General features: G+C 37.5%; 2 protein-coding genes across 2 annotated transcripts; both read left to right on the top strand.

Annotated features, from left to right (window-relative positions):
* Nucleotides 1-40,454: 40,454 nt before the first annotated feature.
* GPR33 (G protein-coupled receptor 33) lies at nucleotides 40,455-45,744 on the top strand. Its single transcript, XM_060619459.3, has 2 exons — nucleotides 40,455-40,611; nucleotides 43,957-45,744. The coding sequence occupies exon 2, from the start codon at nucleotides 43,963-43,965 to the stop codon at nucleotides 44,980-44,982; it is 1,020 nt and encodes a 339-aa protein (XP_060475442.2). The 5' UTR covers nucleotides 40,455-40,611; nucleotides 43,957-43,962; the 3' UTR covers nucleotides 44,983-45,744.
* Nucleotides 45,745-59,301: 13,557 nt separating this feature from the next.
* Nucleotides 59,302-68,514, top strand: DTD2 (D-aminoacyl-tRNA deacylase 2). The gene is made up of 3 exons (XM_060619452.3): nucleotides 59,302-59,542; nucleotides 62,544-62,613; nucleotides 66,683-68,514. The coding sequence occupies exons 1-3, from the start codon at nucleotides 59,432-59,434 to the stop codon at nucleotides 67,006-67,008; spliced, it is 507 nt and encodes a 168-aa protein (XP_060475435.3). The 5' UTR covers nucleotides 59,302-59,431; the 3' UTR covers nucleotides 67,009-68,514.
* Nucleotides 68,515-72,089: the final 3,575 nt, after the last annotated feature.

Raw genomic sequence — 72,089 nt, 5'->3', positions numbered from 1 at the left:
TGACTCTTGATCTTAGCTCAGGTCTTGATCTCAGGGTTGTGAGTTCAAGACCTGCATGGACTCTATGTTGGGCGTGAAGCCTACTTAAAAGAGAAAAAAAAAGTGGCTAAAAAATAAAATTTTTTATCTCATATAACAACAAGTCTGGAGAAAGGCTGTTCTAGGTTTGGTATTTTGACTCAATCAAGTCTCCCATATCTCAGTATTTTGGCATTTGGTCCTTAGGTTTGTTTCCTCTCAATAAAAAATATGGCTATCACAATTTTAAAATGACAACATGCCCTTTCATAATCACATCCAAAGCAGGAAAACAGAGACAATACAATGACCTCTTCCCATGCATCTGATTCATATCAGAAAATAAAACTATTTACTGAAGCTCTCACTCCCTCCAGCAGATTTATTTTATTTCCTCGACCAGAAAAGCATTACATGGCCACCATTAGTTACAAGGTAAAATGGAAAAACAAGCATGTATATGGCAAACAAGAATGGGATTACCATGACTGGCTTTAGCTATTATGGGCACATTGTTGCCTAAATAAAATCAGAACTCTGTTAGCAAGGAATGTGGGAAGAATGTTTATTGACCAGTCAGCTAAGAATGTCTTCTATAATAATGCAAGAAAAATGTTAAGACTGAAGGACACATATCTTCAGACTGAAAGAGTATACCACAGTCAAAACATCAAAAGACCAAAACAAAGACACATCTCCTAAACACTTCTTAAAGTCACATTCAAAAGTTAGGAAATTACAATGACACTACTTCTCAACAGAAACACAAGAAATTAAAAGAATAAAGCAATGCCTTCTAAATTATGAGAGAAAAGCCATTTTTAACCAAGAATTTTATACCCAATCAAATTATCAAAGACTTCTTTAGATATTCAAAGCCTCTTAAAGTTTACCTCCTATGTATCATTTCTTGGGAAGCTACTAGAGGTACATGCTTCAGGAAAGCAAAAGAGTAAACCAGGAAAGAGAAATTCATAGGATTTTGGAGATACTGATAGCAGGTCCAGACAATTCCTAAACATGATTGAACAGAAAGATGGTAAGGCCCAGGAGGAAAGTTTCTATGAATAGATAGAATTTATAGAATGTCTGATTCAATGTCTTCCCAGGAGGTATTAGCAAAAATGACACAGAAAATGAGATAATGAGACAATAACCAACTTGTAGAAAAATAAAAGGCTATGCCAGGAAGAAAATATACTTAGAGAATACTAATGTTTGTAATGTCATAATATTATAAACAGTAAGTTCTGACTTAATCAAAAATTTTAATTTAACTGAATTGGGAGGATGGAAGGAGTGTATACCTGTCAGTCAGATCCTAACAGGAAGAAAATCAAATTGGGATAAGTCAGAAGAATATCTTTACAAAGGAATTATTCAGAAAGGTATGGGAAGAATGTAAAGAATTCACAGGGTTAGACTCCCTAGTCCCAAAAGTGGAAGGGAGGGAGCAGTTACTAAAACCCAAAGGAAGAACGTTGTGAGGAGAGACCACTTGGAAAAGAACAATGACCTTTGTTTGAGGGATACTGGGAGGGAGTTGGGTAATAAATACTCTTGCCTTTTTCTTTTCCCTTCTTCAGACCTCCTATCTGTTTCCCACTAACCAAACTCAACAGAAAGCCATAGAGTATGGGAGCCATATATGTGGTTCACACAGGTGAGACTCCTGGGAGAGAGGTGAACGGTGGAACTAGAGGGACAGACAAGAGACACCTGGCACAGAGGTGAAGTTTGATAGTGTAGAAGAGCTAAACCCTCATCTATCACAGTAAGTCAATTTTTAAAACTTATGACTCAAAAGATTGTAGTATATGGATATTATTTACCTTTACAAAAGCAAATAACACAAGAAACAGCTGGTAGTGAATATTCCTGAAGTAGGTAATGGCATGAGAAAAGTACAGAGGTAGGAAAGTTCAAAGAGTATTCAAAGAACAAGTAGCCCAGTTTGTACCATAAAGAATCTGTAAAGGAAAAGTAGGAGATAAAACTGAAGTGACAGATTGGGGTCATATTGTGGCAGTTTCAAATGCCGGAATGAGGATTCTGTATTTAAACAGTGTCAAGTCTCAAGTAAGGGAGTGACATAATGAGAGCTGAGCTCCAAGTAAGATTGATCTGGCAGTGATATTTAAGATCAATTAGGGTAACAAAAACCTAGAGAACATGAGACTTAACAAATTTCTATTTCATAGTCCTAGTTACAGTTTTCAAGCATCTAACTTATACTAATGGTGACAAGGAGAATGGAAAATATGACATTAAGCTAAAATAGATTTGTAAACAACATTGAAAGGACTTGTTTACTAAATAGAAATAGGAGGGGCACCTGGGTGGCTCAGTCGGTTAAGCATCTGACTTCAGCTCAGGTCATGATCTTAGGGCTTGTGGGTTCAAGCCCCTCATCAGGCTCTGTGATGACAGCTCAGAGCCTGAAGCCTGCTTCAGATTCTGTGTCTCCCTCTCTCTCTGACCCTCCCCCACTTGTGCTCTCTCTCTCTCAAAAATAAATAAACATTAAATAAATAAATAGATAGATAGATAGATATAGGAGGAGAATAGGGAAGAGTCAAGAATGACTATAAGGATTTGAGTCTGAATAAACTAGAAAACTATAGTGCTATGAACACGAGTAAGGGCATTAGTCCAGGAAAGGAGCAAGTCTGGTATAAAGATTCACTCAACAAATATCCACTTAATATTCACCTCACACCTAACCCTTTTGTAGGTAGTGGGAATACAACAGTTAACAAAACATACAAAAATTTCTGCCTTCATAGAATTTATATTCTGGTGGAGGAAGAGGACAATAGATAAAACAAATAAGTGCTATGAACGCTAGATGTCCTATGAAGAAATCCAAAGCAGGAATGTGGGACTAAGAGTTTGAGATGATTAATTTGCATTTAGAAATTAGTCTGAGATGAACCTGAGATATCCAGATGGAGGTGTCCAGATGACTGGAACTCAAGATAAGTTAGAGCTAGTGGTACAAAATAGAGATTTCAGAGTCAGAAACAAGAGAGCCAGACATGTTGTCTAAGGGGTCAGCTTACTGTTCACAGGGTGCTATGTCCTTGATGTAGTCACTACAATTGCCCAGTATTACCTCCAGTTTTTCAGGTCAAAGTAATTCTATTTTGTCAGTGTATGTAGAAATGATTGGGTTTGAGACAACTAACTCATGCTAAAACTACATGCTGATGTAAAGTCAGAATTTTAATGTTAAAATTAAAAACATAAACTACCAATTTAGTGGGAGAGCTCACCTTATTTAGTTAATACCTGTAGAATAGTCTATGTAGTTAGGTAGAATATCTGACTCCTTCTTGCTTATCACAGAACCAGAGCCAGGAGAATGAACTGAACAATGTCAATGGTTGTGATTGCTTCATGCACTCCTTAAGCTACAAAGAATTTTGCCAAGGGACAGTAATGCTTCTTCCAGGTCAACTGCCTTCCCAGACAGAGGAAGAAACATGATATCAAAGTTTTACCCATTGATTCCTTTTCTTCTAGGCCCCCTACAGACCCTTCCTTGCATTCCTTTTTACTTACAACAATGTATAGTTCTTTTGGAACTGACCTATAGTTAAATAGTATTGTTATGACTTATGGAATTTTAAGGTTTGATGAAAATTAAGATACCAATAGCTTCATCTCTAAAGTATCTGCAGCCATCTAGGAACTTTTCCAGGGCTCATGACTGGATGCTATATGTCATATCCTGAGAGAACTCAAAAAACCACTCAGAACAAACATCTTCATCCACAATGAAGTTCTTCTCACCCACCCCCCTAGTCATTTTGGCACGAAACTTAGTGTGGTATAAGAGAAGCAGAACTGAGAAGTAGCTGAAAATGTGTTGATGTTGAAGATGTGCCAGTCTTTACTTTTTTTTTTAGCACTTAATATGGGACAAGGCACTTTGCTAAATGCTAGGGATACAACAGGCAGTTCCTCATGGGGTTTGCAGTTTATTGAGGTAGGAAGTATAAACCATTGTCAAAGTTAATTCCTGTGAATCTGTCTTAGATATTACATCACATCCCTGACCTCTATAATCCCAGGACTCATCGTGAAAATGATAGTTTTCTAAGATTTTGCAAGCCAGGTTCTGTCTTTCTTGCTACCCCATGGTAGCCCATGGACATGAGCCCATGGATCCTGAGGGGGTATGGGTAGCCTAATCATGATAACATCTACTGACTACAGGGAATATATGCAGAAAGAAATCAAGTGAATTCATAAGCATGTATAGGCAAGAAAAGAGAGCTAAGAACACAATAATGAAATATGTCTACACCTTGGGGACAAACAAGAAGAAATGGGGCCAGCAAAGGAAACAGGAATGGTTTGGGAAGTAGAAAAAACAGTTTGATACTTGCCACAGATATGCCAGCAGATATGCCACAGAAAGCAAAGAAGAATGCGGGAAAGGACCAGCAGTAGACACCAGTGAGTTATTGGATCTGGAGATAAGAAGTCACTGGTCATCTCTAAAAGGGCGATTTCAAACCCTAAGTGCTAGGGTTTGAAGCCAGAAGACAGGATAATGATGACTATATGGTACAGACAGAGCAACAAAATCAATACTTTCTTTGTTTTCAAAAAGGAGAAATGAAATAAGCACTCAGATACAATAATGTACACTTCTTAAAGTGAGTAAATATATGAAAAAGTAGGGAAAAGAGTATTTTAAGTATTTTTTGTTTTCAAGTCAGATGCCAAATTCTAGAACTTAGATGGATTTCTCCTTTAATTAAAATGCAGTGTAGTAATTATCTTGCTAGGAAAATCATAATGTATGTCCACATTTTGCATGAAATCCTGCTACTGATTACACAACAATTCTACAAAATAAGAAAGTATAATTCTTAATTTTATACAGATGAATAAATATTTCCTTTGAATGTGCAAAAGAGAATGTGTCAAGATTCAAATCTTTAGTCAGGATTCTAACAGTCTTTATAAGCTAAAATGCCATTGATTTCTGTGTAAAATGAGACTGTCTTTTCTATAAATGTATTATTCTCTGTCTCCAAATCAATTAAAGATACCTTGCTATATTCACAGGAGACTCCCTAACAAATCAATGCTAATTCCAAAAAATGTTTTAGAATTTTAAAATTTCATTCACTAATTTTAGTCACTAGATTGATTCATATTGAACAGGACTGGCATTCAAAAAAGAGTATATTACATAAAATTATTACTATATATACCTATTATTAACTGAGTGAAAAAAGACCTTATATAAAAGTGATTTCACAATTAATAATAGTACTGTGATTACAGTCAGTTCCCAATATCCATGAGGAAGAAATATAACTTGGTTTGTTTTCCTACAACTTAACTGAATTTCTATTTCAAACCCTAGTTCAGCCTACATGGATCATGCCATAGTCAGGCTTTGTTCTTGGACACCTCAAATAATCATGGGTACTACTCTCTCCGTAGGGCTTTGTCCAAAAGGAAGGGCAAAAGACCTTCAATATCAGATCCACCAACATCTATTTTTCCATTGCTTCCTTGCTATCTCTCCTCTTTCAAGGCACCCCTGATAAAGGGTATCCACAGTTAATCCACAGGGCATTAACTGTATATAAAACCCACAGTTAACATCATATTTAATAGTGAAAGGCAGAATGCTTTTTCCCTAAGATCAGGAGCAAGACAAAGATGTACACTTTAGCCACTTATATTCAACACTGTCCTGGAATTTCTAGCCAAGGCAAGTAGCCAAGAAAATGAAATAAAAATCATCCAGATTAGAAAGGAGAAAGTCAACCTTTTTCTATTTACAGATGGATGTGATCTCATATATAGAAAACCCTGATTAATCTATTGAAAACAATTAGAGATAATAAAACAGGATACAAAAATCAATTATATTTCTCTACACTAGCAATAAACAACCCAAACTGATATCAAGAAAACAATTCCATTTTCAATAGCATGAAAAGAGTAAAATATTTAGAAATAAATGCAATTAAAGAAGACAAAATGTATACTCTGAAAACTACAAAACACTGTTCAAAGAAATTAAAGATCTAAATAAATGGAAAGACATCCCATGTTCGTACATCATAAGACTAATTATTAAGATGTCTACGTGGATCCTGCTTGGGATTCTCTCTCTCCCCTCTCTCTACCGCCCTCCCCCCAACGAGATGAATAAATAAACATTTAAAAAAAACACAGAATGAGAAGAAAATTTGCAAATTATATACCTGATGAAAAGACAAATCAATTTTTAAATGGACAAAGGGAGGGATACCTGGGTGGCTCAGTCAGTTAAGTGTACTACTCTTAATTTTGGCTCAGGTCATGATCTCATGGTCGTGAGATGGAACACTGTATTGGGCTCTGTGTTGGGCATGGAGGCTACTTGAGATTCTCTCTCTCCCTCTCTCCCTCTCTCCTTCTGCCCCTACCCTGCCTCTAAAATGAAATACAATAAAACAAAAATAAAAATAAAATGGACAAAGGGAGAAACAGGACCTCTCATTCATTACTGATGGGAATGCAAAATGGTTCAGCCACTTTAGAAAACATCTTGGTAGTCTCTTAGAAAACCAAACATATTACCATGATCCATCAATTGTACTCCTTGGTATTTACCCAAATGACTTGAAACATATTGTCCATACACAAACTTGAACATGACTGTTTATAACTACTTTACTTATAATGGCCAAAACTTGGAAGAACCAAATATCCTTTAATAAATGAATAAATAAACTGTGGTGCATCCATACACTGAATATTTTCGGTGATAAAAAGAAATGAGTTATTAAGCCATGAATAGACATTAAAGAACCTTAAATGCATATTGTTAACTGAAAGAAGCCTACTTGTAAAGACTACATACAATATGATTCCAACTATATGAAATTTTGGAAAAGGCAAAACTATAGAGACAGTAAAAAGATGAGTGGAAGCCAGAAGAAGGGAGAAGGGGAGACAGGAAGGATGAATAGTGGAATGTGGGATTTTTTTTTTTTTAATTATTTTTTTTTTTCAACGTTTATTTTATTTTTGGGACAGAGAGAGACAGAGCATGAACGGGGGAGGGACAGAGAGAGAGGGAGACACAGAATCGGAAACAGGCTCCAGGCTCCGAGCCATCAGCCCAGAGCCCGACGCGGGGCTCGAACTCACGGACCGTGAGATCGTGACCTGGCTGAAGTCGGACGCTTAACCGACTGCGCCACCCAGGCGCCCCTGATTTTTAAAGCAGTGGAACTATTCTGTATGATACTATAATGGTGAACACATGTCATTATAAATTTGTCAAAACTCACAAAAACTACAATACAAAGAGTGAAACCCAATGTAAACTATGGACTTCAGTTAATAGTGTATCAATAGTGGTGCATCAATTATAACAAGTGTGCCACACTAATGCAAGATGTTAATAATAGGGAAACTGGGAGGGGGGAAGAGGGAGCTGTGGGAAAGGGAGTATATGGTAACTCTGTACTTTCTGCTCATTTTTTCTATAAATTACTCTTAAAATTTATTACTTTTTTAAACATGGGCAAAGAATCTAAATAGATAGTTCTCCAAAGAAGATATATCAATGGCCAATAAGTGCACAATAGGTGTTCAATTATCATTAGCCAACAGGAAAATGCAAACTAAAACTGTATTGAGCTACCACTTCACACCTATAGAATGACTACAACCAAGAAGACCAGGCTGGCTCAGGCGGTAGAACATACGACTCTTGCATCTAAGGGTTGTGAGTTCAAGACCCACATTGGGTGTGGAGCTTACATTAAAAAAAAAAAAAAAAAAAAAAAAAAAAAAAAAGACACATGAGGATGTGGAGAAATTGAAATTGGTACCTTTACATACAGCTGGTGGGAATGCGAAACATATAATTACTTTGGAAAACAGTCTGGCAGTTACTCAAAAGGTTAAATGTAGAGTTACCATGTGGCCCAGTAATTCTACTCCTAGGTATATATCCAAGAGAATTAAAAACACGTCCACATAAAATTTGTACACAAATGTTCATAGCAACATTACTCATAATAGCCCAAATTGGAAACAACTCAAATGTCCATCAACTGATGAAATCGATAAATAAAATGCAGTATATCCATACAATGTAATATTATTCATTACAATAAAAAGCAATAAGAAGAAATGGTATACTGATAAATGCCGCGACACAGATGAACCTTGAAAACATAATGCCAAGTGAAAGAAAACCCATCATGAAAGGCTACATATATTCCCACTTATATGAAATATCCAGAACAGGTAAATACATAGAGACAGAAAGTAAATTAGTGGTTGCCTGTGTTTGGGGGTTTGGAGCATAAATGGGAAATGACTGCTAATGGTTATGAGGTTTCTTTCTGGAGTGATAAAAATATTCTAAAATTTATTGTGGTGATGGATGCATTATCCTGTGAATATACTAAAATCCACTGAATTACACAGTTTAAATTGGTGAATTGTATAATAAGGGAATTATGTCTCAGTAAAGCTATCGTCTTTAAAAAATAAGGAATTGATTGAAGATATCTGTGAAAACAAGAATCAGAGGTGATAGATTTAAAGCAACACTTTTTTTTAATTCTAAAAATTGTCAACATATTTGAATGTACAGGACCAAAAGTCTAAAAATCTAGAATATAATAACCAGATAACCACACACTTCATATGAGACGCTGATGGCTTAAGTTTCTTATACTGAAGGCATAATTTTCTTTTTTTTTTTTTTTTTTTTTTTTTTTTTTTAAAGAACCAAACACATTAAAAAAATTTTTTTTTAATAAGCTGACATATAGGTATTAGATCACATGGTGGGACATACACAGAATGATCTGGCCTAAACTGCAAACTGGTTAAAATATACACACGTACACATACATTTACATACTGCCATAAGAAAAATACCTACCCCAAAATTTTGAAGTGACTTAGGGTAAATTTTGTTAACCAGTCTCAGAAGCCATGAATTTATGGGTGGCATTATCTAATGGTTTTTTTTTTTTTTTTTTTTTTTTTTTTTTATTTTTTAATATATGAAATTTACTGTCAAATTGGTTTCCATACAACACCCAGTGCTCATCCCAAAAGGTGCCCTCCTCAATACCCATCACCCACCCTGCCCTCCCTCCCACTCCCCATCAACCCTCAGTTTGTTCTCAGTTTTTAACAGTCTCTAATGCTTTGGCTCTCTCCCACTCTAACCTCTTTTTTTTTTTTTTTTTTTTTTCCTTCCCCTCCCCCATGGGTTTCTGTTATGTTTCTCAGGATCCACATAAGAGTGAAACCATATGGTATCTGTCTTTCTCTGTATGGCTTATTTCACTTAGCATCACACTCTCCAGTTCCATCCATGTTGCTACAAAAGGCCATATTTCATTTTTTCTCATTGCCACGTAGTATTCCATTGTGTATATAAACCACAATTTCTTTATCCATTCATCAGTTGATGGACATTTAGGCTCTTTCCATAATTTGGCTATTGTTGAGAGTGCCGCTATAAACATTGGGGTACAGGTGCCCCTATGCATCAGTACTCCTGTATCCCTTGGATAAATTCCTAGCAGTGCTATTGCTGGGTCATAGGGTAGGTCTATTTTTAATTTTCTGAGGAACCTCCACACTGCTTTCCAGAGCGGCTGCACCAATTTGCATTCCCACCAACAGTGCAAGAGGGTTCCTGTTTCTCCACATCCTCTCCAGCATCTAGAGTCTCCTGATTTCTTCATTTTGGCCACTCTGACTGGCGTGAGGTGGTATCTGAGTGTGGTTTTGATTTGTATTTCCCTGATAAGGAGCGACGTTGAACATCTTTTCATGTGCCTGTTGGCCATCCGGATGTCTTCTTTAGAGAAGTGTCTATTCATGTTTTCTGCCCATTTCTTCACTGGGTTATTTGTTTTTCGGGTGTGGAGTTTGGTGAGCTCTTTATAGATTTTGGATACTAGCCCTTTGTCCGATGTGTCATTTGCAAATATCTTTTCCCATTCCGTTGGTTGAAGGCATAATTTTCTTACATCAAGGCTTAAGTTTCTACTATAGGTTGATCTTACTGATTCAAAAGAGAAAAATTATTTACATTTTGACAGCTAGTTTATAAGATGTCTGCCATAATTCCAAACATTCCATCTTGAAATGGAAATGTCTAGCAGAAAAAGAGGGCACTTTGTCCTGTGTGTCTCTTTTTATGAGGAAGGAAATATTTTCCAGAAGCCTCCATTGCAAATTTCCCCTCTTGTCTCATTGGCCAGAACTGTGTCTCATGCCCCTTCCTAATCAGACTTTGTGTGGCTGCTGGGATGGTTGGGAGGAGTTTACCATCATTGACTTAGACTAATCAGGATTTACCTGTGTCGAGTGAGTGTGGGGTGGATACCAGAACAAAATCAGGACTCTACTGGCAAGGACAGGAGCAGGAATATTGGGTGGGCACTAGCTAAACCTGCTATAGAAACAAAAAAGAAATATAAAATAAAAATTTTCCTGTACATCTTTCAGCTCAGAATGAAGTATGTCCCTTTCTTCTGTGCCAAATCAGAAATGAAGCAAGAGTTTTACAGCCTCCTAGAGCATTTGAGTTTTCTGGGGATTTTCCCCCCTCAAAAAACAACCATTACTTCCTGGAAAAGGTGTACCAGAGCACACATTCTAGGAGGTCATCAGAAACCTACTTCCAGGTCTTTGCTAGCACATCATTAGCATAAGCCATTATTCTCTACCAGTGGTCCTGCACCATACAATTTTGGATGTATGCTTACTTATAGAACGCCACCAATTTCTTACTACTCAAAATCAGTGTCATTCACTCACATAACAAATGTTTAAGCAGAACTAACTCTACTATATGAATGATGAGTAATACCTACTAAATGCTTACTGAATGCCAGGTACTATTTTAAGTGCTTTACATATGCTTGTTTATTTAATCCTGAAAGGAACTTTTATGAAGTAGGTATTACTACAATTTCTATTCTGCAGATGAATGAGTTATGAAAAGGATAAGTATCTTGCCAGAGAACACAAAGGTAAGTAAAGCATGAACCCTTATTTTACAAACAACAAAGGAAACTGAGACTGACAACAAGCCATTTGCCTGAGAATAAGCAACAGAGGATAGAAGCTGACAGGAGAGAACTCAAACCAGGCAGGCTAACTCCAAAATCAGAGCTAAGAAACTACTGCTCCGTACGTTACAGGCTGTATGTGTAATTCATGCAAGGCCATCTCACCCAGTTAGACAATGACTTTCCAAATAAGATTTTCAAAAACTCATATTGGTTTTTGTAAAATAACTTCAAGAGAATGTCTTGATTATTCTAGACACCATTTAAGATTCAACTTTCCATCTCGGAGTTCTGCTGCGAAGCTTGCTGTTCTCAGCCACTTATTTATAACACAGTTTACCATATTTGTTTCTCTCAATGAGTACAAATCTGTGCACCAGTTAGGGTTATTGGATTTAAACATGAAAACTCTGCCTGATCTGGAACCATTACAATTTAACTCCCTCAAGCAGGTTGTCAAGTTAAAAGGATGGTGAAATCCATTAAGGAAAATCTGAATCAGATGACAATTGTGTGTCAGAAAGATTAACCAGTTTAACTAACCAGATTTCTCAACCCTCACCAAATCGCTCTAGACTCCAATAATAGGAGGCCGCCCTGTCTAATTATCAGTGGTACTCTGAATTCCATTCCACCTGCTGACATCTTGTCACAGCCTCCTTCCTTCAGTTTCCACTCATTAGAGCTCAATGGTATTAAAGCTATTTGTTATTGTTTTCTTCTTTTTGTGGGCTGAATTGTGTCTCTCCAAAATTTATATGTTGAAGCCCTAAAGCCCAGTACCTTAGAATATGACTACATGGAGATAGGACATTTTAACAAAGTGATTAAGTTAAAATGAGGTCTTTAGGGTGGGCCCTAATCCAATCTGACTGGTGTCCTTATAAGAAGAGGAAATTTGTACACACGAAGAGACACCAGCAATGTGCATGCACAGATGAAAAACCACGTGAGGACATAGGGAGAAGGCCACTGTTTGCAAGGCAAAGAGAAAGACCTCTGAGGAAACCAACCCTGCCAGCACCTTAATAGACTCCTAGTCTTCTGAACTATAAGAAAAGAAATTATTTTGTTTGAGCCACCCAGTCTGTGGTATTTTGTTATGATATCCAACACACTAATAAATGTCCATTGTTTACATGAGCCTCTCCAAAGAACAGTCTTTGACATATTCACCTTTGTATCCTTTACAAATACTTGAACATTAAAGGCACTCTTTCCATGTTTATCTTGTTATTATTACTGTTTCAATATTCACTTCAAATATCTTTAACCAGATATAGGTGATAAGGCCCTACAAGACCAAAAAACAACAACAGCAACATATTCAATTTTTAAAATGTTATGTAATATCTGCCATGTGCTAGGTGTTTAATATACAAAGAGGAAGAAGACTATCCCTACCCTTAAGATATTTATTTCCAGTCATCTAGAAAGGCATATAAATTAATAACTACAATATTGCTGGATTAATTCTGATGATGGGTTTGGGGAGTGGAGAAATCACACCTTATCAGATATTTGAAGGCCACTTTGCTTTCATAGAACTGTCTTTGCTCATTTATTTCAGGAGAGCAGCTTGTATCTTACCCTAAGTGTAACATGGGTCAGCAGTAGCACAACAGCCTGTTCTGCTGTAGAACCTGTGATTCCAGGTTGACTTGACAACAACACTCTCACTAAGAACAGTCCCTCTACAACCACCAGGAAACAACTGTTTGGACCATGTTTCATGAGGATGAGAATAATTCTTTTTGGCTACCACACCATTCAAGTGGAGTCACCAAATGTCTCTACATCCACCCTTATAACACAGAGGCAAGCTCAATTAAAAAAAGACAACCGCCTTGCTGGTTAAGATTTTCTTAGCTCAGCATGAGGGGATATTATCAATGCCAGAGAACTCTGAGGTTGCTTTCGTTCTTTCTGCGTTGCAGCATGTGCGTGTTGCAGTTTTTGGTGAAGGAATTATTAGGTCAAAGTAGTTGTAGTCCCAGTAGAGAAGCATTGTTGAAAATGTTGGTTTTGCTGCTACCTAAATAGCACATTTTACTCATCTATAAAATGAGAGGGTTGAACAAAATCATCTCAAAGGTCCCTTTTTGTTCTCAAATTCTATGATTCTGTGATCAATAGCTCAACTTTTTAAAATGTAAACAAGCCTCAAGAAATCTTTAAGCTTCTAGCTTGTTTATGCACATTTACAATTTATTCATTGGGGATTATGTTACATAACAGTAGTAGTTATACATGTTCCTAAAAATGAATTCATTTTATTTCTGTTGCCCTTTGAATACTTTTGATGTTGCATTTTAAAGTTCCTCAGGGTATAGTCTAATATATTATACTACATTAGTCTCAATATCTAAGTACGCCACTGAAAATTTTATTTTTTTATTGATTCCCAAAATGATGCTTCTATAGAAAAATACTTGATTTTAAGAGGAACATTTCCTGGGGTGGGGGGGGGGGAGGAAATGTTTTGGTCTCTGCTATAAAATAATTTACTTTGAAAACTAAAAATAGAGGTTCTTTTAAATGTTAAAACTTCCTTCTTTAATGAGAATTACTATGCACTGTTCATTTCATTTATAAAAAAAGATCAGCTGAATTTCTTAATACCAAATGAGCTTCTCCTGGTGTTTCAACTCTCACTGAAACTAAGGCCCTTATATCTGAGTGGAAATCTCACTAATTTCAGGAAAAAAATTATATATAATTCAAATGAACAGTACTAGTTTCAAAATGGAAATCAAGGTATATGGTTTACATTCATGGATCTCCTCTGTGCAATCTGACATTAATGTGTCCCTTAATTCCTTCTTTTATTCTTCTAACCTTCACTATCCTCTCTCCAGCTATCCTTTTACTTCTCCTTCCTTTCACAGATCCTTACTAAACAAATAAAAAATTTATGTATCTCTTGCCCATATAGTTCTATCCCAGAATGGTGATTTCAAAAGAACACAATCCAAGAACAAAAAGGCCTTTTAAAAAACTCAAATACCAAGAAGAGAATACACAATTCACTTCAACACTTCTTAAAATCCCCTGTATTCTCTCCCATCCACTGTCCTCACACATACCAGGTAGTCTTTTCCTGCTTTTGCACCTGCCCCCAGAAAACTTTTCACCCAACTCTAGCCCTCTGGTTCTTTGCTTCACACCTTTTTTGGTCTCAATTCTTATTTTTAAAAAGTCCAAAAGAACCAGGACAGAAGAAAAGCTGGTAGTTCGTATATTTGTAATTTGTGTTCAATTACCCTTCCCAAGCGGTTTAAAGGTATATGAAGAAACACAGACTCTACCTTTAAAATCCTATAATCAATGGAGGATATTCAACACTTGTTGGACATCTAAATACATCAAATGCTATGCCAAGCACCCTGGATATAAAGATGAATAGGCAAGAGTCTCTGCCTTAAGGAAGTTGACAGAACAAGGTGCAGGTGGCCATGTGGACAGACAACTAGAATGCATTGTGATAAATGCTAAAGTAAACTTTACACAGAAAATGCTATGGAAACTTGACCAAACTTTAAAAATGACTCACTATCCAGTACTCTTAATGGTATTTCTCTTTGTTACAGGAACTCCAATCTTGAATTGAAAATAATTCATCACTATTTTGTCACTGTCTCTGCCTCTCTGCCTAACTTGTCCCCTGAGTTTTGCAGCTTCATATCTATTTCTAATAATATCCTCCAAATATGTGGTAAACTGGAGTGGTGATGGTGAGGGAGAGGGGGGAAAAAAACAAAAAACAACAATAAAAGAAAGCCTGGCCCTTATCTCCCAAAGGAAAGAAATTTTGAAAATGTCAGAAATGTGACTGAGTTGTCAGAAGGACATGGATTCAGCATTATGAACTTTGAAACATATGATCTGTGTTTTTGTTATTTGGAGTTTATTTTCTACAATAGCAGTATGATCATCACAAAAATTTCATGAAGATTAAAAAACAAAAGCCCACTCTGCCCAAGCAATCTGTGTCTTTCCTAATATTTTTAATCACATTCTTCCAATGCCCTTAGCATCATATTCAACTTCTGGAACGTCTTCCTAAGTGGGCTCTGCCCCAATTTCTCCCAATTAAAGTATATCTAATCTGCTTCCAGATTAATTATCCTAAATAATATTTATGTCACTCCCTTTTAAAAGCTGCAATAGTTCCCAATGTCTATAGGATAAATCTCAAACTCTTTAGCTTCACATAAAGATTCTTGAAATTTTGGTACCCCAGACCATCTTTACAACCTTATTTCTTACTCCTAACTCAACCATATGCTCCAGTGAATTCAAATGCTCAGCCTCTTCAAGAAACACTTGCTGATTGATTTGCCTAGAAATGCTTTTTCTGAAAACTGCTCCTCCTTCCTTCCAACAACATGGTTATAGTTACCTTGCAAAGTAACTCTGATTACCATTGGTGATTGATCCAAGAGTGACACCTGACCCAAACTGATCCAATGAGGAATTTTAAATGGAAACTGGAATAGTCCAGGCTCAGTCTGGTTGTCATTTTCTGCCACGTCATTTTCTGGTTGTCATTTTCTGCCATTTTCTGGGACCGAGAAAGAAGAGCTAATATGAAGTAAGGAATGAAGCAGATATGTAGACGGGAGCAAAGACAAGACACAGAAAGAAAAGGACTGTAGTCTTCATCTATTGTGTTCATCTGACCCAGCTGTATTCTGCCTTTGGGGCCCAACAGACACTGTGTAGTCATAATAATAAATTACCTCCTTTGCTTAGGTTATTTTAAATGAATTCTGTTACTTGCATCCCAAAAGAGTTGTAATTAGTCTAATGATATTTGCCTTTTAGAGAATTCTCTCTGTACACAATGTGGAAAGAAGATGGGCTAATAAGGGAAGAGAACAGAGGCAATGAGACCAGACAGGAGGCCACTGGAAGCATCCAGGAACAGGACTTAGTGATGATTGGATGTGGGAGGTTAGCAAGGGTGGTGGGGACTATGAATGACCTGAAGGCTGGATGACTGGTTGGAGAGTGGGAAAGAGAATACTAAAGAATTTAGGTATGATGATGAACTCTGCTCTACATGAGATAACTCATGTTACACATGAGATAGCACAATTCCTAGGCCATAGTAGGTACTCCACACATGTCAGTGTCCACATCCCCCAACTCCATTTACATTTGTCTCCCTTGTTAGGCCATGTGTAAGCTCCTAGAAAGCACAGATTATACACTATTCCATAGCCCTCACAGTGACTACTCAGGTCCTGGTATACTGTAGACATTCAGTAAATATTTGTTGATTTCATTTTATTTTTATGCTAGACAGCTTTGTTTTGATTGCTTATAATAATATATCTTCTCAAAGTGAACACTCAGAATATATTGTATAGACTTGCTTTTTTAGACAAAGAATCAAAAGAATGTTTTCCTCACTATAATCTTGTTTGATTTTGCAGTGGTCTTGAAAAAGTCTGAATTCTAATAAAGGGTCATTTTATTTTTGATTGGTAAAAAATAAGTAAGATCCAGACACAAAAAGAATAAATAAATAAGCTTTTCATTTATAAATATGTGTGAATCTAAAAGTTCTCAGTAAACATCAATGCACAATACTTAAAAATAAATCTGAAAGCTGAATACAGAGCCTGACTCCTAATATAAACACAAACTAATCAAACCCAAGAATTTAGAATTTGAAACAGCTCTTGTTGTTGAATCTCAATCTCTATTTCACATATAACTATAAGGCTTTTTGGAAATTAATTCTTTTCTAGTTCTCTATAAAAAAAGATTATTCTTACTATTTAATATATATTATCTATATATAGATCTAATATAATAATTGTATGGAATATATAATTACATAATAAATTTGTATTAAAATTCTAATATGTATTATTTATAGAGAGAAAAAGAGTGCAAATGTGGCAAACATATTTAAAGATTTAAAAATTCATCTTGGGGGGCACCTGGGTGGCTCAGTCGGTTGAGCGTCTGACTTTGGCTCAGGTCATGATCTCTCAGTCTGTGATTTCAAGCCCCGCATTGGGCTCTGTGCTGACAGCCCAGAGCCTGGAACCTGCTTTGGATTCTGTGTCTCCCTCTCTCTCTGCCCCTCCCCCGCTCATGCTCTGTCTCTCTCTCTCTCTCTCTCTCTCTCTCTCTCTGTCAAAAATAAACATTAATTTTTTTTTTAAATAATAATAAATAAATAAATAAATAAATAAATAAAAATTCATCTTGGGGCATGTGGATGGCTCAGTCGCTTAAGCGTTTGACTCTTGATTTCCAGCCGGGTCATGATCTCACAGTTCGTGAGTTTGGGCTCCACATCAGGCCCTGTGCTGACAGCTTGGAGCTTGCTTGGGATTCTCTTTCTCTTTCTCTCTCTACCCCTCCCCTACTCGTGCTGTCTCTCTCTCAAAAAAAAAAAAAAAATGAAAAGAAAAAAACTCATCTTAACAAATTATATTGCCATAGACATTTACAATCAATCCGAGAAAATCATGACTAGGTAGTTAATTTACTAGCCATAACTGAAGAGGAGAGATGAGCCATGATTCATGCATAGCTGCTATACATGGCCAATATACCTCTGCAGATTCCTGGGCATTGAGGGAAGCAGATACAACCTGAGAAAGAATTCTCTAATGTGGGAAATCTAGGTCACCCAATATAAAATGTGATCTGAGAGGCAGTGAACTGCCCACCAGTGGAGCATTCTTTTGAGTTAAGGAGATTATCTCTAGGAGACTTCTGTTACAATGCATATATTAAGGAAAACTGATAAAGCATTGACCTGCTCATATCTATAAACACATTGTTGGGCTTTGTTCGTTTTAGTAACTCCCTATCACCTAAAAGAGAACCATGGTTTGGCCCTTTGGCCCTACCTACCTTCTTAAGCTCATTTCTTGTCATTCTTTCCTTCCCAGCAGACCCTCTTCTCCCTCTCCATAACTGGTGCCTTCTCAGTGCTTCAGGTTTCAAATTAAATGAGATCTCTCAGGTATTCTAAGTTCCTTAAACAAGACTTTATTGTGCAAGTCCTGATGTAATTAATATTATGTAAAAATTTCCCAGGAGCATCTGAGACCAGTATGTCTCAGATATTTTTACCTATTATTTTTTTATACTCTAAAAGATTTTAAAAAATGCTCTATCTCAGCACAAATGCATACCAGGGTACATGACTGCAGGTGGCAGCTGGTCTGGAGCAGCCAGACATAGCAGCAGATATGAAGGGCACAGAAAAGAATCTTTCATTTGTATCACCAGCCCTTTTTCTGGAAGGAAGAGAGGAATCAGGCTGATTTAATATACTGGGTATATGGTACAATCAATGCAGCACTCATGTTTATGTCATGATCATTCCTCATTTGAAGGGTATTGCAATTCAGTTGGGTGGGGTGGAGGTGGATGGGTGAAACAGTAAAAGGGATTAAGGGTATACTTCGTGATGAGCACTGAGTAACGTATAGAATTGTTGAATCATTATACTGTACATCTGACAATAATATAACACTGTGCGTTAATTATACTTGAATAAATAAATAATAAATTCAGTTTGGGGGGATTACATGAGCAAAGCTGTACATAGCGGTGACTAAGTTTCTCAGTCCTTTGTCTCATGCAATACCCTAGAGTTACCCTTACATCAAAGCCTGGAAATAAAGAATTAGAGAATCTGCAGCCACTGCCTCTGTTCTCAAGAATCATAAGATCCCATGTGAACCATAACAAAATATGAAATGACTACCATAGACACCAACTGAATGAATATTTAGTAAATTTAAAAAGTAATAAAATATTTATAGTTTACCAAAAGATCGTCTAGACTACTTGAAAGAAAAAAATGTGCTTTACTTTTCGGCCTTAATCTAAAACTTAAATCATGAATGTTCTTTTAACTCTTATTTTGAATAATTCCGAGTTTGGGGGAACAACCCATTATGCCACTATGCCAGTGTAATAGCTAAAGAAGCATTCTTACAAAGTACTATATTAAAATCAATTCAGTTAGCTTCAAAAAGGGAAATCTGCTATATTTTTTAACTCTCCATACTTAACATATTACATGACTCAAGTATACCTATTGATTAAATAACTGTCTAGAACTATTGCCACTGTTCTCACTATATTTGGTGCCTTTAGAATATGTCTACATAAACATCATAAAAAATATATTGTTCTAACTAAACAAATAATACAACACATTAAGTAAACTAGGAGCTGGTTCTTTGAAAAAATCAACAAAATTGATAAACATTTGGTCAAACTCATCAGAGAGAGAGAGAGAGAAAGAGGAAATTCAAACAAACAAAATCAGAAATGAAACAAGAGAAGTAACAACCAAGACCACAGAAATACACAGGATTATAAGAGAATATTACAGGGGCTCCTGGGTGGCTCAGTCAGTTGAGCAACCAAACCAACTTCAGCTTAGGTCATGATCTTACGGTTTGTGAGTTCTAGCCCCGCATCAGGCTCTGTGCTGACAGCACAGAGCCTGGAGCCTGCTTCTGATTCTGTGTCTCCCTTTCTCTCTGCCCCTCCCCCACTCATGCTCTGTCTCAGAAATAAATAAACATAAAATTTTTTTTTTTTTTAAATAAGAGAATAACATTAAAAAAAAAAAAAATTACATGGTGGGGCACCTGGCTGGCTCAGTCAGTTAAGCATCCAACTTCGGCTCAGGTCATGATCTCGCAATTTGTGAGTTTGAGACCCCACATTGGGCTTGCTGCTGTCAACACAGAGCCTGCTTCAGATCTTCTGTCCCTCTTTCTCTCTCTGTCCCATCCCCATTTCCACACGAGCTCTCCTTCTCAAAAATAAATAAAACATTTAAAAAATTACATGCTAACAAATTGGATAACCTAGAAGAAATGGATAATTTCTAGATACATATAACCTCCCAAAACTGAATCAGGAAGGAATCCAAAATTTGAACATACCAATTACCAGTAATGAAATTGAATCGGTAATCAAAAGCTCCCAAAAAACAAAAGTTCAGGACTAGGTGGCTTCACAGGTAAATTTTATCAAGTATCTAAAGAAGAGTTAGTACCTATTCTTCTCAAACTATTCCAAAAAATAGAAGAGGAAGGAAAGTTTCCAGATTCATTCTACGAGGCTAAAATTACCCTAATACAAAAACCAGATGAAGACATTACAATCTCTGATCTATCTCTGATGAAGACAGACGCAGAAAACCTCAACAAAATATTAGCAAACTGAATCCAACAATATATTTTAAAAAATCATTCACCACAGTCAAGTGAGATTTATTCCCAGGATGCAAGGGTGATTAAACATTTGCAAATCAATCAAAGGATATAGCACATCAACAAGAGAAAGGATAAAAACTATACAATCATTTCAATAGATTTAGGAAAAGCACTTGACAAAGTACAGTTTCCATTCATGATAAAAAAAAACTTCAACAAAGTAGGTTTAGAGGGAATATACCTCAACATAATGAGGTCCATATACGAAAAAACCACAGCTAACATTATTTTCAAAGGTAAAAAAACTGAGAGCTTTTCTCCTAAAATCAGGAACAAGAAAAGAATGTCCACTGTCACCACTTTTATTCAACATAATACTGGAAGTCCTACCAGAGCAATCAGACAAGAAAAGGAAATAAAAGTCATTCAAACTGATAAGGAAGAAATCAAATTTTCACTATTTGCAGATGACATAATACTATATATAAAAAACCCTAAAGACTCCACCAAAAACTACTAGAACTGATAAATGAGTTCAGTAAGATGGCAGGATACAAAATCAATATAAAGAAATCCATTGCATTTCTACACAATAATGATGAAGTAGCAGAGAAATTAGAAAACAGTACCATTTATAGTTGCACCAAAAATAAAATAATTAGGAATAAAGTTAATCACAAGGGTGGAAATCCTATCCTCTAAAACCTATAAAACATTGAAGAGGAGAGTTCTTGGAGAAGATGGTAGAGTAGTAGGACCCTAAGCTCACCTCGTCCCAAAGATACAACTAGATAATACCCACATTAGTGTAAATAATCCATAAAACAACCTAAACACTAGCAGAACAAACTCTTTACAAATATATGTAGAGAAGAGGCCATTTTGAAGAGTGTAGGAAGGTAGTTGGGAGCTAAAAGGAACTGCAGGACTGTCTATGGGAGGAAGGGATGCTGAGGGCACAGAGAAGGGAAAGAAACAGATTTTCACACCAAGTAGCTCACATAGAGAATCCCCATAACATTTGGCTTTGAAAATCAGAGGGGCTAAATTTCATGCGTTCTTACAATCAGCAGTGATTAACACCTGGAACTTTAAAAATCAATAGCTCAGGGCGCCTGGGTGCCTCAGTTGGTTAACATCTGACTTCGGCTCAGGTCATGATCTCACAGTTTGTGAGTTTGAGCTTCGCCAGGCTCTTTGCTGACAGCTAGGAGCCTGGAGCCTACTTTGGATTCTGTGTCTCCCTCTTTCTCTGCCCCTCCCCAGCTTGTGCTCTCTCAGTCGCTTGGCTCTCTCTCTCTCTCTCTCCCTCAAAAGTAGATAAACATTAACTTTTTTTTTTTTTAATCAGCAGCTCAGCTCTGGAAGAACCAGAGGGTGAGAGGAAACTGAGCCCCACCCTTAAAGAGACAACACAATAAACAGCCCCAGGATATACAACATAGAAGCAGCAGGGTTTGTTTGTTTGTTTGTTTTTTATGTTTTTTAATTTATTTTGAGAAAGGGGTGGGGGAGAGAGAGAACAAGCAGGGGAGGAGCAGAGAAAGAGGGGGACAGAGGATCTGAAGCAGGCTCTGTGCTGACAGCAGAGAGCTCCATGTAGAGCTCAAGCTCATGAGCCGTGAGATCATGACCTGAGCCAAAGTCAGATGCTTAACTGACTGAGCCACCCAGCACCCCCCTTTTTTTAAAGTTTTTAAATTTATTTTGAGAGAAAGAGAGGGAGAAAATGAGCAGGGGAGGGAGGCAGCAGTTTGAAAGACACCTGGGGTATACAGGAGGGAGATTTGTTTAGTAATCTCAGGGCATGTGCTGGAGGGACAGGGATCATCAGGAGAACTTCTCTAGGAACAAAGGACCTGGCAGGAGCCATTTCCCTCCCCCAGCCACCTCAACCTAGACACAAGGACATCTGCAGGAACCAGCCAGAACCAACACTTACCACCTAACTTGCTAACTGTGCCCAGTCCCTATGCAGACACACACCTCCAGCCAGGCCTCTGCTCTAGGCCCCTGAAGTACCCAGTTCTGGTGAATAGAGGACATGGCACTGCAGGGCACTACAGATCCTACTCTTCATAAGGCCACTACTTTCAAGAGTGGGAGACAGAGCTGAATTTTCTAACACATAGAAACAGATACAGGGAGTTAGACAAAATGAGAAGACAGGGGAATATGACCCAAATGAAAGAATGAGACAAAATCACAGCAAGAGAGCTGAACAAAACAGAGGTAAGTAATAAACCTGATAGAAAATTCTAAGTAATGGTCATAAAAATACTCACTGGATTTGAGAAAGAGTGGACAATCTCAGTGAAACTCTTAACAAAGAAATATAAAACATAAAAAAGAATCAATCAGATAAAGAACTTAATAACTAAAATTAAAATTATACTAGATGGAATAAATTGTGGAGTAGAGAAAGAAAAGGATGGAGTGGAAACCAATTTGACAATAAATTTCATAAAAAATAAATAAATAAATAACTTATATTTAAAAAAAAAAGGATGGAGAAAATTTATGTGAAGAAATAATAGCTGAAAACTTCCTGAATCTGCGGAAGGAAACAAACCCAGATCCAGAAGGTATAGAAAGCCTCCAAGAAAATCAACCCAAGGAGGTCAACACCCAGGCACATGGCAATTAAAATGGCAAAAAGTAGTTACAGAGAGAATTTTAAAAGCATCAAGATAAAAGAAAACAGTTACATAAAAAAGAAACCCCATAGGGCGATCAGCTGATTTTTCAGCAGAAACTGCAGACCAGAAGCGGGTGGCATGATATATTCAAAGTGCTGAAAGAAAAAGACCTGCAGTCAAGAATACTACACCCAGCAAGGCTATCATTCAGAATAGAGAGATAAAGAGTTTCCCAGATAAGCAAAAGTTAAAGAAATTCATCGTCACTAAACCAATGCTACAAGGAAAAACCATAAGTAGAAATTAAAAAAAAAAAAAAAAGGGGGGGGGGAAGCACAAAAGCAATAAAAACAAGTGTATCTATAAAAACAAGTCAAAGGATTCACAAAATAAAAGAATGTCGGGGCACCTGGGTGGCTCAGTCAGTTGAGCATCTGAATCTTGATTATGGCCCAGGTCATTACCCCAGGGTCATGGAATTGAGCCCCATGTCAGGCTTCACGAAGTGTGGAGACTGCTTAAGATTCTCTCCCTCTTGCACTCTGCCCCTCTCTCCCCACTCATGCTCTCTCTCTTGAAAATAAAAAAAAAAAAAAAAATTAAGGAGGTAAAGTATGTCACAATATACCTAAAACATGGGGTGGGGGAGAGGAGTAAAGAATGGCTTCAAACTTACACGACCACCAACTTAATATAGACTGCTATATGCAGAAGATGTTATATACAAACCTAAAGGTAACCACAAATCAAAAACCAGTAATAGATATGCAAAAAATAAAGAGAAAGGAATCCAAGTGTACCAAAGAAAGCCAACAAACAATGAGATAAGAGAGCAAGAGGAAGAAAGGAATAAGAAGAACTACTAAAACAACTATAAAACAAACAACAAAATGGCAATAAGTATATACCTATCAATAATTAGCTTGCATGTAAATGTATTAAATATTCTAATCAAAAGACACAGGGTGATAGAATGGATAAAAAAGCAAGACCCATCTATATGCTGTCTACAAAAGACTCATTTCAGAGCTAAAAACACATGCAGATTGAAAGTGAAGGGATAGAAAAGTACTCAGCATGCAAGTGGAAGTGAAAAGAAAATTGGGGTAGCAATACTTATATCAGACAAAATAGACTTTAAAATAAAGACTATGAGGCTCCTGGATGGTTCAGTCAGTTAAGCATCTGACTTCGGCTCAGGTCATGGTCTCATGGTTCATGAGTTTGAGTCCTGCTTCAGGTGAGCTCAAGCCCCACCTTGGCTGAACACAAGCCCTGCTTCAGGTGAATATGAGCCCTGCTTCAGGTAAAAACAGGATCCCTGCTTCGGGTGAGCCCCACTTCTCTCTCTCTCCCTCTCTCTGCCCCTCACTCACTATGCCCTCTCTCTAAAAATATAAAAATAAAAATAAAAAAATAATAAAACAAAGACTGTAACAAGAGACAAAGGACACTATATAATCATAAAGGCAATACTCCAACAAGAAGATATAACAATTATAAATATTTATGTGCCCAGCATGGGAGCATCCAAATAAATAAAGCAGCTAATAACAAAAATAAAGGAAGTAATCAATAGTAATAGAATAATAGTAGGGGACTTTAACACTCCACTTACATCAATGCGTAGATCATCCAATAACAAAAAATCAACAAGGAAACAGTGACTTTGAATGATACATTGGACCAAATGGATCTCACATATATTCAGAACATTGCATCCTAAAACAGCAGAATACACATTCTTTTCAAGTACATGTGAAACATTCTCCAGAATAGATAACATATTAGGCCATAAAACAAGTCTCAACAAATTCAAAAAGATCGAAGTCATACCATGCATCTTTTCTGACCACAACACTATGTAACTAGGAATTAACCACAAGAAAAAATCTGAAAAGAACACAAATACATGGAGGTTAAGGAATGGGTCATCTAAAAAAATCAAAGAGAAAATAAAAACATACATAGAGACTAATGAAAATAAAAACACAACAGTCCAAGGGCACCTGAGTGGCTCAGTCGGTTGAGTGTCTGACTTCGGCTCAGGTCATGATCACATGGTTTGTGAGTTCAAGCCCCACATTGGGCTCACTGCTTTCAACGCAGAACCTGCTTCAGTTCCTCTGTCCCCCTTTCGCTGCCCCTCCCCCACTTGTGTGCACACTCTTTCTCTCTCTCTTTCAAAAATAAATAAACATCAAAACACACACACGCACACACACACATACACACACACACACACAAAAGTCCAAAATCTTGGGATGTAGCAAAAGCCATTCTAAGAGAGAAGCTTCTAGCAATGCAGGCCTACCTTAGAAGCAAGAAAATTCCTTTTTTTTTTTAAGTTTGTTTATTTATCTTGAGATAGAACACACAAGCAGGTGAGGGGCAGAGAGAAGGAGAGACAGAAACCAAGCAGGCTCCATGCCTTCGGCACAGAGCCCAACAAGGGGCTCGAATCCACGAACTGTGAGATCATGACCTGAGTCAAGATGAAGAGTTGGATGCCTAAATGACTGAGCCACTTAGTTGCCCAAGAAGCAAGAAAAGTCTTAAATAAATCACTCAGGAAAGAAATTGAAGATGACACAAATGGAAAGATATACCACACTCATATAATGGGAGGACAAATATTGTTAAAATGTCCATACTGACCAAAATGTCCATACTGACCAAAGCAATCTACAGATTTAACGCAACCCCTATCAAAATACCAATAGCATTTTTCACAGAACTAGAACAATCCTAAAATTTGTTTGGAACTACAAAAGATTCTGAATAGCCAAAGCATTCTTGAAAAAGAAGAACAAAACTGGAGGTATCACAATTTCCAGTTTCAAAATGTACTACAAAGTTGTAGTAATCCAGACCATATGGTACTGGTACAAAAACAGACACATAGATCAACAGAATAGAATAGAAAGCGCAGAAATAAACCCACGATTATATGGTCAATTAACGGAACCAAGAATATGCAATGGAGCAAAAAGAGTCTCTTCAGCAAATGGTGTTGGGAAAACAGGACAACTACAGGCAAAAGAATGAAACTGGACCACTTTCTTACACCATACACAATAATAAACTCAAAATGTATTGAAGATCTAAATGTGAGACCTGAAACCATAAAAATCCTAGAAAAGAACACAGGCAATAATCTCTGTAACATCAGCTATAGCAACGTTTTTCTACCTATGTCTTCTGAGACAAGGGAAACAAAAGCAAAAACTATTGGGACCACATCAAAATAAAAAGCTTCTGCACAGCAATGGAAACAATCAACAACAGTAAAAGACAACCTACTGAATGAGGGAAGATATTTGCAAATGACATATCCAAAAAAATTTTAGTATCCAAAATATATAAATAACTTATACAACTCAACACCAAAAAACCCCACAAATAATTCAATTAAAAATGGCAGAAGACATGAAAAGATACTTCTCCAAAGACAATATATAGATGGCCAACAGACATGAAAAGATGCTCAACCTCACACATCATCAGGGAAATGTAAATCAGAACCACAATGCGAAATCACTTCATACCTGTCAGAATGGCTACAATCAAAAACACAAAAAATAACAAGTGTTGGTGAGGACGTGGAGAATAAGGAACTGTCATGCACTATTGGTGAGAATGCAAACCAGTTCAGCCATTGTGGAAAATGGTATGGAGATTCCTCAAAAAAACTAAAAATAGAATTACCATATGATCCAGTAATTCCACTAATAGGTATTTGCACAAAAACTAATTCAAAAACATATATGCAGCCCTATGTTTACTGCAGCATTATTTACAATAGCCAAATTATGGAAGCAGCCTAAGTGTCCATTGACAGATAAATGGATAAAGAAGAAAAAATATATATATTTATATTATATATAAGTATATACAATGAAAATTATTCAGCCATAAAAAAGAATGAAATCTTGCCATTTGTAACAATATGGGTGGATCTAGAGGGTTTAATGTTAAGTGAAATAAGTCAGTCAGAGAAAGACAAATGCCATATGATGTCATTCACTTGTGGAATTTAAGAAACAAAACAAATGAACAACAGGAAAAAAGAAACAAATCAAAAAACATACTCTTAACTATAGAGAACAAGTTGATGGTTACCAGAGGGGATGTGTGGGGGCATAGAATGAGTGATAGGTGAAGGGAATTAAGAGTACACTCATCATGATGAGCAGTGAGTAATCTATAAAACTGTTGAATCACTATATGCCTGAAACTAATATAATACACTGTAAGTCAATTATACTGAAATTAAAATTACATATATTATTAATATATATTAATTTGATATAATTAATATAATATACATTATTTCAGAATAATTTACATACAGTGTTTTATATTAGTTTCAGATAAGTTTCAGATATATATATATATATATATACATATATATGTGTATATATATATATCTCCATCCTTTGAGGATGGCATTTCCAGACACAGAGTATTGTATTACAAGCACAAAATGAGCATCATGCTCAAAATAAAAAGAATATTCAACTGCCTCATTTGTCAGGTATAAACTTATTCTGACTGTCAATGAACAATCAATGTCTTAAAAGAGGAATTTTCAAAAAAGAAAATAAAATTAATGGAAAGACAAAATTTTCAACTTCAAAAAAGGTAAATCAGAATAACAATAAAGAACATTTTATTAATAAAAGATAGTTATTGGTGACAGGTTGTTTTAGCCTTTCTGCTATGTTATGTCAACACACAACTTTTTCTTTGAAGAACTGTCCCTTCCCTATTCCAGTGATCTTGGTAAGATTGACAGTCACAGTTGTCCTTTGACCCTCCATCCTTGGATGAGCATGTGATATGGGTTGGATCAGCCAGAGTCCTTCCCTAGCACTGACATTTGAAAAAAGTGAAAATGCTCTCTTCCCATATTTTTCAATGACATTGAAGAAACATAGGCCTGGAGATGCTTACTGGCCAACCTCTCCAGTTGTATGAAAGAATTCATTTCAGTAGAATAGAAGAGGCCAAGTAGGGCAATGCACAGGAGAGATAGTATAAAGGAGAGAGAAGGAAAAAGGAGAAGGAAGAAAGAGATCTAACCTCAGAATATCATTGATGCTGCTTAGTAAATTCTGAAGCTTAGTTCAACTCCTGTTTTTCCCTTGGTATATGAACCAGTAAATTCCCTTTTATTGTTTGAACTAGTTTAGGTTAGTTTTTGTTATTTGTAATCAAGAGTATTAATACAGTGCCCTCCCCCCAATTTGAGTGACAATACCCATTATTTTGGAGAAATAATTATGCACAAATATTATTAGATTTTCTTTTGGTTTTATGTAACAGAAATATGACTACAGTTTCTTAACTAAATATGGATTAATTTAACCACATAAACAAAAATTCCAGAGGAAGGAGTCCAGAGCTGGTGCAGGAATTCAAGAAAGTCACAAGCTCCTAGCTTCCTGTTCTACAAATTTTAACTTGTAGCTTTCATCCTCAAATTTTCAAGAAGTCTGCTCTAATTTTAGTCAGGAAGAAGAAAGGAAGAATAAAGAAGAAAAGGTGTGTGCCAACTGGTGCCTTTTAATTAGTAAAACAAAAATATTTCTAGCTCAGTGAAGCAATCTTAATACACCAGAACACAGTCATAGGAACATACCTATCTGCAAGGGAGTCTGAAAAGTGAGGTTTTTATAACAGTACAGATTCAGATTCCTACCAAAGAAAGTCTTTTATTAATAAAAATGAGACTCAGTATTGAATAGGTACAAGTATGATTTATATCAGAGGCCTTATAAGTTGATACAGCATTTGTGGAAAGCAATTTAGACTAACTGTAAAAATATTCATACCTGCTGATCTATACTACCACTTATGGAAATTTATTCTGAAATAATTCAAAATATTAAAAAGCTTTAATTACAAAGATACTTATACTGATGATTTTAAAAATTGGAGAAAAATCTGAATAACAATCTCAATATTCAAAAATAAAGCCATGATTGCAAAAATTACAGTAAGTTTGCAAATTACATATTGAAAAGGCATTAAAAATTATAGTTCTTAAAATTATGAAGTAATATAGGGAAATATTTATGACATAATGTTAAGGAAGAAAATTGACTACATGATTTTAGATGCATTAAAATTTATATATACTATAAAAATTATTGAAAAAATACATCAAAATGCTAACAGTGGTTGTATCAGATGGGCTATTGGGGTTATAATTTAGTTTTCTTACCTCCAAGTTAAAATTTTAATTGTTTCTTTTACTTTAATAAATAAATAAAGTAGAACATTAGTTTCTAAATCTATTAGTTTTATCAGCTATATAACTACCCTTTTTGAAGTGACTCTCAGTTTTATAAGAATTCTCTGCAAATTGATGCTATTCTAGTACTTCTCCCATTGTTCAGGATAATATTAGGATCAAAATGGTACCAAACAGATATTTGCTCGTAGATTATTAGATGTTTGTTCTTAGACAGTATTAACAGTGTATAGGCAGAGGTCTCCAGGGAAAGAGAACCAATAGGATATATCTATAGAAAGAGAAAGAGATTTAGTATAAGGAATTGGCTCATACAGTTATGGAGGCTGGCAAATCCAAAATCTCCAGGGCTGATGCCCCAGTTCTAGTCAAAAGCTATCAGACAGAATGCTCTCTTACTCGAGGGAGGGTCAGCCTTTTGTTCTAGTCACACCTTCAACTGATTGGCTGAGACCCACCCACATTATGGACAGCAATCTGCTTTACTCAGTCTACTGATTTAACTGTTAAATCAGTTAGAATCTCTTTCAGAAACACCTCATAGAAACTTGCAGACTATTTGACTGAATATCTGGGCACCCCCTGACCAAATCAAGTTGATAAATAAAATCAACTATCAGGTATAGTCTAAACCAATCATATTTCACATGTTGGACTAGATTTATGCCTTTTTAGATTATCTGTCCTTTTCTCTGTTTTATGTTTGTGTGTTTATACATTTTGCATTTGTTCAGCAAGACTTTACCTCCATACCTTTGTTCATTCTGCTCTCTGCACCTAGAATGCTTTTCCTATAATTGCCACATTTCTAAATTCTAAATATCTTCAGGTCCTGCTCGAATGCCACATCTTTCAGAAAGCCTCCACTGATTCCTTCTGTCTGACCACCCCCCACTGACACATCAAACTAGGAGTAACTTTTCTTTCCCAGCACCCATAGTGCCCTGATTCTGCTCCTCTAATGGCATGTCCAACACCTACATTATTTTATAGATTTTATGTACAGGTTTTGTAGACTATAAATTTCTTGAGAAAAGAATTCATGTCCAAGTCAGTCTTGAATCTCCTGATTACCATACATGGAGTAGATGTTCAACATTTATTAAATTAATAGATTTTTTATTATTTTCTGTGCAGTAAGAGTCCATAATTTCTTGGACAACAAATAATTCAAAGACATTTTCTAATGAAGTAAGTTGTCTCTTGATAAATCTACATATTGATTAGTTTGAGATAACCACACCTTTAGCTGATTAGATTTTCACTTTATAACAGCTATGTTCTTCTTCATATTTAAGTGTAATTTTAAGTATTAATTGTCAAATTCACTTAATGTAAAGTATAGAGAAATTGCTTTGGTTATAATAGTATTTTTCCTTTACTGCCACTTTTCTCCCCTGTGAAGCCTGAAGCTAATCCTTTTATCATTCATCCTTAAATATGTTTCTTTATTGCACTTACTCTTTCAGTTTAAAGGCACAAATTGAACAAAACTGTAATTTAGCTGATCAACCACAGAATATGTAGTTCATCATGCTTTAAAGAAGCCACATGATCTTTCTGTTACCTTATTTCTATAGGATCCCATAGAATTTGCAGATCTCCAACAACCAACAGTATCTGTTAATGCCTTCCTTGAATCCTTGTTCGCTACAATTAGCACATTTTACTACTGACATCTAACTAATCTCTCAGATTTATCAAAATTTTCAAAGCTTTTCTTGTTTCTCCCTCTAGTGGTCAATAACATTCATTGAAATGGAAACCCAGACTAGGGTGATCTTAAAGATGGGTGAAAGGCGGAAATGAATATTCAATTCTGTTGTAAACAAATGTGAAATGTATTCAAATCTATGTCTCATAATCTGAAAAGAGGTTTATTTGAGATACAATCTGTTTAGATACCACTGATACTCTCTATATTTATTCTTTGAATAATATATATCTATTTCATACTAATAATTTTTAGACATTCTGTATAATTAATTTCTTTTTCATAAAATGTGATTTTCATCTGATTTCTGAAGTCATTTGATTTCACCAAATTATCTGATAAATTTGAGTAAAAAGCACATCATTAATTTTAATTTTTTTCTTTAATAAGATAATCCTTTTCCCTCTTCCCTTGCTTGTCATTGACTCTCTGCTAGTATGTATCTTCTTCCTTTCAAATTCTAATTTCTTGCTTATAACATGTTATGAAAATTTTGATTAGAAATAAATTTTAAAATTCATGATACTTTTCTGAAATAATGAGATGGTAGAATGTGAGGTAAAGAGAATATATGTGTTTAATAACCTCTGATTTGAGAGATGGAACTATGGTCAAGTACTTCTAAACAGGAAAGCTTATTTTTTGAAATTTAATTTAATAAGATTAGTAAATAGTAAATCATCTTAAAAGGAACACTGTCAAACATAATGATATAAAAATTGGCCTGTTTTGCCAAGGTTCACAAAACCATACTCTTAAGAATGAGAAAGACCATTTTATTAAAGATAGTGTGACCACACAAGTTATCATTCAAATCAGCATGCTTTTGAGACTGAAAAGAACACTATTAATAACATGAGACAACAGGCATAAACCAGGATCATCCCAGGCAAACTAGAATTAGGTCACTCTAATGATCTCCAATTTATTAAAAACATAAATTACTTGATTTATTAAAAATGTGAAGGAAATTGTAGTAGTCCTTCTACTAAGAAGGTTATGATGAGTGAGTCACACAGTTTTATTTGCTTTAGATTAAGGGTTTTTTTCTTCTAAGACCACTTAAGGACCCAGGATCCCAGTTCTATTCAAATCTTTATAGGGTAGCCAACTCAGAAGTTTCCCCAGGACTTTCCTAGTTTTAGAAGTGAAAGTACCTCGGGGCACCTGGGTGGTTCAGGCAGTTAGCCGTCTGACTCCGGCTCAGGTCATGATCTCACCATTCGTGGGTTCGAGCCCCACAACAGGTTCTGTACTGACAGCTTGGATCCTGGAGTCTGCTTCAGATTCTGTGTCTCCCTCTCTCTCTCTCTCTCTGCCCCTCCCCCACTCACACTCTGTCTCTCACTCTCCAAAATAAAGAAACATTTTAAAAAATAATAATAAATAAAGAACTGAATGTTCCTCACCTTGGAAACCTGTCTGACCAAGGCAAACGAGGCAGATTAGTCACCCTAAATCCTTACAGCTGCTTTTTAGCAAGGCTGTATCTCCTCTTTAGCCCTTGAACTAATGTGGGGAAGGGCACTCAAGAAAATCTTCTGTTACCAGGACTGACCCAGCTCTTTCCTGATCTCTGACTTAGCTCCAGCCTGCTTCCAGCTGCCCCAAAGTTCAGCCTTCATTTCAAGGATACCACTAACTGTGACCATGTTGCCAAAGCTCACTGCCTCTTGACACTGCCTTTCTGTTCCCCATCTACCACTAACACACCCTTGCTCCCACTGAGGGGCCACCAAGTCCCCACAAAGCTGTACTGCCTGGGACTCTATGTTGCCACTAAAAAGGCTCTCTGTTCTACCATCTACATCAGAGTTTTACAGACTTCATTTTTAGTGCAAGACTTCATCCTTTCCTAAGTTCTGGCATGCAGGAAGGAAATGAAAAGATTTGTTTTATCCTCAAGAAGAGGCTATAAACATTAGGCAATTTCCTTAAGCATGTTAAGTCACAAGTCAAACTAAGAAAAATTGTTAAAAGAAATATTCCACAATATTGACTATAAGAAGCTACCAAACCCTAGTCTAGCAAACTTTGAGAATAAATTTCTAAGGATGTCAAGAGCACATTTTTGAAGAAGGCTACAGACTTTTCCTTAGAAAGTAAATTAAGGGCCAGGTAAGAGCAACTTTGTCTATTATAGACGTTTGTATATATGATAATCAGCTCTGCTCGTTACAAAGGCTGATTCCTTCTCCAGTAAACAATCTACTCATTACCTCCACCTGATGACTGACAGGCACCTCAAATTCAACATGAGAAGAACGAAACCCATCCTCTTCCCCAGAAACCACTGTTCTATTTCTCCACTGTTCTTTATCGAAATAAAGTGAATCACTATCTAGCCAGATGCAAAAACCAGAAACGTAGGAGACATCTTTGACTCCTCCCTCTCTCTGACCTTCACTCAGATCTCATCAATCCCCCACCAAAATGCTTCTCAGACCTGTTGCCCTTGCTTTATCTTCACAACACACACCCTCATCAGGCCACCATCGTTTTTCTCAATAGACTCCTATGGGTATTCACTATTGCCCTTCACCAATCTATTTTCCACAATACAGGCACATTAATAGTGACACAATAGGGCTGAATTGTGTCCCCCCAAGATTCACATGTTGAAGTCCAAACACCTCAGAATGTAACTGCATTTGGAGATAAGGCCTTTAAAGAGGCAATTCAGTTAAAATGTGGCTATATGGAAGGCCCTAATCCAATCTGGTGGTATTCTTATAAGAAGTGGAAATTTCTATACATAAAGAGACCCTGGGGGCATACACACACAAAGGAATATCATATAAAGAGGCAGCAAAAGGGCAAAGACCATCTGCAAGCTAAAGAGGGAGGCCTTAGAGAAACTGATTCTTACAGCACCTTGATCTTGGACTTCCATCCTCAAGGACTGTGAGAAATAAATTTCTGTTGTTTAAGCCATCCAGTCTGTGGTATTTTGCTATTGTAGCCCTAACAAACTCATACATATGGTATCTTCCCTCTTCCCACTACCCTTAAATAAAATGCAGTGTAATATGCATGGCCTATGTAGCCCTCTATGATTTGGCTCTATGCATATCTCCTGCCTCATCTCTCTCCCTAGCTCTTAGCCCTCTAGCCTTACTGCACTTTTCTCAGTTCTTTTTTTGTTAGGTTTCTTTATTTATTTTGAGAGAGAGAGATTCACAGAGAAGAGAAGAATCCCAAGCAGGCTTCGTACTATCAGCAGTATGGAGCCCAAAGCAGGGCTCAAAACTACCAACCAGGAGATCATGACACAAGTCAAAACAAGAGTCAGACATTTAACCAACTGAGCCACCCGAAGTGTCTCTTTTCTCGATTCTCAAACACACCTGGGACTTCTCACAAGATGTTTCCTTTGCTGGAAGTGCCAGTCCCCCACCCTCATTACCCATCTAAACTCAAGTCTCAGTTCAAATGTCACTTCCTCAGGGAAATCTCCTTGAATTCTGGTCTAGGTCAAGTTTCCCTAAACACAGATGCCATTATTTGCTTCATATCACCTGTTTTTTCCACTCATTCAGAAGGTCCACAAGAACTGAACTATTCCCATTTGTTTACTTCTCTATCTATGGTGCCAGCACAGCACCTGACAAATAGGAGGCCTTCAATAAATATTAGTTAACCATATAACAGGTTCTCTCTTTAAATATTCACAACCACCTCTGTTGAGGAATTGAGACATCAGCTAGCTTAGTTGGAGAAGCCATTGAGACAGCACCATAAGATGTCAATATGCAGCCCATCTTCCCAGCAGTCTCTATTTTCACCAGCAGTCATAGCTCAGAGTATCCTCCTCGAGAGACGTAATATATAGGAGGAACAGCTAGCAATAGACCTCAGAGTTCTTCTCGTAGATCCAGCCCTATGTGACTTAGGAGACATCATGGAGCTCAGCCCATAGGATCTGTGTCAGTCCCAGAGCATCTGAGACTACTTCTATAAAATGGTACTCAGAGGAGGACTATGAACTTGTCTGGCGAATGTTACATACAGTGTTATGAATTGCAGCCAAGATCATTTACAAAAATAATTCTTGGAATGTTAAAGAGAGAATTTTAAAACTAGAAATGTAGTAGGAGGAACACACATTTTCAAATAGAAACCTGAAGTGTTCCTCATGTTCTGATAATCTTCCTTAAGGGGAAGGTCATTAACTGAGTTTTGTTCCACAAGGAAGGGAACAAATACTTCCAGGGTGCTGGAAATAAAGGACTTCACAGAAATGAAAATTAACTTTCTGTTCTGAGAAATGATCTCTGAGAAAACCTCTGAGGGTCTGCTGGCATTCCAGGTCTAGAACCAGTTATAATACATATTTTTGTTCTCCAAAAAGCATCAATATTATTCCATTATCTACCATCAGACATACAAATATCTCTTATGCAGGTCCCTGAACTACCTTCGTTCTGATGCCTATGGTGATGTCTGAAACACATGAATCCTGGTCCTGACATAGGAAGCAATTCTGTGTGGAGGTATTGCTTTAAGGGGGCTGGAGACCACCTGCACTATGGTGGCTGGCTAGCAAATGTCAATCACCAGGCTAATTATATGAAATCTGAATTTCAATAACATTTATATCCTGCAGTTGCTTTTAAACTATTATATGACAGTTATATGCACATATTTTATCACATTTAAACCTCAAAATCATTTGAAATGGAATATTACATGATGATACAGATGTATATTTATTAACATAGTAGTTTATTCATATGGCAAACATTTATAACATATTATTAAATGGGAACACAGCAACAAATCTAGTGAGTTATATACTTGATTTTTATTTTTTATTTTTTATTTATTTATTTATTTATTTATTTATTTATTTATTTATTTTTTGAGAGAGAGATAGCATGCACAGGAGGGGGGTTGGGGGCAGAGGCAGAGAAAAGTATAGGAGAGAAAAGGGAGGGGCAGAGAGAAAGGGGAAAGGGCAGAGAGGCTGGGAAGGGCAGAAAGGCTGGGAGGAGCAGGGGATCTTAAGCAGGCTCTGCACTGACAGCAGAGAACCCAATGTGGGCCTCAAACTCATGAACCATGAGATCATGACCTGAGCTGAAGTCAGACACTTAAATGACTGAGCCACCCAGGCACCCCTGAATTATACACTTTTTTAAAAGCTCTTTAAGATAAACAGGGGACATCTCAAACTTAGAGAATCTAAGTAATAATACTGAAGCCATATCTTATAAAAAGTAAAGCCAGGATTTGAATCCAGGTGTATCTGAAGCCAAAGATCCAAAGCTTTTTTTAATGCTTTCTTAGGTTACTTCCTTGGTCACCCTTTGTTTATTTTATTTTAATTAATTAATTTATTAATTTATTTATTTATTTTATTTTATTTTATTTTTGAGAGAGACAGAGATGGTGCGAGTGGGGAAGGGGCAGAGAGAGAGGGAGAGAGAGAACCCCAGGCAGGCTATGTGCTACCAGCACAGAGCCCAATGCAGGGCTCAAATCCATGAAGCTATGTGATCAAGACCTGAGCCAAAATCAAGAGTCAGAGACTTAACCAACCCAGGTGCCACCAGCCACCCTTTAAGTGGTGGCCCAGGCTTTTCAGGGGAATCCTTCATTTATAAAACAAGGACGTCTATTCCATACTCCCTAAAGAGTTCATAAAAATGAGATTTTGGTAGTTAGTAAACTTATCATCTCCAAATTGGGTATGGCTTATGTTGATTAAGCTACCATAGGCCCGAGTTGCCTTAGTTTTTATACTGTCTACATGTACAAATTGGGAGAAAAACATAAATGAGCCACATTTGACCTTGGCTTTCATAAAAGTATCTTAAAGGATGCAATTATGTAAGTGTAAGTACATTAAAATATTTAATTCCTTGGGGTGCCTAGGTGGCCCAGTCGGTTGAGCTCAGGTCATGATCTCACGGTTCATGATTTCAAGCTCCAAGGTGGGCTCTGCACAGGCAGCAAGCCATAAACCATGGAGAAAAGTTGAAAAATCATGAGCCAAAGATTCCAATAAATGGAGATACACAATTAGAAGAGCAAGAGCAGGTAAGAAATAGAACGGAGCCAATATGGAACTGACAGACATGGGCAAGACATAAAGTAGGTCCAAGGTAATGCTCTTCATCTTTTGTGGGGGGGTGAGGGGGGGCAGAGGGAGTTAGATGGTAATTTTTTTAAATTTTAATTCCAGTTAGTTAAAATACAGTTTCATATTAGTTTTGGGTATACAATACAGTGACTCAACAATTCCATATTATCACCCAGTGCTCATCACAACAAGTGCACTCCTTAATCCCCATCACCTATCTCACCCATCCCCCCACTCTCACCCCTCTGCTAACCACCAGTTTGTTCTCTTTAGTTAAGAGTCTGTTTCTTGGTTTGTTCCCCCCCCCCCCACTTCTCTTTTTTCCCCATTGCTCATTTATTTCTTAAATTTCACATATGAGTGAAATCATATGGTAATTGTCTTTCTCTAACTGACTTATTTTGCACAGCATTATACTCTCTAGCTCCATCCATGTTGTTGCAAGATTTCATTCTTTTTATGGCTGAATAATATTCTGTATTCATAGATAGACAGATAGAAAGATAGATGTCACACCTTCTTTATCCATTCATCAATAGATGGACACTTAGGCTGTTTCCATATCTTGATTACTATAAATAATGTTGCTATAAACATGGGAGTGCATGAATCCCTTTGAATTAGTGTTGTTATATTTCTTAGAATGGTAAATTTTTAATGCTTTTTGATGGTTCAACATTTGAAGCCAAGAATCAAATACATTAAGTATTTGACAAATACTAGATAAATGAATTAAGTTTCAGGCATACTCTGCATTTTCTTTAAAGACCTCCAAGTGATTCTGACATCAGCCAGAATGGAAACCACTGGGCTAATACCTACACTGTTGCTCCCCTTTACTGTCCCTTTACTGGGACATAAAGGGTGGTGAGAAATGATCTTGAAAAATGTAAAACCAGGCCAACAAATGAAGATTGTTCTCTTTTGCTAAGCCTTTTACCACACTTGTTCCAAAGCCTAGCGTTTGTTTTCCTCAACATTCCTAAGCTAGTCAGTTCAGGAATAATCTTTTTTAATAACTATAAACACTGAAGACAATTATTTTGAATTATTTACTTTGTGTCCCAGTCTCAAACACTTTGGCATGTATTAGATACTCAATAAATATTCTTTTATTTTTAAAGTTTATATATTTATTTTGAGACAGGAAGAGACACAGCGTGAGAGAAGAAGAGAAGGAGAGAAAGAGAATCCCAAGCAGGCTCCACACTATTTGCCCAGAGCCTGATGCAGGGCTCAAACTCAGGAACCGTGAGATCATGACCTGAGCCAAAATCAAGAATCCGGTGTTTAATCGACTGAGCCACCCAGGCGTCCCCTCAATAAATATTTCTTGAATTGCACTGCTGAGAGATTTTTCTTCAGCCCGATGGGCTTGCTACAACTTACATATTAATACTAGTTATCATTTATTTGATACTTACCATTTGCCAGGAACTGTGCCAAGCCCTTACCTATAATATCTCATTTACTCCTCAAAAGAATACTTCAAAAGAGAGGTGCTTTCTTTCTTTTTTTTTTTTTTTTTCACATTTACAAATGAGAAAACAGAGGCAGAGAGGTTATACATATGTAAGTAGCAGAGTTATATCTAGGAGGGTTTTTTTTTCTATCCTATCCTTTATTGTGTAGTCATATACACATCAGTATTTTTAGTGTACATTATTTCTGCCTCAACTCATTTATTAACTAATAATGAGATCTAGGACAAGCTCTCGAATACCTCTATGGGTCTTAGTCTCTTCACCTATAGGATCAGGAATTAGATGAAATTAACCTCTTGGACTATTCCAGCTCTAAAAATTAGATGCAAACATGAGTTCCTAGACTTTTGAGCATTTGATTTTGCAACACTATCTGCTTCTGCATTTCTATATATTTCATACTGTGATTATATCAAATCCGCATAAAACAGTTTCCATTTCCCTGAGTTTCCCTGGTTTCTTGAAACCACCTCACTTAATTTGAAATATGAAAAGTAAAATGAATGCAGCCACATCAACAAAGCCACAAGAGAAAATACTTCCTCAAAAGCAGTGTGCATATTGCCCAAAGGAGTTAACGTCATTGGTTTAATTACCTATTTGAAGAAAATGCTCACTAATGAGAGTATTTCTGAGAACAGTTAAGGAAGAGTCAAATTTTAGGCTATCTAATGGTGGTACTAGTCCTTGTGCATTTGGTGAGAGGGGTTTTAAACACTCGTCCTTGATATATTTGTTATTTATGAATTTTACTAATTGTAAAATTTAAAAATACAGAGTGAAAGGAAGAGGAACAAGAACCTAATCCACACACATCCCCCTTTTTTAATTAATGAAATAGCAAAGGACAGTGGAAAGAGCTCTCTCATTCTTTTGTTGCTGAAAACCTCTTCTGAGTCACTTAACTCTGCATCTCAGTTTGCTAATCTTCAAAATTAGCAGGTTTGAACTGAATAGTAGCTCAGGTTGCTTCTAGATGTGTGAATTAACCCAAAGGGCATGAAAACCTAGCAAGAAGTCACTCTTAAAATGCAGTAGCAAGTTTGAAAACTTATCCTGAAGCAAAGATCAGTTCTTAGGTTGAAGGTCACAGTCCCAAAGAATTAAGAACTAAATTTAAGCCTATTTCTAATAAGTTTACAGTAGCGATGAAAGCTTTAAAATTCTAACACAAACTGGATAACTGATTCCCAAGCTTTAGCACTGAAGCCACACACAGGTTTTGATGTATTTTTCTCTACTGGCAGTGCAGAGATCAAGAAGAAACCAAGCAGGAAAGAAATCAGGACACTGAGGTCGGCACAGAAGCTGATCCTAAAAAATGTCAGATATGGACTAGAGAGAGGCAAATAGAAAATGTAAGATTCAGTTTGTAAATACATGATCTGTGTTCAGGATTTTCTTATAATGAGATCGTCTTCCAGGATATGGTACCCAACTCTGTGTTCTTTCCAACCATTCTCAACAATTGTACAGATGTAAATGAAAGATAAAAGTCTTCATCTTCCCAAACTAAATAATATTAATCTTTGGCCTGTACTCATACATTTCATTTTAATGTGAAACTCAGTGTTTGCTTTTCTTCCTGACCATTTTCACTCTAAGGGGATTAGATTGCTAATTTCCAGATTCAGTTTTTTCTAAGCTTGGTATTTACCCAGTCTCTCTATGTACCCAACAGCATGCTCCATATGCTAATGAATGTGCTACACTCGAGGCAGAGTGGGTGCCTAGTGGGATGACCATATACAGAAGATAATTTTTAATCAGCATTTTAACACCTGAAATGAGCTTATCAACCTTAAATAGAATGGCTTTGTTTATGGAATTTTTTAAATCTCCTCTTAAAATGGAGAAATGATTTGAAGAAGTACTTAATTTTCTATCTCCACCTCTTTATCATACATTACACAGAAAAAGGAACTGGAAAAGAGCAAGAAGACCTCACAGAATATTTAAATAGTAGCTTCAAAGTTGGGGAATACCATCGGCCAGAAGAAAGGCAGATGAAATGAAGTCAAAGTGTCACTGATTTTTGCCTGTCCATGGAGAGAAGATTGCTGATTTAGAGTCACTCTGGCCTACCTAAGACTATCTGACATGGGAATATAACTCCAAGGTAAGGATCCCTGAGCCAGCAGGTTTATCCTGGTGCTATTATCTGAATAAACCCTCCAGGCATGCTCCACAGCAGCTTTCCAACCCCAGAAACTACACAGGTGGCATCTCTTAATGATTCACTGAACCACATGAATCACTTGATGATTAAAACTGAATCACTTGCTGTAAGGAAATTTGGGGGAATGAGTGTGCAGCTTTCTAGTCCCCGTAGCGGGCAGTGAGGAGATTGTAAATGCCTGTGCTATTTGCCAGGGAACAGTGCCCGCCAGAGCAAGTAACTGAACAGAAAATTCAGATGTACGGCCTAGAGACCCTGCGACCTCCAACATGTATCAAAAACCTCCAGAAGGGAGCATCCTAAAGGAAAAGTATCATTTGGGGGAAGGCCAGTGCTTTATGTTTTAGTTAAATGCTGTTACATTATATGGGACAGGCCATTGCTTAATGATGAACAAACTGTTGAGGGAATATCACATGAATCTGTTTAATTCTGGGGAAAGTTTTTAGAGCTTTAGTGGAAAGGTTAGAAAAGAACATACAATTAATGTTACTTCTCTGCTACTACATTACAGTAAAGTATCTAAATTAACACAGATCAGTTTCTGGAGGTTCTCATGCCTACCCCCCCATAGAAGCACAGTGTTCCTAAGCAAAGGTGGCATCTATCTGAAAGCCACTATGCCAAAGGTGTCACTACAGCAAGGCCTCAAAATAACTCCAAATCTGAGAACTTCTGTCCCAATATATGAACACTTAGATTTTTTTAGACATCACTGGTAGTACTCTAGAATTCAATAGGGAGGCTTTGAGGAGGAAGGAATGTGGACTGCAGTATTAAAAGGGGAAAAGGAAGTACTTGCTAGCCTTAATATAACAAGTTGAGCAAAATAATAGGTAAAAAGTTACTGAGTGCTTAATATGTGCCATGAATGGAGCTAAATTATGTCATTTCATCCTCATAGAAGTTCATTGGGGTTTAGAAGGTGAAAGGGGCTCAGAGTTAAGAGTCCACAGAGCTGGTAAGTGGTACAAATAGAATGGAAATCCAGTTCTGTGGGATGCCAGAGCCCAAGTTCTGCCCCACTAATTTATACTCATGTACTTTAAAACCATGCACAGAAAAAGATCTTTAAGAATGAAGAAATCTAAAAACAAAGGAGAAGAAGAAGAAATCCCCTGGTTATATGCAATAAATCAAGGTTTCTAGGAAACTTAATATGCTATTCAGAACCACTACCCATGTTGATTTTGCTCAAGTCCCACATTACTTTCAGATGCCCTTCCAGAGCTCAACCACACAATTGTTTAAAAAACCTCCCTAGGGGCGCCTGAGTGGCTCAGTTGGTTGAGCGTCAGACTTCGGCTCAGGTCATGATCTCGCAGCCAGTGAGCTCGAGCCCCGCATCGGGCTCTGTGCTGACAGCTCAGAGCCTGGAGCCTGTTTCAGATTCTGTGTCTCCCTCTCTCTCTGACCCTCCCCCATTCATACTCTGTCTCTCTCTCTGTCTCAAAAATAAATAAACGTTAAAAAAATCTAAAAAAATAAAATAATAAAATAAAAAAATAAAATAAAATAAAAAACCTCTCTATAGGGGCGCCTGGTGGCTCAGTCTGTTAAGCGACCTACTCTTGATTTCGGGACATTACACCACGTCAAAGCATAGCACATGGATTAAAAGTGAATATTAGAAATTCCTCATTTTAAACCCTCTCTGTCATTTCTGCTTTTCAAAATATCTCATTGAATTTTTCTCCTCTTCAAGCCTCCTAACCTCCTGCCATGTCTTTCCTGTGCCCTCCTCTCTGAAGACCATCCTCACTCTTCCTTCTTCTCATGGTCCCAGGACCCTCCCACAGCATCTTTCCCAGGTTCCCACTCTGTCATTCGCCATTGCCTCTCCATTCAATGTCCTTAGGCTCCACTTTTTATTCAAAGCAGACTAGTAAGGCATTTTCCTGAAGAGAGCCATTTTTCTACTTTGGAGAAAAAGTTTGCAACTCCCTTAGAAGGCAGAATTAACTTAAGGAAATTGTGGTCTTGATATAGCAATTATTTTATTTATTCTCTCTCTATATTCTTAGAATGTTTTTGCTTAGTGGAAAAAAATCATTAGTAATTTCTACTGCTATATCCAATTTATCAAAAACCAATTTGTTGATATGACTGTTATATATATTAGCTATTTCCAAAACATTCTCAGGTTCATATTTTCAATACTCTAGGAATCATTATCCAAGAAGTGAGATGTTTTGGATTATCAAATATTCTGATTCATGGAGCATTATCAAAACACTACACACGAATTACCAATTCTCAAAGAAGTAACACAACCACTGGTAGGGTTCCCCACCTGCCACAACGAGGGCATGGTGGGAAATGCTGATAAATAAGAAATTTAACTCTTGCAAGCCTCACTTTCTCTTCTGTTTAAATATTTGTTTTGTGAGAAAAAAAGAAGTTACTTTTACAGAAAGCTATTGGCATATAAAAAGTATTAGATAAATATCAATTCCTTGACTTCTCTGCCTCTTTTCCTTTCCCAGATAAGAAAGAACTACCACTATATTCAACAATTCATGTTCCCCTTTGATGATTGTGAAGGCACCTCACAATCATACAGTGCCTTAGCCTAGGGTTCCCAAATGAATATTGGTTCTTATTACATGCTGACTTTAATACTAGATAACAGCATTTACTGTATATAATTAGCTCATGGGAGAAATCTAATTATAGCTCCAAATTATTATTGATTTGCAGCAGTTGCTATTTTTGTTACTCAATTTCATTAGCAACATTTGCTCTGATCAAGTCTTAGTCAAGCAAAACTGATCCTACAATGCCTTATTCAAGAAGTTATGACCATCAAGGAAGGTCAGACTTATGGCTCATGTCTAAATAGAAGATTTTTAGCTACCTAAATTAATACTTAAAGTCAAAATATTTCAAACTTCATTTCTCTTTCACATTAATTTCATCTGTAGTATTTCCATTTTTGATGCTCAAGTTAATCTGATCTTAATTCTTCATACCAAATAAAAATATGGACCTTAGGAAAATATCTGATTTGCATTTATCGTGGAAATATTATGCTTGCCATTTTACAATTTTCTTTTCTTTAAGTAGGCTCCATGCCCAATGTAGGTCTTGAACTCAAGACCCTGAACTCAAGTGTCGCATGTCCTACTGAATGAGCCAGCCAGGTGGCCCTGATGTTTGCCATTTTTAAAATAGTGTCATTTTGACTTTTACTATGCACAAATTACTGTTCAAATTTCTATATTTAACCTTTTTTTTTTTTTTTTGCTTCTTTTTTGTGATTATTTTCAGTTTCTCTCTCCACAGGTAATTATGGATCTGATCAACTTCACCAATTCGCTCAATGTCTCCACTCTAGTAAGAAACAGCACTCACTTTCCAGCTCCTGCCTCAAACGTGATCATTGCCCTTCTTCTGTACTTGTCAGTTATAATTGGTACCATCACCAACGGGCTCTACCTATGGGTGCTCTTTTTCAAGATGAAAAAGACTGTCAATACGCTCTTATTTTTTCATCTCATTTTCTCATATTTTATTTCAATATTGATTCTACCATTTATAGCTGCCTCCTACCTTCAGGACAATCACTGGAGCTTTGGAACTGCCATGTGCAAGGTCTTCAATGCCACTTTGTCTACAGGGATGTTCGCCTCTATTTTCTTCCTCTCAGCCATCAGTGTTGACCGTTACCTTCTCACTCTTCACCCAGTGTGGTCACAGCTGCACCGAACCCCACGCTGGGCTTCCAGGATCATCCTGGGAATCTGGATCTCTGCCACAGCCCTCGGCATGCCTTATTTGGTTTTCAGAGAGACACATGATGACCATAAAGGAAGAGTGACCTGCCAAAATAACTATGCTGTGTCTACCAACTGGGAAAGCAAAAAGATGCAAACATTCAGGAAATGGATTCATGTAGCCTGTTTCATTGGCCGCTTTTTGCTAGGCTTCCTTCTGCCTTTCTTTATCATCACCCTTTGCTACACAAGAGTAGCCAACAAGATGAAAGAGAGGGGCCTGTCTAGGTCCAATAAGCCCTTCAAAGTCATGATGACTGCCATTATCTCTTTCTTTGTGTGCTGGATGCCCTACCATGTGCACCAGGGCTTAATCCTCACTAAGAACCAATCAGTACTCTTACAGTTGACTCTGATACTTACAGTGATAACCATTTCTTTCAACGCTATTTTTTCTCCTACACTCTACTTGTTTACTGGGGAGAACTTCAAAAATGTTTTCAAGAAGTCCATTCTTGCTCTGTTTGAGTCAACGTTCAGTGAGGACTCTTTGATAGAAAGGATACAAAACTTAAATTCAGAAGCCTACATTTAAATTTTGGATCCCAAAGCAAACAATGGACTCTTAATCAATTATACCACCAGAGATGTCCCCTCTGCTTTTATATAATATAGTCCCTATATTAGAGAGACATCTAAACTATACTATAGTTAGATCTATGAATATTAAAAGGGTTGTAAGAAACCAAGCAATGGGTGGTGTTCCAAAAGTAATTATTTTTACTTTGTTTTTATTGTGGTAAACTGTATATAACATTAGATTTGCAATTTTCACCATTTTAAAATGTACATTTCAGTAGCATTAACTACATTCACAGGGCTTTGCAACCACCACTATCTATTTCTAAAAGTTTGTACTACCCCAAAGAGAAACTCTGCACTGAGTAAGTAATAACTCCTCATTTCATCCTCCCTGCAACCCCTCATAACTTCCTATCTACTTTCTGTCTCTATGAATTTGTTATCCTAACTATTCCATGTAAGTGGAATCATACAATATTTCTTATTTTATGTCTGGCCTATGTCACTTAGCATAATGTTTTCAAGGTTCCTCCATGTTGTCAAATGTATCCGAACTTTACCCTCTGTGGCTAAAATAATATTTCATTGTATGTTTATTCCCTTGTGTGTTTTGTTTATCCATTCTTCTGTTAAGGGACATTTGGATTGTTTCTACCTTTGGCTATTGTGAACAATGCTACCATGAACACTGATATACAAGTATCTTTGGAGTCCTTGTTTCCAATTGTTTTTAATTATTTTGAATTGCTGGGTCATATCGCAATTTTGTGTTTAACTTTTTTTTTTAATTTTTTTAATGTTTATTTATTTTTGAGACAGAGAGAGACAGAGCATGAATGGGGGAGGGGCAGAGAGAGAGGAAGACACAGAATCGGAAGCAGGCTCCAGGCTCTGGGCCATTAGCCCAGAGCCTGACGTGGGGCTTGAACTCATGAACCGTGAGATCGTGACCTAAGCTGAAGTCGGACGCTCAACCGACTGAGCCACCCAGGTGCCCCTGTGTTTAACTTTTTCAGGAACCGCCATACTTTCCCACCACAGCTGTACTATGTTACATTCCCACCAGCAAGGTGCAAAATGTCCACTTTCTTCATACCCTTCATACCCATCCTTATTATTTTCCTTTTTTTTTCAATTATACCCATCCTAATTGGTATGAAATGATGCAAATGTGATTCTTAATCTTTGACTTTTGAGACTTTAGGAATATCAATTTCTAAATACCAATAGTGTCTATTGATCTGAATTTTCTGTCACAGAGTCTTCTGGCAAACAGACATTTGGACCAACATCCCTCTTAATTTACACAGTATCTAAATAATTTAATTGGTATAGACCCAATTTAACATGGGGATGACAAGGCACTAATCTTCTCATATCTATGTTAAAATAATTTACGCTTTAACGTTTTCAGTGTAAAAAAGATATCTTAAATGTCTCTTTTCAATGCCCATAGATTAAACTATCTCAGAAATATGTGACTAAGATAATTATAAATATTTAAGAATCTGACCAGGTAATGTCATAATGTACTTGATTTTAGAATAGCCATAACAATATTAACTTATCTTCCCTGGTTTTCAAGTTTTACTTTAAATTTTTGCCATACCGGGGCGCCTGGGTGGCTCAGTCGGTTGAGCGTCCGACTTCGGCTCAGGTCACGATCTCGCGGTCCGTGAGTTCCAGCCCCGCGTCGGGCTCTGTGCTGACAGCTCAGAGCCTGGAGCCTATTTCAGATTCTGTGTCTCCCTCTCTCTCTGACCCTCCCCCGTTCATGCTCTGTCTCTCTCTGTCTCAAAAATAAATAAACGTTAAAAAAAAAAAATTAAAAAAAAATAAATTTTTGCAATACCTTATAGCACCAAAATTATGTAGGACCACATAGTATCGCTGACCTATTACCTTTTATATATTTAATTGATTAGTTCTATCTATCACCCAATAAATATCATTCGGTACATAGTTCTATCTATCTAGTTCAATTGATGCAGAATGCAGACATTTAGGCCACATCACACACAGTCCCTAAATATTCCAGCTAGCTTTGCACGAACTATTCCAAGCCACAGACATATATCCTACTCAGAAATCCCCAGAATGGATGATATTAATTACAAGGGGTTACAGAAATGAAGCGAAATTAACCTTCATTACTAACTTTTTTTTAGAAGGGAAATAATAGTAGTTTGATGCCCTAGAAATGCTGCTAATTGACTTGGCATCACTGCCTCCCTGGGCATTTAGGGGCTTAGTCTCTCTCTCTGTCTTTGAGTATGAGGAACAAAAAGCTTTGGGTAGATGAAAACTTTCATTGTTGGCCCCTATTACAAGCTTTTGGAGCTGGAACAGTCTTCCCAGAGCAGGAGGAATAGAATCGATGACTAGGCTGTGGCTCCAAGTGTCCCTGCAGCAAGTAAGGGCCAGTGCCTCTTCCCTCCCCACACTCCTCTGTCCTGACAAGCCCGCTGAAGTGTATAAGGCAGGACTTAAGAAAGTTATTAGATGGAACATATGATTCTTTGAAATGAGAAGAGCATTAGGGGCAACTGGGTGACTCAGGAGGTTAAGTGTCCAACTCTTGATTTCAGCTCAGATCATGATCTTATGGTTTGTGAATTCGAGCCCCACATCAGGCTCTGTGCATCAGGCTCAGGAAGCCTGCTTGGGATTCTCCCTCTCCCTTGCTCTCTGCTCCTCCACTTACAGGCATGTGTTCTCTGTTTCACTCTCTCTCTCAAAATAAATAAATACACTTAAAAAAAAAAAAAAAAAGAATACCTTCGGATACCTAGAAGCTACAGAGAGAGACTTTCGTCTCCCTCCTCAAACCTGCTACAATAATAAACGAGAATGTGCTTTGCTGGTTTTTCAAAAATATTTTGTTCATCTCTGTATAGATTGTGAACTCCTCAAGAACAGAAAGAAGCCTATCAGTCACACTATTTCTTTTCTCTGCTATTATACACAATTGTTGTTCAATAAAAGATACTCAATGAAAATTGTATATGGGTAATCACAATTGTATGTGATTTGCAAAATGACCTTAGGTATAAAATAATAAGATTGAACCAGAGTTTTATTTAACAAATATTTACATCACACTTCTCTTGTGTGCAGGCATGATTCTGTATGCTTTATAAATAGTAACTCACTGGGGCACCTGGGTGGCTCAGTCGGTTAGGCGTCTGACTCTTGGTTTCATCTCAGGTCATGATCGCACAATTTGTGGGTTCAAACCCCGTGTCAGGATCTGTGCTGGCAGTGCAGAGTCTGCTTGGGATTCTCTCTCTCTCTGCCCTCTTTGCCCCTCCCCCGCTCGTACTCTTTCTCTCTCAAAATAAATAAATAAACATTAAAAACAAAAGCAAATAGTAACTCGCTTAATCCTACAACAATTCTATGAATTAGGTCCCATTTATTACCCCTATGTAACAGACTATGAAACTGAAACACTTGTTCAAGGCCATATAGTAAGCAACTGGAAGAACCAGTACTGTAAGCCCAGGGAGTCTGGTGCCAGAATCCATGTTCTTTACCATTATGCTTACTGCCTGACATCACTGCTAGGGGGCAGTCAGGCTGGGCTTTAAGCCCAGATCCACCTAGGCTATTTATTTCAACAAAAAGCACCTTCTTGGCTATAAAAATGCTAAGTGAAATTAGTCAGTCAGAGAAAGACAAATATCATATGGCTTCACTCATATGAGGACTTTAAGAAACAAAACAGATGAACATAAGGGAAGGGAAACAAAAATAATATAAAAACAGGGAGGGGGACAAAACATAAGAGATTCATAAATATGGAGAACAAACAGAGGGTTACTGGAGGGCTTGTGGGAGGGGGGATGGGCAAAGTGGGTAAGGGGCATTAAGGAATCTACTCCTGAAATCATTGTTGCACTATGTGCTAACTAATTTGGATGTAAATTTTAAAAAAATTAATTAATTAAGTTAAAAATAAAAAAATCAAATAGAAATGCCTAGACAATGTCAGGATCCACACACAAAGTAAAAACCGAAAAATAGCATTGAACTTATAATCAGATTTGGGTAGTGGTCTGGCTTTGCCTCTAGCTTGGTGTTTTATATGAGGCAGTTATACAAATTTTCTGGGCCTTATCTTCCTCATCTATAATATGGGGACGTCTCTTAATGAGATTGTGGATATGAAGCTACTTCTAAAATGTAAAACACTATATAAATGTACTCTTAAAAGGGTTTTTTTTAATTTGTCACTTTACATTTTAAGAAAATGGGATGTAAACTTAAGAAAATTCTCCCAAACTGTATTTTTTAACTTTCCATAAAAGAATCATTAATTTTTAGAAAACCTATTTGTTATAGTTGTATTGATCTCATCCACGTTCTCACTATTGTGAATTCTCGGGGGCCCCCTTTATAAACAAAGAATTAGTGGCTTCGCTTTTGGAACTGGTGCTTGGAGACAATCTTACAAAACAATGTGCCTATTAGCATCCAATTATATAAACCTGCTTCATTATATCAGGATCAAACTGGCTCAAGAAAAGACTATAGAGATGACTAGAGATATTTTTCAAATGCCAGCTTGAGTTCTTTCCTCAAGAAATGGCTCCTTGCCTTAATGAGATGATTGGGCTGCTCAGCGGATGACATGTGGGAGGCAGGGTGGGGTGTAAGGTAGGACTGTGTGCACACAAGAAGTCAAATCCATAGCCCTGAGACTAGGGCAACAACGATTTACTACCAGAGTTTATGTACCTGGCATGTGAGAATCTGAGCTCTGAGAATACAACAGTGAAAAGACACAATCCCTGTCTTCAAGGAGCTTAAAGTGTCATGTGCAGGATTTGAATGTGGCTTCACATAATAATCATCTCGAACACCTTCTTAAAATGCCAGTGTCCAAGCCTTACTCAAATCGAGTAAACCACAATCTCTCAGGGCGCCCCCGTGGCTTAGTCCGTTAAGACCCTGACTTTAGCTCAGGTCATGATCTCACAGTTCATGTGTAGCCTCTCCTAGGGCTCTGTGCTGACAGCTCAGAGCCTGGAGTCGGCTTCGGATTCTGTGTCTCCCTCTCTCTCTCTGCCCCTCCCCCGCTCACACTCTGCCTCTGTCTTTCAAAAATAATAAGTATTAAAAATTTAAAAAGAATCTCTAGTGACAGCACCCAGGAATCTGTCCTTTTTTAAAATTCTTGGGCTGACTCTAAAGTAGAACCAGAACAGAAAAGCCCTGTTTAGTGGGAAAGAAAAAGAAGTTAAAAGGTCATTATGGTACAAAGAATAAGTGCCATGTTTGGGGAAACAAATGAAAGCCCCAGCCCAGGTTTCACCAGTTTTCCCAGATGAATCCTGGAGAACAGAGTTAAACATATTAAGAAAGGGAAGGGTAGTACAACAGAGGAAGCCAAGGTGTAAAAGCCCAAGGGAAAGAGAGCACAGGGCCACAAAGCGGCACTTTCCAAACGTAAATATGCATGCGAATCCCATAATCATCTTGTTAAAATGCTGATTCTGTTTCACCAGTACAGAGTAGGGCTGAGATTCTGCATTTCTAACAGGATCCCAGGGGATCCATTACTGCTGGTTCAGAGCAAGAGAAGAGTAAAAGTGGAGTATAGATATGAGAAGCAAGATGAGTGGGAAGGGTCAACCTGAACTTGATCCTGAATGCCCCTGCTAAGGAGTTTGGATTTGATCCTAGACTTTATCCTGAGGGCGTTAGGGAGCTGCTACCAGATCATAAGCCAAACAGCAATAGAATTCTATTTTCATTTTATTTTTGTTTATGTTTTTTAAATGTTTACTTATTTTGAGGGAGAGGGAGGGACAGAGAGAGAGGAGAAGGGGAATCCCAGGCAGGCTCCAAGCTGTCCGCACAGAGCCCGATACGGGGCTCGAACCCACAAAACCATGAGATCATGACCTGAGCTGAGACACTTAACCAACTGAGCCACCCAGGTGCCACTCTATTTTCATTTTAGAAAGATCATTCTGGCTACTCTGATGAAGAGGTCAAAACTGGAGGTGAGGGGCGCCTGAGTGGCTCAGTCAGTTGAGCGTCCGACTTCGGCTCAGGCATGATCTCACAGCTCATGAGTTCGAGCCCCGTGTCAGGCTCTGTGCTGACAGCTCAGAGCCTGGAGCCTGATTCGGATTCTGTGTCTCCCTCTCTCTCTGTCCCTAACCCATTCGCATTCTGTCTCTGTCTCTCTCAAAAATAAATAAACATTAAAAAAAAATTTTTTTTAATAAAAAACTGGGGGTGAGCAGTCAAACTGGACAGTGTTGGAGTAATCCAGGGAACAGATGATTGGCGTGAACTAAGATAGTGGGAGTAGGGACGGAGAAAACCAGAGAGTCTTGTCCGGTAAATTCTGCTGGTTGCAAAGCCAAACCAGAGGGCAAAAGTTGAAGGTGATGCCTGTATCAATTACTTGCAAACAGTAGATTTCATTCTGCTGGTTTGACCACAAACTGATTTATTAAAGGATATTAAGTAGCTCATAGAACTATTGGGGTGGCTGGGGAAACATTCAAGGCTAAGCTCCCAGGAACAGTGCCCAAAACTCGACCACAGAACCACCCAGATCAGGAACCTGTCACCGGTGTTCTCTATTTCACTAAATAGTGCCAGCTTCTGCCACTGCTGCCACTGAGCCCCAAATACCAGCCCTTGGTTTTATTACAACTGCTACTGACATCAATGCTGCATCTGCATCAAATCTTGAACTGTCCTGTGCCTAAAAGCTCTGCCAACACCGCCATCAGGTACATGGAAGCCCCATGCAGACAGAGCCTGTTTTATTCACATTGCTCATTTCCAAATATAATCTTGCATGAAGGTATCTAATTGGCGTGCCTGCATCCTAGCTGCAAAGGAGGCTGGGAGCTGAGTTCTGCTTTCCACCTGGGAGGGAAAAGGATGCTTGTAATGTAGGAATTTCCCTAAACATAAAAGCTACTCGAAAGGGGCGCCTGGGTGGCGCAGTCGGTTAAGCGTCCGACTTCAGCCAGGTCACGATCTCGCGGTCCGTGAGTTCGAGCCCCGCGTCAGGCTCTGGGCTGATGGCTCAGAGCCTGGAGCCTGTTTCCGATTCTGTGTCTCCCTCTCTCTCTGCCCCTTCCCCGTTCATGCTATGTCTCTCTCTGTCCCAAAAATAAATAAAAAACGTTGAAAAAAAAAAGAAAAAATAAAAAAAAAAGAAAAAAAAAGAAAAAAAAAAAAAGCTACTCGAAAGACAATGACGTCCATTGAATTTAACCTAAAAAGCTTTTTGAAATGATTAGCTTCAGAAAGAGACAAAATTGCACCATGCTGAGGAGTGTCTGAGAGGTGAGAATCCAGAGCCTTCCGAGAGGAGCAACTTTTTTAAAGTTGGAGAATTAAGGAGTAATTCCACCTCCTGTTTCCCACAAAAAGTAATTCTCACACATTCTACCAATTAGAGATTAATTTGTGCTAAGGGACTGCTATTAAAATGCAAATATACCTTTTAAGAAGGTTAAGTTTCATTCACAAGTTAATGGGAATTACTTTAATCAGCTTCACACCCAGCAGAGTGTACCTAAACACAGTACTTAGAATATTAGACTTTGGATTGTGGCCTAAAGGAAGGAAAACTTTTGAGTTGAAGGTTAAGACTGGAGTGAACTTTGGAGACCCTGAAGACCACATAATTCATGTATAGGGAAGTGCTATAAAAGAGAAAGAAGACAGAAAGGTATTCCTAAGAGAGAGTCAGTTGGTGACTAAGAAGTTGCCTAGGTATGATAAAGCCCTGGGGTGCCTGGGTAGCTCAGTCAGTAAGGGACCAACCCTTGATTTTGGCTGTGGACATGATCTCATGGTTGTGAGATCAAGCTCCAGGTCAGGCTTCTCGCTGAGCATGTTATCTGCTTGGTAGTCTCTCTCTCTGCCCCTCCCCCACTCAGGTTCTTTCTCTCTCCCTCTCTCTCTCTCAAAAATAAATAAATAAACATTAAAAAAGTGGTTCACTATTTTTTGTATATAAAATCAAATCTGGTCCTGAGTCCCTTCCCTCACAATCCAAAGGATTCCATGAGAGCTCTAAGGACTTTGGTCTTTTTTCTTTTTTCTTTTTAAAAAAATGTTTATTTATTTTTGAGAGAGAGACAGAGTGTGAGTGGGAGAGGGACAGAGACAGAGGGAGACACAGAATCCAAAGCAGGTTCCAGGCTCTGAATTGTCAGCACAGAGCCTGATGTGGGGCTCAAACCCACAAACCGTGAGATCATGACCTGAGCCGAAGTTGGACACTTAACTGACTGAGCCACACAGGTGCCCCAGGACACTGAGGTCTTTCATGGCCCCCTCTAACATGCCTTTTTTTTTTTTTAATTTTTTTTAAAGTTATTTATTTTTGAGACAGAGAGAGACAGAGCATGAACAGGGGAGGGTCAGAGAGAGAGGGGACACAGAATCTGAAACAGGCTTCAGGCTCTGAGCTGTCAGCACAAAGCCTGACGTGGCTTGAACTCACAAACGGTGAGATCATGACCTGAGCCGAAGTCGGAAGCTTAACCGACTGAGCCACCCAGGCGCCCCTAACATGCCTTTTATTCAATTCTGCAACACCCCTTGGAGGCAGCAGCTCCATCTCTTCTCTTGGCATTTTCACCAAGGCTAAGATCCCAGCAACCTTTCTTTTCTGATGTCTTAGCCATACCTCCAATGGCAGAAAAAAGAGGGTGGTGGTGCAAGGACCTTGACTCATGTTATGCTGATAACTCACAGAGTCTAACTTCACCTCTCTCAACTCTTAGAGAAATTAAGGATTTCCATTAGAGATGTTAACTGCAGCTATCTCTGTCTCCCCAGCTGTTACCTTCCAACAAAAAGATGTTGGCCTTTAAAACCCCTTCAGTCCGTGTGCTTGGTGTCTTACTTGCCTTCCAGATTCACATTCAAGCATTCTCCACCCTGCCTTTGCCCTGGAGCCTGGGAGAGCAGCAGGTCCCTTGCTTGCTAGCTTCTGGTAGGGTTTTGCCAATGAGGACCTCTGGCAGGAAATACAAGGAAGATAGAGTATGGGGCCAGGTATTTATTTCCTTAGCTCCCTCCCTAAAGGGTCAACTGGAGTTGGATGTGCTTCTTGACAGAATGTCAACTCCTTCTCTTAAGGGTCTACATAAGTCTCTACCTCTGGATTCCAGACTCCCTCCCTTTTTCCTTTCATCCCAAGGGGCTGGTTACATATCAGCTGCTACTATGCCCTGAGATACTACACTACTCCTATAGTTCTCCTACACCCACAACTTTGTGAATAGTCCCTTTGTAAATAACACTTTCTCAGGTTATTCTATTTAGAACATATTTGATTGCTGATAGAACCCTGACTGATACAGTCAGTATGATAAAATAATTTATGTATTTTTTGACTATAAATAATTTTCAGTATCTTCTTTCCAAAAATAATATATTTGTATATGGCATTTACTCATGGATGTCAAAGAACTGTATAAATGATAATTCCCACAACATTTCTTGGTAGGAGGATATGAGAGGATAATTTTTAAAAGAGTAAAATCACAACTGTCATACAAATATAAAATAGACATGTGTCAAAGATTTTCATTTCATTCATATTTAACTCAGTAAGGAAGAAACCAGTAATATATTACAACCAGTTCAAAAGAGAGCTCAAATGTCCTGTATGCAGAATTCCAAATAATTTATGCAGATACTCCCCACTTAAAAAGGTGGACAGTAACACCACCCCTTGAATTTGGGCTGTGTTTAGTGATTTGCTTCCAAAGAGAACATTGTGGAAGGGAGAAGAACGTGTAACTTAATACTGGAGAAACTTGGCAAACTCCACCTTAGCCAGGAGATCAAGGTTAATATCATCAGCAAAAAGACATGTTGTCAGCATGTATCCTTGATATGATGTAATAAGAATGTCACTTCACTTCTGTGATGCTCATTCAAAAACCCATAACCTTGGTCCAATCATGAGAAAAATATAAAATTCAATATAGGAACATCTTACACTGTAGGTGACCAGTATTCCTCAAAACTGCCGAGGTTATCAAAAACAAGGAAAATCTGAGAAACAGCCACAGCCTGAAGAAACATCATGACTAAATGTAACATGGTATCCTGGATGGATTCCAGAAAAAGGATTTAGTAAAAAGCATGGAGTTTAATTAATGTACCAGTGCTGGTTCCTTTAGTTGTAACAAACATACCATAGTCATTTGAGATGTTGATAAAAGGGGAAATTGGGTGAGGGGCTTTATAAGAATTCTGTACTATTCCTGCATCTTTTCTATAAATCTAAATCTATTGTAAAATTTAAAGTTTATTTTCAAAAGAGAGAAAATTCAAGGTGCTATACATTTATAGTCAGATAAAGAATGCTAAAATGGATTTACAAGAGGATGCAAAACTGACAAAATCAGTCAATATCCATAGAGTAATAATCAAATTTTACATTTTTATGGACAGGAATGATTTATTTACTATTCATGTTTAACAAATCAACTCTATCTCTAAAGAGTTGTAAGACAGCCTAGACTAAGACAAATCGAAAATAGCCCGATAGGACCAAAGTAATCCCCAGAGGCTCCAGCATTCCTTTAAAAGGATATCTAGGAATCTCCTCTGCCCATTCAAAATCTTTGGTTTTTTTTTTTTCCTACAAAGAATGTAGGTGTCCAAATTATAAAAAGGCCTTACAACAGCCAGGCATGACTTGACAAAATGACTAAGAGAAGTATACAAATATTCAAAAGGTTATACAATGCTTTGCTAAGTTATCACATCACTACAGACTGAAAAATAACCCAAAGATCAAGATAATTTATTAGCCTACCAGGGGTAAACCCTACAGACTGCCAGATATACATCACTGCCTTAGAGTTAAAAGCACTTGCAATATTAAGTTTCCTAGGCAACATACCAGCAAATGGTGCAGTAATAAAATAAGAATTTAAAAAAGCAAATTGAACAAAGAAACAATCAATACCAGGTTCCAAATTCCACCCCCTACCTGGCTATACAAACTACTCATGTTAAAGATAGACTCAGCTTTTAGGTGGGGAACTATCATTTTCCCAGGCCTCATATTTCCATATAGAGGAGCTTCAACTAGATTAACACTCCTGGCCTCAGTTTCTGCCTGTGTAAGAAGAGGCTCCATGACAAAATATATGGTTGCAGTTTGGAGCGTTTGCCTTTGGCCTTTTTGTTTCAGGCACTACTTAAACATGTTTGTTTCCTCTTTCCTCACAGTCTTAATGCATGTGGCAAGTGTCTTAAAGCCAGAATCCACATGGGTCTTTCAAACCTCGGTTTCCCATGCCCTGGTAGAAGAGTGACTATCTCTCATAGTAAATTAATAAAGAGACTTTTGAATATAACCTAGTATAAATGCTTGAACAAAAGGGAAAATGTGTTGATCATGCCCTATGTGAGAATTTCCAGTCTATGTCACAGCAATATTTCTTATTATAAATGAATAAGTAAGTATTCTAGTTCTACCCCAATTCATGTGCATTTATTTTTGTATGAACCAATTTCTCAGAACTTGATCACCTCCCTAGCTACTGAAAAAAATAAATCCCTGAACTTTCAAGTGGTGGGGGGCTAGATTTCTTCCAGCCTCTGTGAGATTAAAACACCTACCTCTTTCAGTTGCACTTCTACTGATGAACATATGCCTAGGTAAAGAGGTAAGGGGCTCAGGTAAGAGGCTCATTCTAAAGCTGAATCTTAGGGAAAGCTCTGCTTATTTTGAGAACTATGAAACAGGTTACAGTTCCTCTCTCTTTCCTTTCCTCTTTAACATCAAGAAGCTTAGCATCAACTATAAAGGATCTTTGAGAACTAGTTCTCAAATTTTTCATGTTTGTGAAATACTTTTGAATTTGGGGCAGCCAACGTGAATGAATCAAACAACTTAAAAAACTCTAAATCAATTCTTGTCACATCTCAGAGGGCCTAGAATGCATTCCTACATAACCCACTAACCATACAGTCCCCTTTTAGCACTACAACAGTTTGAGAACTATTCCTGCTCAGACAGTGATTTCTTGCATACTCACAGGCAAAGCTCTCTTATGTTCCTATTCAACCACCATCCTCCTCTAGAGCCACCTTAATACCGCACTTCGTCTTTTACTTCTAACCTCAAGGAAATCGTAAATGTGCTCTGCCTCAACATTACATATGATAGTGTGAAAGAAAATTCCAAAGTTAAACAAACATTGCTAAGAGAGTCGTTCAAAAATAGGGTCAGGAGGATACTGGAGAAGCAAGGCCCATAGACCTCGGTTTCAATTTTTGGAACACCTTGGACTTTTGACTTTTGTCAATTGCACTTTCACTACCTTCCAGAATGCCTCCTTCTACTTTGGGTTAAAATAGAGATAATGTAACATGTATCAGCTAAATAGCCAATTGTTTATTAGATAGTTTAACTGTCAGCACCAATCCTAATTCAATCAAAGAAGTCATATAACCTTATGGGCTTTGCCTTTGTGAGCCTGTGCTTTCCACTTACAGTTCCGAACACGCTTTCAATTTCAGTCCACTCTGTCCCCAAGACTGTAATCCCTAATACCCCAAAATAAATGCTTTGGCTGCTTTACAGCTTCTTCTTCTTGATTGACAATGGATATAATTGTTTTACTACAAAAAGTAATGTAGCTGTGAAAACTTTGCTGCTTACTGTATACTCTCAGCACTCTAGGCAAGGACCAGTGTATTTACCTATTTGTTTTCAATTTCCCCTACTGGGACTTACTGATAAAAGTCTATTTTCCTTCCTCCCAGTGCTTTATGTTTATTCACATTTTACTATTTTATTGCATGTATGTCTTGCCTTCTTGAATTCTTTGTAGAATGAGACTAGATGCTGAAAAACATTAATAAAATACAGAAAGGAATAGTTTAGTGCCTACTCTCTACTGCCCTCTGCAGGTGTAAGGAGAGAATAAGGGAGTCACAACCTATTACTACCTGCAGCAGTGTCCAAGAGATTCTCACCTAACAGAAGGTTTAAAGCAACTGGTGATTCTTGAAAGGATAACCATTACCAACCAGACTCCACCTATTCACAGGAAGGATTTACCAATTTGCTAAAGTCCCTTCACCGTGAAAAGATCTCTGGGAGCCACATATCCTATTTTCAAGGGAACTTGCTATCTCCCATACTTACATACAAATCAACATCTTAGTCCTCTCTTACTCTGGGTCATGACTAAAGGCCTTTATGTTAAAGTTCCTTACAGTCCTGTAAAACTTGAGTCTGGGAGTGAAGAAAAAAGAGATTCAATAGTTATAACGACATAAAGGCAAAAACAATGCAACTTGTCTGTGCTTTGCAGACAAATGTCAACAAACACAGGAACCCCTGCAATGCAGCAGAGATCATGAGAGTTTTTGCTTTTTGTTTTTGCAAAAAGTGTAAAGCAGCCTGCTTTAGATAACCAGCAAACAGGCAGCTTCCATTTTGTGTAGAAAAGACCATTGATTATGCATGGATTATTTTCTTCAGTCATACTACTTTATATGGGTAGCAACACTGTCAGTGATGTCATCTTCTAAGACAACAGACCCGAATGTATAGGCATATTGTGCCAACTGAGCCCAAATCAATGACCTGAGTAATGCAATCATGGTAACACTATTATTCCTCATCTAAACCCTCCAAGCCCATAGAAAAATAATGCTAATCTGATGCATGTTCAAGAAATACGTTGTGTGGGAAAGAAGATCAAGCCTTTGTTTAATTTTATTTACATTCTAATTTGTACTTAGAGGAAACCCCCCAAAATTATCATTATGTGCATCGGACTATGTTGTTTTCTTTTTCAGGTTAAAATATTTATTAACAATGACACACTTTCTTGGATAAGAATAGTTTTAGCGAGGATATTTTCCAAAAAATTGAACTCCAAATGTGCATTCGCATAGCATACCAACATCTTTCCATAACAACTGGATCAGAATGATTTACAGCATTCCTGATAAAGGAGACATCGTTAGAATACGGGAAAATTTTAAAGACATGGCTTGTAGTTTCATCTCTGGTTGTTTTGTGATTCAATTGATTCACTCAGTTTACCTACCTTTATAATGGGCATAACATAGACTTAAGCAGATTTAAAATTTCTCAGTGTCTGAAAACGTAAACTCTTTGAACTGAAAAATGTGTCTTTAAATGGTGCGTAGGGAAGAGAGCCTGTGAGTCTTCTCACACGTTTAAAGCATACACTGGGCGCTTTCTGCAAAGTTGGAGAGGCTCAGCGTAGGAGTCAGGTCTTTGTCTTTGAAAGCAGCACATCCGGGTCACCCTAGAGCCAGGCAGAGGCCCCGCCCCTCCAGGGGTGGCTCCACGGGCGATAAGGACGTCCCTCAGCCTCGATGCGCCACGTCCTCCCCGCGCGCTGGAGGAGGAGCTTGAGCGGCTCGGTGCCTGAACCTGTTGGACTGCCACGAGGGTTCGAACCATGGCTGACAGCGGCCGGATTCCTCAGGCCCGGGCACTTCTGCAGCAGTGCCTGCACGCCCGCCTGCAAATACGCCCAGCCGAGGGGGACACCGAGACTCAATGGGTGGAGGTAACGCCAGCCCCGCCACTTCCGTTACATTCCGGCGCGCAGGGGCGGTACTTCCCCCGTTTTCTTGGTGATCTGTCCCCGCTCTCTACGTTTCCTAGCGCGGGCGGTACGTGGCCCTGGCACGTGCTGTAGGCGGTGCCGATTTCCGCTCGGCCCGCCCATCTTTTCTCTCAGCAGCCTGCCAGGCTCCGTCTGTCTCCTTGGTTCTGTTCCACGGACCCTGGAGCTTTCTGCCTTAGACCGTTCGGCCAGCGTAAGAGTGTGTCCCCTGTTCAGGACCGCGAGAATTTGAACTTCCTCTCACCTTCTGCCTTCCTGAGCTCGGTGCACTTGAGGCCTAATTGTATCAGATCTCTTGCTTCCAAAGAGCCAGGGCCTTGGCATGCCCTTCGCATTGGTCGGGCTACTGTTGGCTAGTGCTGGTCTGGTTGGAGCTTGTAGATTAGATTATTTGCAGACTTTCAAGTCACTTGTGCTCCAGTTCCCGTGGGATAACATTTTATGTTGCCTGCAGCTAGGCCTCAGCATAGAAATAAGATTTCCCATGAAACAATTCTTTTTTCAGGAGACTTAAAATTTTGACTTATTTCCAACTAGAAACAAAGACTACTACTGCTAATGTAATGTGTTATTGAACACTGTTCCTCCAAAGAATTTAAACCATTTACACTGATAGGATTTCCTTTTACTTGAATATTTGCCTTTAAAAGATTTATAAGCATATATATTCCTGTATTTCCCCTTTCCCCATTTCTTTCTCAAAAATTTATGTTTCTTATTTTTGTTACCCCCCCCCCCCCTTTTGACGTCTTGATTTCTCTGTGGAATTTTGTTCTTTTCATGTTTTCATATTTGCCAGCCTATCCAAATTGCTTTTTTTTTATGGCTAACTCCTGGGACTATAAATCCCAAACTGTTAATCATTTAGCTTTCTTCCATCTATTTTATCTTTTTATATCTTCATGCCACATCTCCTTATGCAAAATCAGATATTTTATTGCAGCCTTCCAAACTACCAGTTGTGTTGATAAACTTTTAAAGCTATTACAAAGCTTTCCCTCCCACTCCCACACACAGCTAAATACTAGGAAGAGCTGACAGGTAATTAGATAGTGAGAAAGTAATTTTTTTCCTTTCTCGAGCATCCCCTTTTCCTATTCTATTAAAAGTTACAATTTAAAGAAAATACTGTTTTAATTGTCAAAAGATTTGAAGATTAGTGTTCTCACTTTTATTCATTTAGACCTTTGCTGTCACAGGCTGATGTTCTTCTTCCTGAGAGCTGAACTTTTTAAAACTATGTTGAGAATTAACCTGTCATTTCCTACATATTTAAAATGTTTTATACCACGGGATGTCTGGGTGGCTCAGTTGGTTGCGCCTCAGACTTTGGCTCAGGTTCCGATTTCAAGGTTCACAAGTTCAAGCCCCATGCCAGGCTCTGTGCTGATAGCTCAGAGCCTAGAGCCTTCTTCAGATTCTGTGTCCCCCTCTCTTTCTGCCCCTCCCCCTCTCACACTCAGTCTCTCTCTCTCTCTCTCAAAAATAAACAAACATTTAAAAAGTTTTATACCAAAAGAAACTACAAGAAAAGTGGTTTCTGACTTGAAATGGGGATTTTGTAGGTCACAACTTAAAATCTATTTTTGGAATAAACTAAAAGAAAATACCTTAATGAGATAATGTGGTGTCTATTTCTGCATATAATTAGATACTTAATAGAACTGGTGTCTATTTTTGTATGTACTTAGATACTTAATTCTGACATCGGGAGTGTCCAAATATGAATATGCCTGAGATTTTGTCTGGTACTAAAATAATCCCAGTGGAGAGACCTCTGACAGTGATACAAGTATCTGTATCATTCATCCTGTCTGCTCCTAATTGTGGGTGTGCTTTGGAGACCTTTGCTTGTTCCAGAAGCACATTTGCACTTAAAAATTGCTTATTTTCCAGGAAATCAGGTGTGAGTGCAAGCTGCATTTATGTTTATATAGAAGGCTATTTAGGTAACACAGAGCCTGTAAGATACAATTGAACTTAAATGCAAACAACAGATAAAGAGTCCCTATCGTGTACAAAATAGTCTGTAAAATGCTTTGGGAATTAAAATGTGAAATAAATTGTGCTTTAGCCCTTAAATTTATTTTTACTTACTCATTCAATAAACATTCATTTAGTTCTTACTGTGAAGTAGGCACCGTTTTAAGCACCTTACAAATATTAATTAATTTAGTCTTTATAATAGCTCTTGGAGTCAGCAAGGTTAAACTACAAAACAAACAATTTGATGATTCAGCGGCAAAATCAGGATCATTTATCAATTCTATTTTCTGCAATTGTAAGAGCTAATAAAGAAATATCCAAGTATTTATATAAAATTAAATTTTTAATATTCCTGATAACAGTCAGGACTTAATATCATAAATGCAGTTTCCAGTGCTTAATCACTGTGTTGATTTAAAGCATTAACAAAAAATAGTTGGACAGTTTCTTGGTAGTTTAATGAAGTAGATTGAGATCCTCATTTTTATTATCTGCAGGTAAATGGATTAGTAAGAAAAAAGAGTGATGACGTCAAAAGATATCAGTCATGCTGTTTATAAATCAGCCATATCTAATGTGAATTCATTTGTTGAATAAATGGGGCCCTGCAAACTAAACATTTCTAAGTGTCCCAACCTTAAGGGAGAGGAGACTGGGTCATAGTCATAATGACTTTGATTAGAAGTAAATGTTTGAGGGTACAACTTGTGGTCTTCACTGCTCTTGGATATATTTTTTAAACTTAATTTTTGAAAGAAATGATGATTGAGGTGATTGAATATTGGAAAAGATTTTGTTTTATCACACTTAAGAAATCAAATCTGTTGTAAAAACTTATTTCTCTTTCTTTGGGTTTAATCTCTATATAGCAGTTTTGAAATTTTATTCACTTACCTTTGTATCTCTGTATAGAAGTTTTTTTCTAATCTAAGTTTTCTCTGCTGATTTTTCATAGGTTCAGAGGGGATTAGTGATCTATGTGTGTTTTTTCAAGGGAGCTAATAAAGAACTTCTTCCCAAAATGGGTACGTATTTGATGTTTGTTTTTTAAGAGTGAAAATGAATAATGATAGATGAGCCAGAAGGGGCAAAAAACACAACCTTAAATTGTACTGGTAAGTTATAAATGAGTTGACTCTATGGTTGTTGGCTTTTTTTTTTTTTTGCCTTTATTATTAGGTTATTTTTGCCTTTTCCAAAGTTTAAAGTAAGAAAATGTGGTGGAATTTTTTAAAAACCTCAGCACCATTTCACATGGCTTATAATTTGGTTTAGAAGAGTGTACATACACACACACACACACACACACACACACACACACACACAGACAATACACTTGAGTTTCAGCCAGGGATACAAAAACTTGTTAAAAGCAGGGTGGCCACATAGGAAGAAGCAGATGCTTATTTCTTAACAGTTTCCTGATCTCCCAGAGTCCCTGACAGGGGCATGTAGGTGACACTGTATGTGTAAGATGTGGTTCCCATCAAATCTGGACAGCTAGGACTTGCATCATTCTTATGGAAAAATTTAAATTAACCATTTATGTACTTTTTTTATAAAAAATGTATATAAATGTAAGGTTTTTCTGATCTTGAACAAAGCTCAGTGTCATCACAACCACACCTCCTCCAGGGACAGGAAAGCAAGGTCAGTGTTCAGGTACCTCTGAACAGGTATTTACCTGCCTGCAGTTTTCCAGTGTCCTGGATAGCCCATAGCACTGGACATTCCTTGTGATAATTACATAGGTTCAGATACATCACATCAAATCTTAAGACAGTATTTGATAAAATAATAACGTACCCAAAAAAGCCTGAACTAATGAAGCTATCCCTAAGGTCGGGGACAGGTTATATTCTCTTCATTAGTAAAGGACAGTACCCAGTTTGGATTAATAAGAAATATAGAGTATACAAATGGAAGTTGCAGCATGCAGAAATTAACCTGGAAGAGCTTCAAGTAGTGAAACTCAAGAGTAAATAGCCCAGTGAGGAACAGCTTAGGCAAAAGGCTGAAAGTTCCTAGAGGTAATTTTATACTGAGACATCAAACATGTTTGACAACTTTGTCAGAGGGTGAAAACTAGACTTAAAGTGAGGATGGAAAGCCAATAACTGATAGTTTGAAATTTGAATCTGGAAGATAATAGGGAGCTTTGCAGGGGTTAAAGAAAATGCAGGGTATCTGGCTTAGTCAGTCAGTGGAGCATGCAACTCTTGATCTCGGGGTGGTGAGTTCGAGGCTCATGTTGGATATAGAGATTACCTTAAAAAAAAGAGAGAGAGAAAATGAATTGAGGGCTCCTGTTACAGAGTAATTTTCTAGGACCTATTGCATGGGTATTGGACATGCTGTCCATTTTCCTAAGTTAATATATTGCCTGGAATTAAATCTTTATTAACTATAAGGAGTATAGTAGAAATATGTAAAAACAGCAAAAGAATTTTTGTCATTGTAACTTAAGATTGACTCCTAAAGTTGTTTCATACTTTCTTAAGTGACTCTTAATCATAATAAGATGAAATGAACCAACCAAATCCAAGCACATTTTGGTTTTTTGTGTTGTTTTTTTTCAAATGTTTATTTATTTTTGAGAGAGAGAGTGTGTGCACACAAGCAGGGGAGGGGTGGGGGTGGGCGGGGGCAGAGGATCTGAAACCGATTCTGTGCTGACAGCAGCAAGCCTGATGCAGAGGTCGAACCCACAAACTGTGAAATCACGACCTGAGCCAAAGTTGTATGCTTAACCAACTGAGCCACACAGGAAACCCACATTCTGTTTTATAGTCAGTAAATCCTGTGTGCTTCCATATACCTCTGAGTTCTCTCTGAATACATGCATAAGGTTGTAGTAAATTAAAAACACTGAGGGAGGTCCACCTTAACTCTTTTAGTGGACAGTCTAAAACAAAACTTCATATATCATGATTCTCAGTAAAGAACTGTGAATCTAAGAATCACATTCTGCTCGTGTGAGTGATGAGCAAAAAGAGTCCATCTATTATTGATAGCATTAGCCTGTACTTCCCTCTATTCCAGGAGGCAAAGTAAGCCAATGTGATGGGATTCTCTTAAACCCCACCTCATACTTACTACATGGATTCAGATCTTTCTAATCAAATCATGTACCCCTTGGGAACATAACCAGTTATATCCACAGATTCTGAAATAACGTGGCTAACATAGAGATGTGCAGAATCTTTCTCAATTCATCTTCAGTATAATTGAACTGAGATCCAGGGACCTGTCAAAGCTTAACTTCCCATATACATCGTTAGAGATACTTGATTGATAACCTGTCTTCGGATCTTAGAGTTTCCAACATGCCATTAATTCATTGTCTCATTTTAATTCTACATACTGACATTCGTATTTGCATTATAATTACTTGTACTTACTGATATTTGTATACCAACAGCATTAATTGAATTCTTAGTTTTCGCCAGTAGAGGGAGGTGTGTGGAAGTATAATAAATTGTACTTAACCTCTCTGGCCTGTTATTCCAAAATTGTCTACTTAGTCTATCAGTAGCCTGAGGCCTGGATAACTGGGTAGAGATTTCCCTTGGAATGAAGTGCTCTGAAGAGTTAGTTTCCTTAGAAGCAATCAATAACGACCACTGTCCGTAGAGCAAAGTCCTATTGATAATAGAGAAAATTAGATGTATTTTAAAATAGATGTTAGTTGAAAATTGATAGTGCTTCTTGCATAGCTTAGGAATTCATTTGGGTATTCATCTTGGCAGGATTCTACCAGGTTAATTCCCTAATTCGTAGAGTGGGGCAACCATTCTGAATCCTTACTGATACTTACTACAAACCCTCCAAGACTTGAAACCATGGATACCCTATTAGAAAGCATACCTTTTCAAGCCTAATTACTGGGCAGGACTGTGAGATTTATATAGTTTCTTTTACCGCTCATCGTTTCTTTTACCGTTTATCCTCTGAGAAAGATTCTTTTTTTTTTTTTAAATGTTTATTTTTTGAGAGAGAGCAAGTAAGAGAGGGGCAGAGAGAGAGGGAGTCAGAGAATCCCAAGCAGGCTTCTCCAGGGTCAACACAGAGCCTCGTGTGGGAATCGAACTCACAAGCCGTGAGATCATGACCTGAGCTGAAATGAAGAGTCAGACGCTTAACCAACAGAACCACTCACGCACCCCAGGAATATTCTTTATAAGCAGAAGTTATTTATACCTTTTATAGAGTCAAGGAGACCCTTAGGCTATTTCTATTAGATATTTCTTTTATTTATTGTTTTGAGAATGGCTAATGTTGAGATGAAAAGGTTTTCTAAGATTAGATTTTTAGCTACTTATAGATATTTATGGCGTTTTTTTGGCAGTTCTTATTCACTATAAGAAGAATATAGTTTCATAATGCCATAAAAATAATACCATGTTTTCTTGTGTATGTATGAACTTAATGCCAATATACCTTTTGATTTACTTTTTCAATTGTGATAGTGAATTCCTGATGATTCTTGCCTTCACCTTTATGGGTGGTTACATGGGTTACATTTGTCAAATGATTAGACATGATAATAGTGCCTTGGAGGTTATGAAACTGCAAAATTATCTGGTTTATGATGAGAATAAACTGGAACCTTTGTCTCAGCTTAGAACTCTAGGCAATTAAGTTACACTAAGATTTCTATTTAATATTATTTGTTGTAAAGCAGAATTTTATGTGAGGAGGATTTATCATGACCTTTTCCAATGAGATTTACTTATGGAATATAAAGGAACAAAAAGGTAAAATCTGCTCATGTATCCCCCTGGGGAAACAATGTTTAAGGTTTCAGTATACAGTTAATTTTTAGTCTTTTCTGCCTGAATTTATCATTTAGATCTTGACTGCCCAGTTGGATTTAGAACATCATGCCATTTTTTGCTTGAAATTTGCCTTGTTTTTCATGCTTAGATCATTTAGCTTAGGGAAGCAGTTTTTTAAATCTGGATAGAGACTTTGGGTAAAAAGCATGAGCCGGCAAACTGGGTTTTAAACATGAGATGTGCTGACTGGATGATTGTTGGTTTTCTTCATGTTTGTTTCTCACTTCAAGATGTTTTCCCTTTCTTCCCCACCCAGTTAATACTCTGTTAAATGTGAAATTAAGTGAAACAGAAAATGGCAAGCACGTGTCTATATTGGATCTACCTGGCAATGTTCTTATCATCCCTCAAGCCACTCTTGGAGGGAGAGTAAAAGGAAGAAACATGCAGTATCACTCTAACTCTGGAAAAGAAGAAGGGTTAGAACTTTATTCCCAATTTGTGACTCTGTGTGAGAAAGAATTAGCTGCTAACAGCAAGTGTGCTGAAGCTGGGGTTGTGGTGGAACATGGTACTTACGGGAACAGGCAGGTGTTAAAGCTGGATACCAATGGACCATACACACACCTAATTGAATTTTGAAAAATTAAAAGCCAGTTTCTCCGGTTGTTTTCTAGTATAAAATGATTTTGACTGTATTTAGATTTTCTTCCTCTTCTTGAATACACAATCTGCAGCATTTTTAGACAAGAAAATCCTGGTTCCCACTCATAACTATGCAGCCTGATAATGGAACGACCTTGCCAAGTCACAAACTCGATCTCAGTCACCTTTCATTCTGCTTTCCCCTACACTTCCACTTGAAACTTGAAAAATGCTTTCTATTCATTTCATAGTCATTGTGGAAATGTTCTTAGAGAGCTGTATTTAAAAGTATTTTGTAGTGAAGAATATTGTGTAATCTAGTAAGATATATTTCTTGTACCTTTAAATGTATGTAGTGTGTAATAAAAATAATTATTTTTATTAAAATTAGGTGAAATCCCACACAAACTAATTACAATTTTGTCAGTTAGGTTTTACTATTTCAGTTTTCCATATTTTGAATGGAACAATATGCCATTGACTATTCCTTTTAATAATATCTATGAAAGTGTAATATAGAAATGTTATTGTGCATTATGTTACTTTCTAAGGACATCTAAGTGCTTTAAATCATTTTAAGGCTCTTTAGTTGATACAAGAAAGTGTGAGGTTTAAAAATTGTTTTTATTTAATATACATATGGGTTAATACTTCAGTTTCTCAGTTTTTTACCAAAATAATGTATGTCTTATTTTCTGTCTTTGGTTTTTAAAAGTTACTGCTTTGTGAAATTAACGTTCATAAGAAGTCCTTTCTTATTTAATTATATTGCTGTAAAAGGAAGAAGAAGAAAAAGGGAAGCTTTCTACTGGAATTATTTGGAAACAAGTCAACTTGTTCCTTTCCATATTACTTACCTGACGATTTGGAGGCACTGTCATTTTTTCTGTTAGTGAATGTTTGTGCCCATCACCCCCCATTCATATGTTGAAGTCCCCCAACATGATGGTTTTGAAGATGGGGCTTTGGGAAGTAATTAGGGTTAATAGAGAAAATAAATTTCTGTTATTCAAGCCACTCAGTCTATGGTATTTTGTTAGGACATGAGCTGACAAAGACAGTGATAAAAGATAGACAGGTAATAAGGTAGATTTTTCAGTCAAGAGAGGAAGATATATAAGAAACTCAAAGAATAAATGGATCAGTAAAATATAATATTCAGGTTTTTCAAATGCCTCTGACTTGACTTAAAAAGGTATTTTAAAGAGCAAACATCAAATAATATTTCTAATTACCAAAAGATGAAATTAACTTGAATAAACATCTTAAGTAGCTTCTGAAGATCCCTTTATGTCATAATTTCTTTAGGTCTACCTTCCTAAGATACTTAAAGTTTTTGTTATCACAAAAAAACCTATTTCTCTATATCCTTCCTGTACTATTCTATTTTGGAACTTAAGAATCAATAATTGGCTTGGTAATGAGCTCATTGTCCTTAACTTTTGCTTTATTGATTCATGATACACTTATTGAAATGTAATAAACTATTCATAAACTTTCGAACTCCAATTTTCTCAGAGTTTCTCCAAGGAGGTGTATATGTCTTTTGAAAAATTATGTGTTACCTATTTTAAATCATTTTGATTTTGTGTGTAGGTGAAATGCTGACTCATAGCTCTAGATTGCTGTTTTATAGTTCAGGCAGTTTTGATTTTTTTTTTTTTTTTAATTTGCTTGAGGTACTTGTGGAAAAGAGCAAATTCAACTACATGAAGGGTTATTAACCAAAAAGTGATGACCAACTTTCATTTCCAAGGAGGCTAGAACCAGAGAGTAAAGGCAGAAGAAATAGTGGATTTAAAAGTAACTACACCTTGGCTTTCTGTAGCTCTTCTGGCCCAGGGTGTTCAAAGAACCTTCAATAGGTACCTCTTTTTATCTTCCCAGTATATAACGACGATAGTGCTATAGAAAATAAGACAGTGCTTAAATAATTTACCCAAGATCACACAATAAGGGGGAATAATTTCCATCTTCCTAACTTCCTGTAGTGAGAATTATTTAAAAACTGAAATTGATAAAGGATTAGCATCTTCCACTGTGGATCATTTGAGAAAGAACAGCCAGTAAATTGGTTTACTTACTAAATTTGATGGTGGTAGGTTTGCACCTAATTTATATGCCTTCTGCCTGTTTTTTGAAGATTCTAGAATGTCTCAGAATGTCATTTCTAAGTGTTATTTTGTGTGCATTTAGAAACGTCATCGGTTCAGTTATAGAAAATACTGTATATAAGACACAGATGATCAATGAATGTGGTTTTAATATCTTAAATATACAAAGTAAAATCAAGCACACTTACTCAAGTAAAAAAAAGACATGCCATTTATGAATCATATCTGTATTGATGATGATTTATTGACTCCGTAACGAAAGAGCTGAATTTAACAAATATAAGGATCAAATATAGTAGAGTCCTATGCCACTTGTTTTGGAGAATAAGAATTCACATTGGTGTTTTAAGACAACAGTGACCTCTTGGCACAAAAACAGACACTCCAATCAATGAAACAGAAGAGAACCCAGAAATGGACCCACAAACATATGGCCAACTAATCTTTGACAAAGCAGGAAAGAATATCCAATGGAATAAACACAGTCTCTTCAGCAAATGGTGCTGGGAAAACTGGACAGCAACATGCAGAAAAATGAACCTGGACCACTTTCTTAGACCATACACAAAAATAAATGGATGAAAATGGATGAAAAACCTAAATGTAAGACCGGAAACCATCAAAATCCTTGAGAAAGCAGGCAAAAATCTCTTTGACTTTGGCTGCAGCAACTTTTTTTTTTGTTGTTGTTTATTTATTTTTGAGAGACAGAGTACAAGTGGGGGAGAGCAGAGAGAGAGGGAGGGAGAGAGAGACAGAATCCAAAGCAGGCTCCAGGCTCTGAGCTGTCAGCACAGAGCCCGATGTGCGGCTTGAACTCACGAACAGTGAGATTATGACCTGAGCCGAAGTCGGATTGTTAACTGACTGAGCCAACCAGGCGCCCCTGGCCACAGCAACTTCTTACTCAACACGTCTCCCGAGGCAAGGGAAGCAAAAGCAAAAATGAACTATTGGGACCTTATCAAAGTAAACCTTCTGCACAGGGAAGGAAACCATCAGCAAAACTAAAAGGCAACCAACAGAAAGGGAGAAGATACTTGCTAACAATGTATCAGATAAAGGGTTAGTATCTAAGATTTATAGAGAACTTACCGAACTCAACACCCAAAAAACAAATAATCCCGTGAAGAAATGAGCAAAAGACATGAACAGACACTTCTCCAAAGAAGACATCCAGATGGTCAACAGGCACATGAAAAAATACTCAACATCACTCATCATCTGGGAAATACAAATCAAAACCACAATGAGATACCACCTTACACCTGTCAGAATGGCTAACATTAACAACTCAGGCAACAACAGATGTTGGTGAGGATGCTTTTTTTGCACTGCTGGTGGGAATGCAAACTGATGCAGCTACTTTGGAAAACAGTATGGAGGTTCCTCAAAAAATTAAAAATAGAACTACCCTATAACCCAGCAATTGCACTACTAGGTATTTATCCAAGGGATACAGGTATGCTGTTTCGAAGGGGCACATGCACCCGAATGTTTATAGCAACACTGTCGACAATAGCCAAAGTGTAGAAAGAGCCCAAATGTCCGTTGATGGATGAATGGATAAAGAAGGTGTGTTATATATATCCAGTGGAGTATTATTTGGCAATCAAAAAGAGTGAAATCTTGCCATTTGCAACTACGTGGATGGAACTGGAGGGCATTATGTTAAGCGAAATTAGTCAATCAGAGAGAGACAAATATCCTATGACTTCACTCATATGAGGACTTTAAGTTAGAAAACAGATGAACCTAAGGGAAGGGAAGCAAAAATAATATAACAACAGGGAAGGGGACAAAACAGAAGAGACTCTTAAATATAGAGAACAAACAGAGGGTTGCTGGAGGGATTGTGGGAGGGGGGATGGGCTAAATGGGTAAGGGGCATTGAGGAATCTAATCCTGAAATCATGGTGGCACCATATGCTAACTAACTTGGATGTAAATTAAAAAATAAATAAACTATTTAAAAAAAAAAAAAAGAACAGAGAAGAATAGTAATGAACCAGAAACATTTCCTGCCTTCAAAAGGATATGTGCCCACAAATAGGTAAAGGGGAAAAAAAAAAAAAAAGACAACAGTGACCTGGGGCACCTGGTGGCTCAGTTGGTTAAGCATCTGACTTCGGCTCAGGCAGGTCATGCTCTCATGGTTCTCAAGTTTGAGCCCTGCATCAGGCTCTCTGCTGTCAGCAGAGTCTACTTCAGATGCCCCACCCCCCTCTCTCTGCCCCTTTCTGCTCACCCCCTGCTTGTGCACGCGCCAACACACAATCTCTCTCAAAAATAAACAAACATTAAAAAAAAAACATGACCTGTCCTCTTTTTACTATGTATGGTTAACATTACAGAAAGCTTGACTTGTTATACTTAAATGTATCTATTAGTAAGTTTACATTCCCCAACTTACTGAAATTAAAAAAAACAACAACTAGAAATGTCTTACATATTCATTTATTGAAATACTAGTTTCTGAAAGGAAAGATCCACGAGAAAAGTAACCTTTTCATCTGGAAGCCACACCTTGGTGACAACTTTAAATGTTTGATAGTCTCCTAGTTTTTCTCCCTTCTTCCTATTTCTCCTATTTCTAATCCTTGTTTGCAGACCATCTCCCAAGTTGATGATCCTAGAGCATTCTTTTCTCCATGATATTCCACAGTTCAGAAACTTTTTTTTTAATAAAATTTATTTAATGTTTATTTTTGAGAGAGAGAGAGAGAGAGAGAGAGAGAGAGAGACAGTGTAAGCAAGGAAGGGTCAGAGAGAGAGGGAGACACAGAATCTGAAGCAGGCTCCAGGCTCCAAGCTGTCAGCACAGAGCCTGACATGGGGCTTGAACTCACGAACTGTGAGACCATGACCTGAGTTGAGTCAACACTTAACCAACTGAGCCACCCAGGCACCCCAGAAACTTTTTTATTGTTTATTTTAACCCCAGGATAGTTAACATACAATGTT

This window comes from Panthera onca, chromosome B3, assembly GCF_046562875.1.
Source record: "Panthera onca isolate mPanOnc1 chromosome B3, mPanOnc1 haplotype 2, whole genome shotgun sequence".
Taxonomy (NCBI): Eukaryota; Metazoa; Chordata; class Mammalia; order Carnivora; family Felidae; genus Panthera; species Panthera onca.
This window is presented reverse-complemented; position numbering and strand designations above follow the sequence as displayed.

What these genes read in the sequence shown, in the direction of transcription:
- DTD2 (XM_060619452.3), top strand. Translation starts at nt 59,432, where the DNA reads ATGGCTGACAGCGGCCGGATTCCTCAGGCCCGGGCACTTCTGCAGCAG. An exon ending in CCGAGACTCAATGGGTGGAG is followed by an intron (nt 59,543 to 62,543) that starts GTAACGCCAGCC and finishes GATTTTTCATAG; the next exon opens with GTTCAGAGGGGATTAGTGAT. An exon ending in AGAACTTCTTCCCAAAATGG is followed by an intron (nt 62,614 to 66,682) that starts GTACGTATTTGA and finishes TTCCCCACCCAG; the next exon opens with TTAATACTCTGTTAAATGTG.
- GPR33 (XM_060619459.3), top strand. Translation starts at nt 43,963, where the DNA reads ATGGATCTGATCAACTTCACCAATTCGCTCAATGTCTCCACTCTAGTA.